Here is a 69,620-nt window from a genome sequence, read left to right as displayed (position 1 = left end):
TGTCCTTTCTAACCCCTACAGCACCCCGTGTGACATACGTGGAAACTGAGGCTCAGGAACGTGGTGCTTAGTTAGGTGAATCCACATCTCATTGACTGCTTTCTTTTTAAAAAAATTATTTTATTTGTTGATTTTTGGCTGTGCTGGGTCTTCGTTGCTGCGTAGCCTCTTCTATATTTGCTGGGAGTAGGGGTTACTCTTTATTGTGATGTTTGGGCTTCTCACTGTGGTGGCTTCTCTTGTTGTAGAACACAGGCTCTAGATGCGAGGGCTCAGTTGTTGCGACGCACGGGCTTAGTTGCCCCACATGTGGGATCTTCCCAGACCAGGGACTGAACCCGTGTCTTCTACATTAGCCAGTGGATTCTTTACCACTGAGCCACCAAGGAAGCCCCTTGACTGCTTTATTATAACGGAGGTTAATGTGTGAAAGTCACTCAGTCATGTCTGACTCTTTGCAACCCCATGGACTGTATACTCCATGGAATTCTCTAGGCCAGCATACTGGAGTGGGTAGCCTTTCCCTTCTCCAGGGGATCTTCCCAACTCAGGGATTGAACCTAGGTCTCCCACATTGCAGGCAGATTCTTTACTAGCTGAGCCACCAGGGAAGGATTATGACCCTATCACTATAATCTGGAAATTCCCAGGACACAGTTGCTGGGTGCCCTTGCATACGCCACTTGGCTCTCTGGACCTCAGTTTAACTCATCGGTATAATGAGGTCCCCAACTCTGACTTGCCTAAGCTAGAGCATCAAGTCATCAAGTAAGGTGCTGGAGGAGAAAAAGTCTTGAGTGATAGCAAGGGAAGAAGGCTTGGTGACAGTGGTCACACCATTATTATCTTACACTACCCTGCTGCCCTTTGCCCCTTGAACATGCACAGAGCCTCTGCTTTGAACTGGGCTCAGATCTGGGCTGAGGGCTGTTAGACAAGAATACCTGGTCTTTGGAGCTGCCTGGATTCGAATCCTGGCTCTGTGATTTACTGGCTGATTCCTTCCCTCTCTGGGCCTCAGTTTCCTCATCTTGCCATTGTTCACTTCTGGAGGTGATGCTTGTGCTTTGAATGATACTCGCCCTCCTTTCCTGGGGGAGGCAGGTGGGAGATGGCCGGACCCTGGCCTTCAGAGCTCGAGGTCCCGGTGCGAGCAGACCGCTGCAGTCACTGTGGAGCTGTCAACCTGTCTGACCGCACCATCAGCACTCCAGCCGTGGGGCAGCTATGGGGAGGATGCTGTGGAAGCCAGTCGGGGCAGAAAAGAGGGGCCTGTCAAGACTTTATCCTGGTGCAACAGGGCTGTGAGACCAAGGCTGCTGGGGAATGTGCTTAAGGGCATGTCTGAACCTCCTCCACCCACGGGTCAGGACGTGGAGCGAGACTTTATCTGTCCAGCAGTGGAGAGCCATGGCTAGTTCTTTTTTTTTTTTTTAATAATTTTATTTATTTATTTTTGGCTGTGCTGGGTCTTCATTGCTTCTCGGGCTTTTCTCTAGTTGTGGGCTTAGAAGTTGTGGCTCCTGGGCTCTAGAGCACAGGCTCAACAGTTGTGGAGCACGGACTTAGTTGCTCTGTGGCATGTGGGATCTTCTCGGGTCAGGGATTGAACCCCCATCTCCTGCATTGGCAGGTGAATTCTCTCCCACTCACTGAACCCCATGGCTAGTTCTTGAGTGGGGGCAGGGGGCCCAGGATGCACCTCTCTGACATGGGGGGAAGCCTGGGAAATGAGGAAGGCTGAGAAAGGCTTCACGTTTACACCTCTCCTGTCCCCCTCCCAGAGCAGGAGAGGGGAGTCTGAGCACCATGGGGACCACCCCTGCGCAGCTGGGTCTGTGGGGCTGGTGGAGAGCTGGGAGGCTTTCCAGGGAGCCCTTGATCCACTGGGAGGCACCCGCCTGGGGCTTGGGAGGCAGCTGGCTGCTTGCAACCCTACAATTAGTAGACAGAGGAGCTGAGTGGTAGTGGGGGAGGCAGGGAGCAGGCTGAGAGCTGCAGCTGGTTCCTGGGCGCTGCCTCTGTCTCCAGCTCAGCACCCATTGCCCCAAAGGGGTGCCCAGGGTGGCTGGTGGGCCCCCAGGCCAACTGGGAGCTAAGGTCTCGGGAGGGGACAGAGAGCATAAGGAAAGCCAGAAAAATAACACCAACAGTGAAGCCATCCTCTGTTGAAAGAATCCAGCTGCTACTGTCTGTCTTTCACAGATAAGGAAACGAAAGCCCAGAGAGGGGCAGGAGCTGGCCAGAAGACACACAGCCAAATGGAAAGCAGCTGGATCCAGAAATCAAGCTTGCATGGAGGGCTGGGATGTGGGAACTCACTCCTGGGCATAAATCTCCAGGCAGGGACCCTTAGGGGCTGCCTGGTAGGGGCAACACGAACTTGATTGGAGAGCAAGGGGAGCACAGACGCCGGGGCCCCCAGCCTCACGCTGCAGGGGTAGGAGTGGCCGGGTGGTGCAGTGTCTGGCCTGTCAGGTTCTGCAGCTTGTCCGGGCACTCCAGGTCTGTGAGAAGAGGCTCTGGCACTGCTGCCCCCGGGTTGCTGCAGCTTTCAGTGACTGGGAGACTTCTAAGCTGACCAGAAAGTCATCTAGGACTGGTCCTGCAAGTATTGCAATGAAGCTGGAGTTGGGGGGGCGCCAGCGGTGGTGGTGGTTCTGGCTTCAACCTTCTACCACCTCATTCATCCAGCCAGCCATCCTTCCTTCTTTCCCTCTTTTAAAGATGTTCACTAGGCCCAGGGCACTGTGCTGACTGCTGGAAGGTTTCTCTGCCCTCCAGGAGCATCTGGTGGGGTGGAAGAAGCAGACAAATACACAGCCCAAATGAACCAAGTAGAGCTTTGAGAGGCTGATGGGACTCTGACGGGGAAGGGGCAAATCTGAATGGCAGGAAGGGGGTTCAACATGGCTTGAGCTGCAGGGTCTGTGGAGTGGGGTGAGGCTGCACAGGGCAGGGGCTGTACCATGTGGGGCCTGGCCTTGGAGGGGTAGGGGAAGGGGGTCATCATGAGTGTGGGCTCTAGCCTCAGACTGCCTGACCTGGAATGCCAGGGTCACCACTAAATAGCTGTGTGGCTTTGGGATAGTTTCTATTTCTTTTTTTTTTCTTTCTAATCTCTAAACATTTTTATTTATTTTTTGGCTGCGCTGCGTCTTCATTGCTGTACGAGATTTTCTCTAGTTGCAGCGAGCGAGGGCTACTTTTCATTGCTGTACAGGCTTCTCATTGCCGTGGCTTCTCTTGTTGCAGAGCACGGGTTCCAGGGCACATAAGCTTTAGTAGTTGCGACATGTGGGTGCAGTAGTTGCAGTTCCTGGGCTCTACAGTGTGGGCTCAATAGTTGTGGCACATGGGTTTAGCTGCTCCGTGGCATGTGGGATCTTCCCAGACCAGGGATCGAACTCGTGCCCCCTGCATTGGCAGGTAGCTGCTTTACCACTGAGCCACTAGGGAAGCCCCCTGGCTTTGGGACAGTTACTTGCTCCCTCTGAGCCCCTGCATCCTTGGTGTAAAGTGAGATGACGCTGGGACGCCCTGCCTCACAGGGTGATGAATCACATGGTGTGGCTCAATACACGTTAACTGTTCTTGGCACTGCTGCCCGTGGTGACAAGGAGCCTGCAGGAGTTCTGAGAGGGAGAGTGACATGTGAACTTGGCCTGGCTGTGCTTCACACTGTCTTCAGTCACCACCCCCACTCGGTCACTCAATTTCCTCACTTGTTCAAAGAAAGACTGGACTAGGCCAGGGGCAGGACACACGCCTGCTTCTGGGGACCAGGCGGTGATAGAGGCGAGGAGGGTGCAGGTGAGGCTGCAGGGAGTGGTGGGGACTGTGGTTCATGGGTGCCTGTGTGCCCCGCCAGGGAGCACCTACCTCTCACCTCCACAGCTGTGGCCATGCAGGAGTGTGAGCCCAGTGTGGTCTGACGTGCTGAGGTCTCAAGAGGGAGAAACCCACATTTTTTATGACCCATTATTAACATCAGCAATGCATTAAATATTGTTTTTCGAGCACGATGTGAGCCAAAGTTGATGCTTCTGTTTGGTAGATGTTGCTGCCACGACCCCCAGGACGCAAGGGCTCTGAGAAGGGAGGCAGCGCGAGTTCCAGGCCCAGAGAACCTTCCAGCCCTGTCTGTGGCTGCGCTTCCCTCCTAAGACTTCTCGGCTCCCTTGTACATGGGAGGTGGGAGGCCAGACCCTCTCCTTTCTGAGGTTCTCAGGAGTGGCCCTGCCTGCAGACAGGGGCTGTAATGGGGCCCCTGCTCCACGCTATCTCTCTGGAGGTGCCAGGGAGTCTGGGGGAGCCTGCCGGGCTGGACGGTCTGCTCTGTGTCTGGGAATGGCAGGTCCGCCTGGGGGCCTGGGGGGCGGCTCTCAGGGCTGGTCTGTGAGCGCCTGGCTCCTGGATCCTGGGGGTCAAAGGGCAGCACTTTCAGCCTTTTCTGGGGCCCACTTCCTGTTTGGGAGAGAAAACAGTAAGACCCCCGGCAGGAAATGTTCCTCTTCCCGCAGAGCCTTTTCTCTTTTCTGCTGGCTCTGGCTTGTGGGGAAAGGCTCATGTGGGGTGGATCCATGCGGGGTTTCTCCCACTCCTCTCTCTCCTTCTTGGAGCCCAGGAGGGGACCTGGGGCATGACAGCAAACTCCACCTTGCCAGCATGGTCAGTTCAGTCTTGGCAACAGGGGACCTATTTATTTCCCCTGCGGGCTCCTGGGCCTGCCTGGCGCCTCCTCTCAGCCCCCAGGGCCTGTGGCAGCCGTGGGTCCTAGCACCATAGCCCCAAGGGTCCCCTAGACTGGGCCACAACAAGAGAGAAGTCCTTAACTTCAGCTGCCTACTCCAAGGCAGGGAGCACCCCCACCTCGATCAACTGAATTTAACTTCTCTTGGGTGCCAGGCCCTTGCTCTGAGCCCAGCCTCTCCATGCTCACCTCTGAATACAGGGAACTCACCGTGGCCCACGGGCTAGGACAGTTCTGAAAGTGCCTGCTCCTGCAGAAAGCAGGCCCTGCATGCTAAGAGTTTATGTCAAACCCTCATCAAGGGCAGGTGACTCAAACGGCACCTCAACTTGCGAAGATTCAACAACATATGCTACCATGCTTTGGATAACCTTTCCTACCAGATTTAATATACACTGGCTGGTTATAGAAGGTTTAGGAATTAATAATCAAAAGATAAACTCTATAATGTCACTACCTAGAGCAGGGCTGAATGGAGAATGATAAAAGGGTTAGAGGTTGTGTTCATACCCAGCTCTGGGTAAACGCCCACCAGTCAGTTGTCTGAATGTCATCCCTTACGGCCGAACCCAGCTGGCAAATCCCTCCTCTCCAAGGGCATACCTTCAAGTATTTCAATTATAATTCACCTTTACTGAGCTCCAGATGAACTCATCTAATCCTCCTGATGACTCTGAGACAGCTGACAGATGGAGAAACTGAGGCTCAAAGAGGGCAAGTAACTTCCCCAAGGTTGCACAGCCAGTAAGGGCCAGAGCAGATATCTGAATTCATCTGGAGTCAGAACTGTAGTCTCCTGCAGATTAAACATGCACCATCCCTTCTTGTTCCCCTCACAGGAGCTGGATTCCAGACCATTCATCAGTTCCACTGTTCATTCATTCATTCTTTCTCACATTCATTCATTTATTAAGTCACTCAAGTGACTTCATATCAATATTCCTGAGCTCAGGTTTGGTGCCAGGGCAGGCTGATCCTGTCTGTCCCCTACACGTGTGCCTGCATCTGCCACACACTCAGGACTCCACCCAAGAACCTGAACTCCATTTATTATAGAAGACTGGGTTATCACATTGTACTATGAACAGCCACAGCCCCTGCCAGACCTCCAAGGTCCAGAGAGGCAGCCTGGGTGGAGGCCTCTAACAGCTCTCCTTTGACACCCCCTCCCCCGGCAAGAAAGTCCTGGGTGGGTGGGGGCACCTGACTGGGCCTTGGAGTGGTCCTGTGTCCATAAAACCAAATAAGTCCAAAGACCCCAGGCATATATACTAATATATATATATGTAAAATATATATATATATATATATAAAACGTAGGCCACCACTTCCCTTCCATGGAGTGTCAGTAAGGTGGGATCACCAACGCCCACTGTGGGAGAAGGAAGTTGTCCGTGGCAGGGACCGGGGTCTGCTCCCAGAGTGAGCACAGACAGCTGCATCAGTTTGAGTGGCGGGTCAGCCTGGGCACCCGGGGCAGGGGGTGCCTGGGCCACGGCCCAGTCCTGCCCAGCCCTGGCAGCTCTAGGCCACCTGGATCTGCAGGTCCTCATCCTCGTCCAGGTCACTGGCTCCGTCCCCCGCCTCCTCGGCGCCGAAGCGAGCGCTGCGGATCTTCCCAAAGAGGGGGGTGTTCTGCTGCTGTCGGCGGAGCCTGTGGGGTGGCAGGTCAGAGAGGAGCATGATCCAGCAGCTAAGCCTCCCCTAGCGCTTCCCACTGCCAGGCACCAGACTGGGCCTTCCACAAACATTACCTCATCTCACTTCATCGTTCCAGAAGCCCCCGAAGTGAGGGAGGTGCTCCTGTCACTCCCATTTTACAGATAGGGAAACTGAGGCACTAAGTCCCACAGCTGGCAAAAAGAAGGGGCTGGGCTCTGAACTGGATGGCTGGCTCTGGAGTGGGCAGGGCGGGGGTGGGGGTAGTGGGGACGGCTTGAAGAGGTGAAAACAGCAGGCTCAAGGTCACACGGCTGGGAGGCTGGGATTCGAATCCAAGACAGGCTCCAAAGACCATAGGAAGAGAGTCCAGGGGTGGGGGTTCTGAGTCCCCTACATCCCTAATGTCAGTGAGAAAGCCCTCCGCCCTAGTTCTTCCCCGCATTAAAATTCCTAAAGCCCAAATTTACGAGGCAGACTTGCCTCTAAGAAGAGCCAGTGGAGGAAATGCCCATCCCCCCCCCCCCCGTGCCCACCCCCAGTGGAGTAGCCGCCTGGCTGCATCTTACTGGAAGGCATGAATTATTAACACGGCAGGGAGGGGCGCGGGCAGGGGCCTCCATTACTGCACGGTGATTTAGTGAGCTGTCCCCGGAACATTAAAGCACAAAAAGTTGGGAAATAAGATGAGGCAGCGGTCCTGGGCAGCCCCGCCCCTCCCCATGGAAGCACTTGAGAGCCTGGGCAGAGCCAGCCTGCCTGCCCATTTTGGGAGTTTATGGCTCCCAAAGAATGCGGCCAAGACTGCGGGAAGGCCCTGAGGCGAGGCGGCCTTGTGAGGGGTGTGTGCTGGAGTAGGGGGGGGAAGACGGGGAGGGGGCGACGAGCCTGACTCGCCCTCATGCCTGGGCCCCTGCATGACACTTGATAGGCAATTTCCCAAGCAGCTGGGGAAACTGAGCCTTGGCTGCCCGGGTCACACAGCTATCAGGTCTGGCTCCACAGTCTGTGCTCTTAGCCACAGACACTCAACACATATTTAACAGTATATGCTCTGTAAATAACGGCTCAGGTGGCAGATGGCCGGGGAGGGGGGCAATCTGACCTGACCACCCGCCAACTGTGTGGCGGTGAAAGGACTTAACCCTCTTGTGCCTTAGTTTCCTCGTTTGCCAGCCCCCTAGCGGGGAAAAAAATTTTCCTTCTTGTCTCTCCTAGGAGCGTGGTTCTTAAAGCACAATGTTGTTCAGTCGCTAAGTCATTTCTGACTCTTTGCCACCCCATGGACTGCAGCACACCAGCCTTCCCTGTCCTTCACTATCTCCCGGAGTTTGCTCAAACTCACGTCCATTGAGTTGGTGATGCTATCCAACTATGGCACAGTATCTGACCCCAATACTAAAGCTCTGCTACTATTTAGCATTCATCATGGGCCAGGTCCTTTTATAAGCACAGATCGGCTCATTTAATTCCCACAATTAAGAAGTAATAAAAACTGTTATCAATCCCATTTTACAGATGAGGAAACTCTGAAAAAAAAAAAAGAGGTTAAGTAAGTGGCCCAAAATGACATAGCTACTTAGTGCAGAGCCAGAGTTCCCACCACCCAGACAGTCTTGGCAGCAGAGCCTGGGCGCTGTCTAGTCCATGAAATAAGAGGATGGAAGTAAGGGCCTGGCCTGGCACAGAAAATCAGTCTCAGGTGGGAGCTTGTGAAATGGGGTGGGGCTTGGACTAGATGTTCTCTGACATATCCCAGCTCTAAGGGGAGTCTGGGGGAGGGAGTCATTCACAGGGTGTTGGGATGGGGCGGGAGGCAGAGCATGCTGGGTGGGCCCCCAGACCTCCTGGTCCTCCCTCACTGAGGCTGATGGGTCCTGTCTGCAGCTGAGGGGTCCGGGGCTGCCATCAGGGCCGGGATCCCACAGACCCCAGCTGGTCCAGAGTCACCCCAGCCTGGGGACCTTGCGGGCTGCTTGTCCTCCTCATCAGACACTGCCCAGATCCACCCGCGCTCCCTGCTGCTCCACGTTGGGCCTGACCTCTTTGGCTGCTCCCTTTATATCCGCTGGCCGCAGGACACAACTCCAAGGCTCCCAGCTGGTCTTACTTCCTGCACTCCCTTCCCTGGTTTCCGAGCCCTGGCCCTTCCTGCTTGGAGGGGACAGGATTCTGGCCCCAGGACGTCCAGATCTCTTCCTTTCCTGTCTTCCCCTCTAGGCCCATTTGGGGCTCCAGCCCTGACCCCTGACCCTGGGCTGGAAGCGCCTCTGCCCTGTTTGCGTGCCCCGGCCGGGAGTCCTCTCCCCTGGGGCGGCACGCTGGGCCCACCTGGACTGCACATGTTCCAGCTGCACTTGCAGGTTCTCGCTCTGTTCCGTCTGCTCGTCCAGTGACCGCTGCAGCTTCCGTGCTTGGTTATGGGCCTCGTCCAACTGTGGGGGTGAATGGGGCCGAGGGCATAGGATTCACCTTGGGTTGGGCCAGCCTGCCCTGCCGTCTGCTGAGGACCAGCCACTCCTGTCGTTCCTCTGTGAGAATGACCCTCCTCCAGAGCAATTCCTGTCTCTCCTTTGAGGCCTAGACGAAGCCCCCGCTCCTCCAGGAGAGCATCCCTTTTTTGCCTCTTCTTGCCTGTTGCCTCTCCCTTCCAAATCTATCCATCCTCCAATGCCCCAAGCTACTGACCCATTCATCAACCCACCTACCCATATATTCCTATGAACTGTCCATTTGACCATTCATCCATGGAAATATCCATCTGCCTATGGAGACACCCACCGACCCACTCACCATCCACTGATCTATTCAGCCACCCATTCATACTACCCTTGTGTCCTTCCACTCTTCCAAACCTATCTTCCCATCTATCCATCCTTCTGCCCTTCTTTCCTTCGGCCCATTCCCTCTTCCACCCACTAACCCAGTCAGTTGTCTGTCCATCTTTCCACTATCCACTCAGTCATCCATCTTTCCATTTATCCACCCATCTATCTACCTACCCATTCATCCATCCATCCAACCACCCATGAGACATCTGTTGTTATGTCTCATCCATCTTTCCTCTCTCCCAACCATCTGTCCATCTATCCCCTCATTCATCTGTTCATCCATCCACGGAGTTATCCTTCTGTCCGTTTAACCAACTCCACATCTATCCACTCATCCATTCATTAATCTACTCCACCACTCATTCACCTTATCTGTCCATTTCTCTTCCCATCTTCCTACCCACACACCACCTGTCACCCACCCATTCTATCCTGAGTGCCTCCGGAGAGTCAGGCTCGTACCAGGTGCCGGGGAACCAGCGTGGAGCGACACAGGAGGGCCCTGCAGCTCCACTCCCACCGACCCCAGCCAAGGTCTGCAGGCTGCACTCTGGGCCCCCGCAGGTGCTCACCTCGTCCTCAGCCTGGGCCAGCTCCTTCTTGAGCTCTTCCACTCTCAGCCGCAGCTTCTTTACCTCGGCCTCGTGCTGCTCCACCCGCCGGTTGGCGTGGGCCAGCTCCGCCACCTTCTCCTGGAACTGCTTCTTCAGTTTGCCGTGCACGTGCTTCAGATCGGCCAGCTCCTGCAGGAGAGCAGAGATGGAGGAGGGCTCATGCCTGGCAGTCCACGGGGTCAGGTGGTTCTGGGGTACCTCTTCCCCAGAACCTCTCTGAAATGCTAGCACTCAACCTGGTTGAAGAGCTGGAGGCTAGAGGTGCCATCTAGTGAGGTAAGAAGGCCTAGGGATGATGGGGGGAGAAGTGGGTGGAATCGCTGGCTCCATTCTGGACACAGAACTCTGGGGTGCCTGCTGGAGATGACCTGAGGTGTGCAGTAGGCTACTTGAGCTGAGTCTCGTTTTCTGGGGAGGGATAAAGTCAGGACTCTTTGATGTATAAATGGCATTAAAGCTCTGGGTCTGGGGATGAGCTCAGCTGAGGAGTGCATTTCGGAAGCAAAGAGATCTGAAGCCAGAGTGGCTGGGAAGAAGATGAGCAGCCAGGAGAGGAGCTGTCCACACCTGAGCTCTGGGAGCTCTCTGAGCCCTCAGTCTTCACATCTGTGAAATGGTCTCTTGAATCCATTCTTTGTTCCATTTCCACCAACCCCAGCCTGGTCCTGGCCTCCATCATCTCCCACTGCCCCCAGGAAATGGCCCAGACTCCCTATCCACTTGCCTTCTCATCCATCTTCCACACAGCAGCCAGTGAGTGCTCAAGAGCCACAACTTGCTCGCACCTACCTCTCACTTTTAAAAGGTGGCTCAGGCCTCCTGCCTCATCTACCACATCCCTCTTGCCCGCTCCCCTCCAGCCACACCGGCCTCCCTTGTTCCTCCAAAGCTCCAGGTCCCTGTCACCATGGGACATTCATTCACATCATTTTCCAAATTCCCTCCTGGAATCAGTCCACTACCAATCAATGTCTGCTCTCCCTGGAGACATGGGCTCAAATGTCACTGCCTCAGGAAAGCCTCCCCAGGACCCAGGCCTCAGCCAGGTCCCCAGGCATCCCTTCTTCCCTCTCTCCCTGCCACAGCCATGGAGCTGTGTGACCAGCGTAAGTGTGTGACGGAGGGAGCAACGTCTATATCCCCCTCAGCCATCAGCTCCACGAGAGGAGGCCACGTCCCTCCTGTCTGTTCACGGCTGCGTCCCCACCACCTAGAACAAGGCCTACACACAGCTGGAGCTCAATAAACATTTGTTGGACCGATAAAAGGGCTGTTGAAAAGGATTAAGTGATGTTGTTGTTGTGTTTAGTTGCTCAGTTGTGTCTGACTCTTTGCGATCCCATGGACTGTACCCTGCCAGGATCCTCTGTCCATGGGATTTCCCAGGCAAGAATACTGGAGTGAGTGCCTTTCCTTTTTCCAGGGGATCTTCCTGACCCAAGGATCGAACCTGCATCTCCTGCTTGGTAGGCGGACTCTTTACCACTACGCCACCAAGTGTTCTCCACAGCATGGGCAAAAAGCACTAGCACAGAGCCTGGCCCACAGTGGTGCCCCACAAACGCAGCTATGACGGTGCTGTCACTGAGCCTGGCCCACAGCGGGTGCCCAGGAGGAGCCGCTGCCAGGCAATCACTTTCTCGGTCTGTAGTTGTTACCTCAAGGGTCTCTCGCCCACTACGGTCTGGAGCTGGGCGCCCAGGAGGTGGTCTGCCCCGGCCCTGGCTGCGGCTCCCTCACTACCCCACCTTGTTCTTCTCGAAGAGCGCAGCTTGGCTGGCCCGCAGGTCACAGTCCAGCGCGCTGGCCGTCTGCCGCCGCCGCCGGGCCAGCGCCTCCTCCAGGTCCCCGACCTGCGCCCGCAGCTTCTTGTTCTCCCGCTCCAGGCCCAGCTTCTCCGTTTCCAGCCGCTCCCGGCGACCCCACTCGGCAGCATTCTCGGCCTGCAGCCGCTCCATCTGCAACAGGGGAGGACAGCGGGAGGGGTTCACAGGGAGGGGGCACAGCACGGCTTGAGCGGGAGGTTCCCCCCTCCCCACCTCCTCTAGCAGCTGTTTTTGGCTCCAGGAAGCAAGTCCAGCTGCAGCAGCTATAATTAACCCGGGCTTATTTCACGGTGTGCAGGGTGTGAGCAAGCTTCTGGTCTCTGAGCGAGAGAGGCGCACCCCCTGCAGGCTGGAGCACCTAGGGCTGTGGCTGGCTCCTGCCCTCCTGTGAGTGAATGACTGATGGAGGCAGGGACCCCGGGGCCCCCCCAGACCCAGGGCCCTGCTGGGGGCCTCACCTCGCCCCTCAGCTCTGCCATCTTCCTGTCCATGCTGGAGCGCGCACCCAGCTCATCCTCCAGGTCTTCGGACATGCGGCCCAGCTCGTCCTGGTGGGCCTCCTTCAGTATGCTGAGCTGCGTGATACAGCACAGGCTGGTTAGGTGAGGACCACCAGCTCCGGGGAGGGGTAGGCGCTGGTGCCAGAGGGCTCAGCAAGGAGCCTCAAGTGGTGCCCAAATGGGCCACGGGGTATCCAGAACAGACCCTGAATCTGACCACATCTGCCTCCTCTGACATCTCTCACCTTCTACCTGATTATCATCTAGCCTCCCAGTGTCCGTTCTTGGGCGCCCTCCTCCTGCCCCCTGACCTTCTCTCGTCAACCCATCTTCTGCAACAGTAGCCCAGGGTGAGCTTTTAAAAAAAGATAAAACTCGGGGAATTCCCTGGTGGTCCAGCGGTCAGGACTCTGAGCTTCCACTGCAGGGGGGCATAGGCTCCATCCCTGGTTGGGGAACTAAGATGCTATAAGCCACTCTGTGAGGCCAGAAAATAAACTAATTAAAAAAAGATACAGCCAATCATATCCTCAACCCCAGGTTCCCTAAGAACCGACCCCTCCCTATGGTCCCACAAAGCCATCTCCCTTCGATTGCATCGCCCACCCCTGTCCCCAGAGCTCTCTGAGCCTCCTCTCTAGTCTTCAAATACACAAGTTCCTGTCCACTGCAGGCTTCACACTTGTGGTTCCCTCTGCTCAGTGCCCTCTTCCCGAGGTATCTTGAAGGGCTGACTTTTCTCATTCTCAGGTCTTGGCCTAAATGCCCTCTCCTCAGGGAGGCCTCTCCTGTCCTCCCTGTCTAGAAGGGGTGCTTCTTCAGCTCCCCACCTCTGCAAGAATGTGAGCCTGGGAGACAGCATGTCTGCCTGCCCGCCTTTGTATCCGTGTATGGCCTGGGCACCCTCAGTGAACACTGGCTGAACACACCCAGGGGATCTGAATGCAGATCTGCCTGTGGGTGTGGGGCTGGTCACATCAGAATTGCCTGGGGTGATTTGAAATAGTACAGAGTCCCTGTTGCAGAGCAGGGAAAATTGTCAGAGGAATGCTCTTTGCAATGGCATGAATGAACCTTAAATACGCAATGTTGATGGGAAAAAAACCCAGATACAAATGAGAATCTTTATAGTTATGTATCTGTAAAACTGTACAGTTGGGGCTCACATTTCTTCAAATGATTACACAATTTGAAAAGATTAAAAAGACAGATTCCTGGACCTAAGCCCCAAAGATGCTGACTCAAGAGAGTGAGGGCAGGGTCTTGGAAGCTTTATTTTAGGAGATAACCTTAAAGAGATTCTACGTAAAGACCAATCTTCCAGGACAGGTTCAGGCTCTGGGGTCTGTGAACCGCCTGCCTTTTGGAAAAGCAGGGTGGCTGCGCCCCCTGGTGGCCATCTATGCACAGGAAGCAGTAAGGGAAGCCCAGCCTGACCCCAGCATGCAGGAGTTCCCAAACTGCAGGGGTGAAATCTCCTCTCTGCCAGCTGGAGCCTCAGTTTCCTCATCTGTAAGATGTGGACACCAAGTGTGTTTCCTTGACTGCTGTGAGGCTCTAGCAAGATCTCATACCCACTATGTGCCCAGTGAACATCCAGACTCCTCCCCTTTGTCTTGGTCTACAATGCCTGTGGGATTTAGCTCCTCTTGGAATCTCATCTCTGACTGACTACCCTCCAGCCACACTGGCCTCTATTTCTTGAACACACTAGGCTTGTCATGGCCTCAGGACCTTTGCATTTGCTGTGCCCTCTGCCGGGAACTCTGCCCCCATCTCTTCTCAACGATGGCTTCTTCTAATCACTTTAGGTCTTGCCTTGAATGTAACCCTCTTAGAGAGACCTTTCTATGACCCACCACCTCATCTCTCTGATTGTGTTTTGAATTTCACAGTTTCTGAATTTATCTACCTGGTTACTGTTGGTCTCCTCCCCACGACCCCTCCTCCACCTCTTGCCCCAGTCCACAGATCACCGCATGGCATAGGGCTGGTGCTTGACAGTGAATGATTTAATTTCCCTCTTTTTCCTATTCCCACTGCTGAAATTCAATGACACAGTACTGCTTCCTCCAGGAAGCCCACCCTGGTCTCCGAGACTCACTTGCTTGAGCATCTCCTGCTTGGTCTTGCTCAGTTCCTCATACTTGATCTTCCACTGGCTGAGCTCTCCCTCCAGCTTCTCGATGTTCCTGCTCAGTGCCATTTTATCCCTGGGGAGGGGAGACGTGGGGGTGAGCCCACTGGGTCCCTCTGCTGAGTCCTCCTGCATAGTCCTGCAGTCCCTTCCAAGTCCAAGATCAAGGTGTTGTGAGAGGTAATCTGTTCTATGCCTCTTCCCTGGCTTCTGGTGGTTTACTATGTACTCTAGGCCTTGGCCCCCCACTCTGTGGCAGGCAGCCTGGTCATGCCGTTCTCCTGGAGCTCCACCCTCCATACAACTGCGGGAGTCCAGCCCCTGCTGTGGGGATTGACTGCTTCTCCAGGGCACCGGGCCCTGGGCTCATCCATCAAATAATACCCCCACTCCCCCCATCTGTTTCATGCTGACTTGGTGTGAACACACAGCTCTGCAGTCGGAAAAGCTGGAAAACACTGTCCAATGACTCTCCAAAGGAGAGTCCCTTCTTGTCACCATCACTGGGTGGGCGTTCCATAAACTGCTCTCATGACCCTCACCCTGCACTCTGCCCTGAATGTGAAGGAGGCACCGTGGGTATGTGGCCCCGGAATGTAGTGTTTCATGACCAACCCCCACACCACGCTGGCCTCCCATTCTGAGAGTTTAGTATTACTTTACATTTCAGTTTGTACAATAGGTTGATTTTTGTTCACAGTGCTTAAACAGAAATGCATTGTCTCAGTTCTGGAGGCTCCAAGTCCAAGACCAAGGTGTTGGGAGGACTGGTTCCACGTGAGGGCTGTGAGAGGGAATCTGTTCTACACCTCTTCCCTGGCTTCTGGTGGTTTTCTGGCAATATCTGGTGCTCCTTGGCTTATAGAAGCATGACCTCTGCTTCTATCTTCACAAGGGCACTCTTGATTTTTTAAAAATTTCTGTGTCTAGTTATCTTATACCATCTTTGTGCTTCATTTCTGGATGGAAAAGGGAGTGTTACTAAATATTGTCCATAATCAGGCAAAAATGACCAATCAAGGTCACTTGTGACCTCCAAGTCCTAAATCCACTGGTCAGTGCTCAGTCCTCTTCCGACTTGACCAGCTGACTGCTCCCTCCTCCGTGAAACAGTTCCTCCTGCTTCCTCTGCCCCCTCACTGGCTCCCTTCTCCTGTATCCTTTGCTGCCTCCCTCTTCCTCTGATTCTATAGCTGGTCAGCTCCAGGGCCCCATCCTTTGACCTCTGCCCTGTCCACTCTCATCCCAGCTCACAGTTTTCAGCATCATCTATTTGCTGATGACTTTTGAATTTTTACCTCCAGCCCAGGCCTGTCTCATGGACTCTATAGACTCATTCATGTCCCCAAATTGCCTGCCTGCTGAATCAAGCTCAACACATCCAAAACCAAACTTCCAGCTTCCACCCCTTAGTCCCCTTATCCCTCCTTCCCTGCTTTGATTTTTGCCCACGGCACTCTCCCTGCACGAAGGCAGGGATTACTCATGGATAGCTGTATCCCCACCGAGCACAGTGGCTGACCCAGATCCCTGACACATATTAATTGAATTAATTTTAAAAAACCCTCACATTGGGTCCTTGGATAGAGCACCACTGTTCTCAGGTCCCAAGTCTCAATGGGACTCAAAGGGGAAGTCCCAATCCCTTTCAGTGAGTCTCACCTTCTGTGACATGGATTTTCCTTCTGTGATTCCGAGGAGGCCCTGGTATGGCCTGGCCCTCCCCCCTAGCCCCTGCCTGCCTCCCAGGACTCACTCTCGTTCCTTGAGCAGCACCTTCTGGGACTCATCCAGCCGTAGCCGCAGGGCGGTCAGCTTGGAGGCATCCTCCTCGACAGCGGCGTCCTCCCAGGGCAGGCGGCTGCGCTCCTGGCGGCCCGAGCTGCCCCGTGGGGCCCCGGCCCCCGCGCTGCGCACCTCCCAGCAGCCCTCAGGCTCCTCTGGTCTGCTCTTCAGCAGGCTCTCCACCAGCTCCAGCTCCTGTGGGGACCCAGGCAGAGGCTGGACTAGTGATCGCTGAGCCCTCACCCTCTTGGCCTTCATCATGGCCTCTCCCATCAGCTTGATGGGTAACCGTGGGCAAGTTACATAGTCCTCTGGACCCGTTTCCTCTTCTGCTGCCTGTCTCTCCACCCCTGAAGAGGGAGGGCCACAATCTCCCCCTTCACTGCTTGGAACTTCACAGAGTCAGCCACTCAGATTCCCTGAATCCTGGAAGATTCCCCAGAAGAGGTGGGAAGCTCTCTGCAGCTGGAAATACGCAAATATTTGGTGGGACACTGATGAATGCAGAAGCAGGGATTCCTATAAGGAATAAGGACTAGATTCCCTCAAAAGGGATTCTTGCTCAAAGATCCCACTTTTCAGTGGGATCACCTGAAGCATGGTAAGTGACATGGTAAGAGGTGCATGGGCTTCCCTGGTGGCTCAGTGGTAAAGAATTTGCCTGCCAGTGCAGGAGACTCAGGTTCAATCCCTAGGTTGGGAAGATTCCCTGGAAAAGGCAATGGCAACCCACTCCAGTATTCTTGCCTAGGAAATCCCATGGACAAGAAGCCTGGCAGGCTACAGTTCACGGGGTCACAAAAGAGTCAGACACCACTGAGCGACTAAACCACAATAATAAAAGATGCACAGGAAGGCGGCCTCTGAGAGCAGAACCAGCTCCCAGACAGAAAGCGGTGAGGGTTGATTAACTCAACCCTGAGCCCTCTTCCTCCCTGCCAGGCTCTCCTTCCCCTCTGCCCTTGTCTGCCCCCTGGCCTGCCTCTGACCACAGACCCAAGATGCCCATGGCCTCTGTCCCAGCCTGGCTCCTCCCACAGTCATTCCAGATGAGTCTGGGCTGGTCCCTTCTTCGACTGACCTTCAGTTTCCCTATCCAGACTAGGACAGTGGGCCTGAGGAGTGAAATTCTACTCCTCTTATATCTCAGACTGTCTAGGTGGGGGCCTCTGAGGCCATTTAGTCCAAAGCTCCAATTCCCAACTGAGGAACCAGAGAGGGAAGAAGGGAATTGCTGGAGGGTCACAGAGCACAGACATGGCTGGGCTGGAGAACAAACTCAGGCTGCATCCTCCGAGTTCCTGCCGCAGTACCTGCCACCTCCTGGGGTGACTCATAACCGAACACGGAGAGGACAGGAACAGTGTCTGAGGCAGGCTGGTGTACAGAGGCTCATCCTCTGCCCCAAAGAAGAGCAAGGAATGTCACCTGCAAGCACCAGGCAGGCCCCCAGGAAGGGGGCTTCAGCCACCAGGAGGCAGAAGTGCCCACTCTAGCCCACAGGCAGGAGAGGGGAGAGGGCAGCCAAGAATCTTAGGAGCTGGCCTGACTGGAGATGGAGCTGGGAGCAACCTGAGTCTGGGCTCTGTCCCTAGACGGCCTTCAGGTGAGTCTTGCTTGTTCAGAGGAGGCTGCCCTCCGCACATAATCATTAATGTTCCAGATAGCCTAATTATTATCCTCATGGGCTCAGAAGTTTACCTGGGGTCAGCTCCCAGCGACTCCAGTCACCAGCTGGGAGCCACTGGGAATTAACCTCTCAGCGCCTCAGTGTTTCCATTTGTATAGCCAGCATTTCCTGGGTTGCCCTGAGAATGAACTAGGTAGTGTGTATGCAGAGTCTAGCATTCTGTAAGGGTGCCCATGGAATGACGGAGGCCTTTCCCAGATTTACCAAGCACTCTCAGCCTCTCGTTATTTGCACAGAATTTCCATCACCTGTAATGCATTCCTGCACTTTTCACCATCAATTTCTCCTACCTCAGCTTAAATGCGGAGAAGGCAATGGCACCCCACTCCAGTACTCTTGCCTGGAAAATCCCATGGATGGAGGAGCCTGGTAGGCTGCAGTCCATGGGGTCGCACAGAGTCGGACACGACTGGGGTGACTTAGTAGCAGTAGCAGCAGCTTAAACGGGACAGCTTCTGTGAAGCTCCCTCCTAAGAGCCTAGCTCAGGGACCTCCTTCGTGCTCCCATTGCCCTGACACCCCCTACCCCTCAGCTTTGGTAAACACCTGTTAAAATGTTTACTCCTTCCTCTAAATTGAATAAATGACTGGATTCAGCTCTGCAACTAATGGATGCCTTTCAGGTAAGTTCTTAAAACCTGCTCCTGCTCAGAAAGGATGATTTGTTGGTTTTGTTGATTACTCAGGTATGTGAGCGGCAGGACCACCAGTATCAGGGACGCTCTGCCCTTGGGGTCTGTGGGAGAAAGGTAACCTGGGGCCCTGCAGGGCAGAGCCTGAATCCCAGAAGGTGTAATACCTACCCAAGTGCCAGGCCCTGACTTCTCTTTCTGAGCCCTACAGCCACCGCTCCTGCCCAGGTAAATCAGCCCTTCCCACTTCCGGACCCCAGCGCAAAGGCCCCGCCCAGAAGCCCCGCCCCTCGCCGCGCACCTGGGTGCCTTGCGGTCTCTCGCATCCGGATCCGACGTCGCGCACCGGCACTGGCTCCTGTTCCCTTTCTGGCTCCGTCTCGGGCCCATCGGGCGTCCTGTCCGCTGCCCCCCGGGCGCCCCGCAGCCGCGCCAGCTCGCGGCCCCGCGCCTCGCACTCGCCTTGCGCTTCTTGGCGCTCGCGCCGAGCGCCCGCCAGCTCCTTGGTGAGAGCGTCGAGGCGCTGGCGCAGCTGGCGCACCTCCTCGCGCGCGCGGTTGCGCTCGGCGCGCACCTTGCTCCACTTCTCGCGCCAGTTGGCGGTGCAGTCCGACCACCAGCGCATGGTCTTCTCCATCTGCGCCGCCCGCGCGCGCGCCTCCTCCAGCTCCCGCAGCCGTAGCTCCTCGCGGCTCTCCCAGTCTCCGTCGGCCAGCAGCGCGGGCGCCGGCGGCAGCGGCAGCGCTGGCGGCGGCCCCGGCGAGGGTGTGCCGCTGGGAGGCGTGGGCGGAAGCGAGTCGGCGGGCCCCATGCGCTCGGGCGACGGGCTGCCCAGGATGGTCAGGAGGCTGCCCTTGGACAGCGGCGGGGACTCGGCCAGCCGGGGGCTCGGCCCGTGGCTCATGGCGTGGCCACGGGGGCGGGCGGGCTCGTGGGTGCTGGTCTGGAAGTCCTGGACTCAGAGGCAGCGCGGGGGACGCGTGGCAGACGCGATACCACTGTGCATGATGGCCACTGCTACTGGCTGCTCTCCGGGCCACGGGGTGGGGGGACGCCCCCTCCGACCTGTGGGAGAACACAACCATTATTTCGAGGTGGCCACCAACCGTCCATATCCTTAAGCTCAGCCAGGGGAAGCGAAGGGAATGGCACTACCGGTAGAGGGAACAGCATGGGCAAAGGTGGAAGGAGTGAAACTGGTCGCTTCCAGGAGCCCCAGTGAGGCTGGAATGGTGAGCCAGGACCTGCAGCCGCTTCCTCACTGGCCTCCAGATAACCCCCTTGGGTCCCTTCACCCTGGAGCAGCCACCGCTGATCTGAAACCTTGATCTGTTGTCCCTGACTTTCAGGTCCCATCTCACACATTGAATGGCTTCTACTGCTCACCACCCGGAATGCTACGTGCTTCCATGCTGGCCCTGCTGCCAGGAGTCCCCTCCCAGCCTCTTCCTGCGCTTGGCTGACTCTTCCCATCCTTAAAACTTACCTGAAGTAGCATCTTCTCCAAGAGGTTTTCCAGGACCCCTTCAGGCCAGGTGGTCGGCCCCTGCCCATGTCTCCACCAGCCAGCCTCACTGTACTATTTTTCCTATGTCCCTGTGATCACCCTATCTTCACCCCAGGCTGTGAGTTTGCTGAGGTCAGGGGCTGGCTGGCTGGCTCTTGGTCTTTGTCCCAGCACATGATGACAATAACAGTGACATTTATGGAGGGCCAACTACAGGCCAGGCACCATGCCTATGTGAGCTCTCCCCTCAATAGACTCGAGGGCACCTATAGACATTTACTGAAGAGGAAACGGAGACTCAGCAACAGTAAGCCCTGGAGTTGATCCAGTTACACCTTCCAGAAGTCCAGACACTGGTGTGGGTTTGGTGAATACATGCACGCACTGGTGGTATGATGGAAGTAACTGGGGTCTAGATGGGGGGGGGGCGTGCAGTGTGGTGAGGTGTCTCCCCATGCCGACCACTGAGCTCTGCTGTTTGTTGGCCACATCTCTTTTAAAATAAGTGAGACACATGCCCCGCTCTGTTCCCAGCCTGCCACACTCTCCCTCAGAGTGCCTTCATGCTGACCGCTGACAGCTCCTTGGGCTATCTCGTACTTCCTTCCCCATTCAGCTGGGCCTGACCCTCAGAGCCTCACTGCAGCCCCTAAGACCTGCCCTGATCGTTATTCCTTCCTTTTCTGGGTGACCCATCAGGACACTGCTGGTGGGACTCGCAGCATTCTGGAAGAGTGTCCCAATACTGCCTGGCTGTGTCCCTTCATCATCCTTTTCCAGCCTCTAAGCCCCCCACTCTTGGCAGCACATCTAATGTCACAGTTTGTGGTGAAAAGAGGAGCTGTCAGGCTGGCACTCCCTCCTTGTCCTGCCCTTAGCCCCACAGCCCCCTCCTCTCTGCCCTGAAGAGGACAGGGGGCTCTTCCTCCTCGGGTCAAAGTCCTCCGCCCCCATTCAGCTTCTCCCACCCCAACCAATGATCCCTCTCCAAGGAGCCTGCTCCCTGCTGAAGTCTCTCCTGGCACCTTCACCTCCCTTCTCTGTCTCCTCCCTTTCCAGGCCCATCCAGAGTGGTCCACGCTTGCTGTCTCCACCCTGTGCACCTCCCTCGCCCTCTCATCAAGCCTTACCAGCCTGGCCTCCAGCCCCCCTGCCCTACCCTCCGGGCATGTCTCAACTCTTGCAGGTATGCCCTCTCTAGCTCTGGGCACCTTCCAGCCCTCCTTTCTTGCACCTCTTCTTCCCAGGATGTTCTCCGGGTTTTCCTCCTATTCTCCAGCGGTCCCCCATTGGCCTCCCTGGTTGGCAACCTGGGCTCATCCCTGCAGTGCTGGAGTCACCCCAGTCCTGGCCGCCTTCTTTCTGGCTGCCCCTGCCTGAGCCATCTCTCCACGTCCTCAGTAACCCCGAGTCTCTCTCCCAGCCTGGGCTGCTCTCCAGAACCACCCACATGTCCCTCAGACAACTCAGACGCAGCTTGGTCGAATGGGACTCCCTGTCTCCATTCCCCCCACAACCGGAGCCTCCTTCTGGATGCCCTCTCTGGGAGAAGGGTGCGTCTTTACTTCTTCACATTGTGGGGAATATCCTGGAATTGGCTTTCTCTCCACCTCCGAGTCCTGTCAGCCTGTCTGCCACACATCACGGGGATCCACCCACCTTCTTCGTCCTCAACCACGAACCTGTCAAGGCCACCACCATCACTTCCCACTGGGGAGACTGCAGCCACCACTCTCCCTGTCCCATCCCCCTGTCCCCTTTTGCCTCCTTCAAATCCATCCTCAAGAGCAGCAGCCAGCGTGAGTTTTTAAAAACACAAACCGGATCATGCCAGTGGCCACCACCTTTGTCATTACCAGTAGCTGTGACCCCTCCCCTCTACAGTCAATTCCAAACTCACTCTCTCAAGGGCTCCAACAGCAAAAACGCATCAATTCCCCCACTTGTTCACTGTCCCCACTGCCCACCCTGTCCCTTCTTTCCTTGCTACAGGCCATGGTCCCAACCTCACCCGCCCAAATGCCCTCAGTGTTCCAGCTACCTCACTTGCTCTTGTCTCTCAGGCAGTGCCGTCTCTGGTTGCTTCCACTGCTCTGCCTGCTCTTGCCTTCACCCGTATAATCAGGCCTCACAGGTTTTACACCACTGTGTGGACCAGTGTTCATTTAAATTCATGACTATTACAGTCACAGTTCCTTAGCACAGCTCTGTGATCCTACTATTGGACTGGCCAAAAAGTTTATTTCAGTTTTTTCCTCTAAGATGTTATGGAAAAACCAGAACGAAACTTTTGGCCATTCCAATATATTTCTCCAGCGCGTTTGCCCTTAGTTTATTGTCTGTCTTCCTTCACCAGGCACCAGCTCTAGTCCCTGCTCTGTCATCAGCCTCACGTAAACACTGCCCCATACTGGGCCCCAGTTTCTCCCCTGGTAGAACTGGAGTGAGGGGTGAGGGAGGCCAGTGCTTCTAGAGCAAGAAGTCCCTCAGATTCACCTGGACATTTGCTTAAAATGTAGTTCCTGGACCTCACTCCTCAGAGAATCATGTTCAGCAGGTGTGGGACTGGGGATTTGCATTTTAACCATCCAAGCGTGGGATATTTTGAGTAACTCGTGATGCCGTGTCACCACCCATAGTTCCATACGTACAAACATGTATATCTCAACCCCAGTAACACCTGCACAGACTAAGTTATGCCCCCAGACACAGCCTTCCGGACTCGGGTTCCAGTTCCTTGTACACCCGACTCCCCAAGGGATCCCTGGAAGGCTGAGTACCCACTGTGATTCTGTCTTTCCACCTGTGCAATGAGGTGACTGGCCTAGATCCCACGTGCACTCACAGACATGTGCACACCCAGACACACAAGCAATCCCATACACATAAATATAGATAAAGACATGGGCAGACACACACATACACGGAGATGGCCCCATAGGCACACACAACAACTATATATATGTTCAGAGAGATGCTTCCTTGTAGATACAGAGTTACAGACACACCTGAAGACATACATATGCCCACACGGATACACACAGAGACACGCAAAGATACATACTCATCCCTGAGACAGGCAAATGCACACACGCGTATATACACACACATGAACACATACACGGACACTCGCAGTCCTCCTCCTCCCAGTTTCCTGGCCCAGCTCCACATGGAGAAGCTCTTGGAAAAGAAAAACAATGTGAGAGCCTGCAGGGGAGGGGAAGGAGGCAGGAAATCTGAGTGCCAGTCCGGTGGCCTTGCCAGAGGCCAGAGCTGTGCTGGGAATGGGGGGTGGTGAGGCGAGGGTTCTTGGGGCCAGGCCCCTGTCTGCTGGGTCCTTCCTGCAGCCCCTAAACCGAGAGGGCGGCAGGGAGGGGGCCACTGCCACATCCTCTCTGCCTCTGGGAGCTGCCAGGCCTGAACGGGACTTGGCGGGGAGGGGTGGCCCGCTCCTTCCAGGAATCCCAAGCCTGTCGTGCAGGGGCAGGGCGGGCGCCACCCAGGGTCCTAATGGCTTCCAGGCACCCACACTCAAGGGAGGGGTGGGAGGGACTGGGGGAGCAGGGGGGTCAGAGGGGCTCTGGACAGGCCTCCTGCCTTTCTATCTGCAGGCCCAGGTCCCCTGAAGGGTGTGTGTGCACACATGTGTAAAGGGATGGGGGTGGGGGGGTTCCAAGGTTGGTTTTCTGGAGAAGCTCACCCCTGGACACACCAGGAACCCTGCCTACACACTCAAGGGCAGCTTGTCTCTGCCTAGCAATGCTTCCCCTCACCCCTACCCCCACCCCACTGACATAACACAGCCTTGGGGGCAGACACACACACACCAAGCCCCAGTAACATACACACTCACCAAGAGAGATGCCACACGGAGGTTCAGCTGGCAGCTGTAGAGACTGGCTCCCGCTGCCTACCCTGCCTGCCCTTCCCCACCAAGCTCCGCGTCTTCCTCCCCTGGGGTGTATGTGTGTGGGTGGCCTCCTGATTCCCACAGGGTGTCACCACTCCCCACGGAGCAGGTGGAGGAGAGACCAGCCTCCACAGGCCCAGAAAGTCCTTCCCACCCACCCTCCCCTCTCCTGTACTCCCCCACCCCCACCCCAGCACCAGCCAGACGGGTCTATTCCTGCTCAAACCCTCAGGATCTCTGCTCAGTCTAATCCCCGACTCGGGATGCCCCCCTCAGACTCCAAAACCCCACCCATCCTTCAGGCTCAGTTCCACCACCTCCCGGAAATGCCTTGGTCTCCCCAGCCCCACTCTGCCAGGGGAGTGTATCCCCGCAACCTTCCAGAGCCAGACCTGGCCAGCTGCCCTCTCTCCCCTTGCATTTCAGGCCTCCCCCAATCCAAGCAGGACACTTGTGCCACCCGGAGCCACTAGCACAGGCCCTGCACACAGGGTGTGCTCAAAGTTGGCTGGTGGGGTGGAGAGCAGAAAGCAGAACCATGGCTTCACATCCCCTTAACTGGGTAGCAGAGCCACCTGGGAGGGCTTCCTATGTGGCACTAGTGGTAAAGAACCCACCTGCCGATGCAGGAGACGTAAAAGATGTGGGTTTTATCTCTGGGTTGGGAAGATCCCCTGGAGGAGGGCGTGACAACCAACTCCAGTATTCGTGCCTGGAGAATCCCATGGACAGAGGAGCGTGGTGGGCTATGTACGGCCCATAGGGTTGCAAAGAGTAGGACACCACTGAAGTGACTTAGCAAGCATGCACAGGTCCACATGGGACTCAAGAACTCCTGAACCCCAGCCCCACAGTCATCTTCACTGCTCCAGGCAGCTGCTGGCCAGGACAGAAGAATGTTTTGATTGGATATTTGCCTCAGGCAAGGCCTTCATCAGCCCTGTCTAGACAAAGTGACCGGTGGCTCCTGCTGCTAGTGGACCTGTTTGAAATGTTCTTTCTCCTTTCTCTAACAGTACCTCCTACACATCCTTTAGGACCTACTTCTGGATAACGATCCCCTGGGTAGCCTTCCCCAACCTCATACACAGAGTATGTTAGTGTTCCCAACTTGCGACCTCCTTGTTCTTCAGCAGTGGCCATGCTGAGAAACCACAAGGGCATCCTGGACTCACTGGCTGTTAGCACAGGGCCCAGCATACAGCAGATGCTGCATTAATGCTTCCCAGGCTGACGGATGGAAGATGGACAGCCAGGGCTTCACCGTAATCAGGGAGGGTTGCACCATCCTAAGGATCAGGAGTCACTTTAGGGTCAGGCTCTGAGACAGGTAGGTGTCAGAGCCTGTGGCTAAGGTCAAAGTCAGAGGTTGTCTCATGGCCAGGTCAAGGATCAGGCCTCTTACCTGAGGGGTCTAACTGACTCACAGGGGGACAAGTTTATTTTGTCCTTACTGTGTTTTGATGGCTCATATCTAGTGAGAAGAGTAAGCAGTGCTGAGGCCTAGATGGGGCCCAGCTTAGGGGGCTGGGGTGGGTGTGGGATGGGATGGGATGCTGGGGTGGGATGGCCCGACTCCTCCCTCCAGCTCAGAAACCCTCTATAACCTCCCAGAACCTTTCAGGTGGGGCTGTGGGGCTGGCCTGTGGCCACAGGCCTGGCTGTGGGCAGGGAGCAGAGCCCAGCAGGAAACCACAGAGGACAGCCTGATTGGATAAGTGCAGGGCCCAAGGCTGGTCAGCCCACAAACTGTGGGCGCTTGTCCCTCTGACCTGTCGCCCATGCTCCCATCACTGGACCTCCAGGAGAGGAGAGGGAGGCAAGCTGAGCCTGCAGGCTGAATCTGAGCCCTGGGGGGTAGGCACCCCTAATCTGTTCCCAGGTACCACGATCTCTGACAGAGAAACCATCTCTGACAGAAGCACTAATCAGAACTCCTTTCTTACAAATGGGCCACCTGAGATCCAGAGGTACAGCTATTGGTCCACATCAAGGACCAGCAGCAAAATTGGGTGTGTGTTGGCGAGGGGGGGAGGGGCCGGAATGCTGGGATTGGATGCCTCCCCTCCTGGGTCCTGATCACCTGAGGGGCAAGGTGCCCCTGGGACCACCTACACTATGGGGTCCTCAGTCATCAGGCCAAGCACAGCTGGGAGAGGATGGGAGCTTTTCACGGGGTGGACCCCAGCCCCGGGCCTCTGAGCAACTCCTTGAACTATTCACTCTAGTACAGCGGACTTCCCAGGAGTCCCATCTCTACCTCTGGGACGCTGTTTGATACTCGCAAGGCCATGCCCTCTCTGATGCTGTTTTCTTACTTGTAAGATGGGGAGAGGCACTAACAAGATACCTAAAAGCTTCGTCTAACCAGTGGGCAGAATCTGTGCCGACACGAAGTAATCCTACCTCCCCAACAGCCCTACATAACCCACTCTTAAGACAGAGAAACTGAAGCCCCGGGTGGGGAAGGAGGCTTGCAGGACATCACCCGTTCTCACAATCGTAATAGTGGGACAACGGAGGCCCACCCCCTTCTCCTGACACTGAGCCGTCGCTCCACCTGTCCCAACTCCTTCCAGAAATTCCCTTTCTGCCCTCCCACGACCACGAGTCGCCTAAATCCTCACTTCCTCTCCCCTTCCCCAGCACAGCGGCGGCGGGATGAGGGAGGAGGGTCTCCCGGCCCAGCGAGACGCGGTCCCGCCCACCCCGCCGCGCGGCCCCCCATTGGCAGCCACCAGGGGCGCCGTGCTCCGATTGGCCCGCACCGCCCGTCCGTCCCGCATTCGCCATGGTGACCACGTTGGGTCCCCCGGGAGAGTTCCAAATTCCGCCCCCGCCCGCCGCCGCCGCCCCCCTCGGGTCTGGCCCCGGCCCGCTGCTTTTCAAGGGCTGCCCTGCCCTCCCCCCTCCCCCAACTCCCGAAGCCCCTTCACTCCTGAGGCTGGGGCTTCGGGAGGTAGGGGAGCCCGTGGAAGGGGCTAGGAAGTTCTGCTCGGAGTTTGGAGGTTGCTGCGGACGCGGGAGCCCCCGCTGCTCCTCTCCCAGCACGCCCCCCAACTTAACCCCTTCCCTCCCGCTGAAGGTTCGCGGCCTGGAGGGAGTTCCCGGGACGCGGTGGCTTTCGGCCCCCTGCACTACCGCCCCCGCTCACCTCGGCTGGCGACCAGCGGGCTCCGGACGTCCGATCCGCCGCGGCTGGGCGGAGCGGGCACGGGGCTTGCTGCGGCCGCCGCCGGGAGGGCCGAGGGAGGGCCGCGGAGTCTCCTCCTCCCTCCCGGGGGGAGGGGAGAGAGAGGAATCGGCGGGGCGGGGGCGGTGGGGCCCGGGCGGGTTGCGGCCCCACTCTGACCCTGGCCCGCAGAGTTGGTTGGGTGGGGGACCCGCGCCTAACTTTGGGGAGAGGAGCGCGGACCGAATTGGCGGGATGGGCACCGAACGGGCCAGACCCCGACTGAGGCCCAGCCCCGGCACCGGGCCTAGAGGAGGGGGAAGGAAGGCCGGGTCTAGGGGCCCCGCGGGGTCGGCTTTCCCGCCTCAAGTTTCCCTGAGCGGCAATGACGTACTAGGCGCCCAGCAGCAGAAGTGGGCACCGTCTGTCCCGGGCTCAGCACGTGCAGCTTGTATACCAAGCTTGTATACTTTTGTTACCTACATTCTTCCCAGTGCTAGCTCTGCCACTGAGTGGACGCGGAGCAGCAAGTCCTTGCACCTCATCTGGCCTCAGTTTCCCCTTTGTACAGCAGGATGGACCACAGTAGCCTCGCGCATGTTGAGAAGCTTGCTGGAGCCGGGCGGAGGTTTTCTCGGATGTGCCAGGGTGCTTCCCGTGCAGAGCCGGCCTCGGCTGGCTGGGAGAGGCGGGGGGCGGTCCGGGGCAGTTACCTTGAGGGGTACTTGCGTGCGCCCCTGCCACTTTGGGGCTTCCTGCCTTGAGAATGAGTGTGTGCGGTTACTTCGAGAGAGGGAAGCGGTTGCCAGACAGCTCTCTTCTTACCACATCCTGTCCCCTGGAAGGCCGATGAGGTGAATCCGTGTTAAAGGAGGACAGGAAGTTCAGAGTGTGGTGGAGGGAACCTTGCTGTATTGAGTCTTTACTTGGAAGAAGGAACTAAAAATAAAGAAGATAAATTAGTTTGAATTGATAATGAACAATAGAGGCATATGTCTTTTTATTGCCCTTCACAAGATGCTGTGTTTCTGTTTTTGTTTTGTACAAATTGAAGGTTTGTACAACTTTTATGTGGAAAGCGAGTCTATTGGCACCAACAGCATTTGCTCACTTTGTGTCTCAGTATCACATTTTGATAACCCTAAAAATATTTCAGACCTTCCACTAGCAAAAAGATTACCAGTTGCTGAAGGTGCAAGTGATAACATTTTTTTAGCAATGTGCATGCATGTTAAGTCACTTGAGTCATGTTCAACTCTTTGGAACCCAATGGACTGTAGCCTGCCAGGCTATTCTGTCCATGGGATTCTCCAGGCAAGGATACTGAAGTGGGTTGCCATGCCCTCTTCCAGGGGATCTTCCACACCCAGGGATCAAACCCTATCTCTTCTGTCCCAACCTGCATCTCTTCTGTCTCCTGCATTGGCAGGCGGGTTCTTTACCTCTAGCACTACCTGGGAAGCCCCTTTTTAGCAATAAAGTTTTTAAATTAAGGTTTGTGTACTTCTTAAAAGACATAATGCTGTTGCACACTTACTATACTAATATAGTGTAAACATAACCTTTACCTGCACTGGGAAACCAAAAAAAATTCGTGTAACTCAATACATTGTGAGCTTTGATTTACTGTGGTGGCTTGGAACTGAACTGAAAATATCTCCAAGGTATGCCTGTATTTGGGGGCTTCCCTGGTGCCTCAGATGGTAAAGATGGTAAAGAACCTGTATTTAGATTATGGTTGCTATCATGCATGCAGTAGCATCAATGAAGAATTGGCTCTTTGCAGCAATAGGATCATTTTTGCAAATGTATTTGAGAGTTTCACACCAGGGTTCACTCTGAATCCTGTGACAGTCCAACAGTTCTCTCTGCAAGTTCTTGTCCTTTTCTTTTACAGAAGCGCTCTTCCTCTGTGGTCAGTGGCTGCTCCTTTTCCACAGCATCACTTACACCAACTTCATGAAATCCCACGCTTTTTTGGAGGATTTGTAGTTTCACTCATAACCATGTGCTTTGTCTTGGCATGGTTGAATGTTGATAGCATCTGACAATCAGCTCGGCACAGATTTTGCTGGCAATATGTGGGGTTTGAGAGGGAACTAACCTTTGATTCGGAGAAGGCAATGGCAACCCACTCCAGTACTCTTGCCTGGAAAATCCCATGGATGGAGGAGCCCGGTAGGCTGCAGTCCACAGGGTCGCTAAGAGTCGGACACGACTGAGCGACTTCACTTTCACTTTTCACTTTCACGCACTGGAGAAGGAAATGGCAACCCACTCCAGTGTTCTTGCCTGGAGAATCCCAGAGACGGTGGAGCCTGGTGGACTGCCATCTATGGGGTCGCATACAGTCGGACAAGACTGAAGCGACTTAGCAGCAACTTTTGCTTAGTGTGTACTTTGGACCTGTGAGATTCAGATATTAAGTACTCAGAAAGCTGGAACACCCCCCATTTTAAACTTGGGGAAATGCTCACTGAGGCTCTTGGCTGAGACTTACCCAGAGTTTCATAATCAGTAAGGACAACTGTGGACCAAGATCCCAGAGTTCTTTCCTAGAGTTTCAGGAGGTGGGGATATGGATTAAGAAGATGGAGGAGGCTGAGATGATGGTGAACCTAAGCTCCAATTGTTATTTTAACAGCTTATTTTATTATTGTTATTATTTTTGGCCACAACATGTGGTATACGGGATCTTAGTACACTGACAAGGGATTGAACCCATGCCCCCTGCATTTGGGAGCCCGGAGTCTTAACCACTGGGCCACCAGAGAAGTCCCTTAAGCTCCAGTTATAAAATCATCATGATAGAGCTATCTGTCTCAAAGAGAAGAACCAAAAATACTGTCCCAGGCGTGTCTGTTGCAGGGGTTGGGGGAGGGAGAGCTACCCACTCATAGAACCAAGCTGTGTGCTGACTATAAGCTTGGGAGTTCACATGAATTAGCTCAGTGTTATAGCCACCCTGGGCTTCCCAGGTGGTGCTAGTGGTAAAGAATCCACCTGCCAATGCAGGAGAGGCAAGAGATGTGGGTTCTATCCCTGGGTCGGGAAGATCGCCTAGAGTAGGAAGTGGCAACCCACTCCAGTATTCTTGCCTGGAAAATTCCATGGACAGAGGAGCCTGATAGGCTACAGTCCACAGGGTTGCAAAGAGTAGGACATGGCTGACTGAGGGAGCACGCACACATAGCCATCCTATGAGCTGGTGTTACCATGATCTCATAGTGAGAAAAGTGGGGATCAGAAGCCAAGTGACAGACTCCAGTCACACGCTGGGAGATCTCAAAGCCCAGATCTGACTTTCAACTTTACCATTTCATTCCTGTTGCTAAAACTGCACCTCCTGGCAGCCTACTGGATGCAGTGCTAATCTGGTGTTAGTTTTCTGGTGCCCCCGCTAGGGGTTTCTTTCCCCAATTTAGCACAGTAGGGTTTTCCACTGAGGCTTGTGTTAGTATTTCCCACACTTCAGCAGTTCTCTGTCCTGTGTCTCTGCCACCACTTTTTGCCATCAACACGTAGCTCTTGTGCTACTATTTACTTGGCATTTTTCTTTAAACCATTTCACTTTTTTTAGGAGAGATGTATATTTTAGGCTAAATAGGAAATGTTATCAGTTGCTGTAAATAGAAGAAATTAATAAAAATAAATGTCGTGTAAATAAGCAACATCCTCAATCAAGCTAGAAACCCTCACTTTGTTAAGAAAGGAATACAACTTGTACACCCACGTTCATAGCAGCATATACACAATACCCAAAAGATAGAAGCAACCTAAGTGTCTGCTGGTGGATGAATGGATAAACAATGTGGTCTATACATTCAAAAGAATATTATTCAGCCTTGAGAGGAGGCTAAAGGAAATTCTGACATATGTTTAACAGCATAGATCGACTATAAAGACATCATGTTAAGTAAACAAGCTACACACAGAAGGAAAAATATTGTATGATTCCACTGATAGGAGGTTCCTAGAGTAGTCAAACAGAGACTGAAAGTAGACTGGTGGTTACTTGGGGCTGTAGGGGGTGGGAAATGGGGAATTAGTGTTTAATGGGTACAAAGTTTCAGTTTCCAGAGACCGAAAAGCTTTGAGGGTGGTGATGGTAACAATATGAATGTACTTAATGCCACTGAACTGTACACTTGAAAATGGCTAATATGGTAAATTTCATATATATTTTTGCCACAATCAAAGAATCACTAAAAATCAGATATCCTGTTTTCTATGTCCAATAAAAGTTTGAAGAATGAAAATCAAAAGGGCAGAAGGCAGTGGTAGAAAGGAGTTAGAGACAATTTAGTTCTAAACAGACATTTCTCCTGGATGTCATTGGGATTGAGCAAGACTGAAAAGTAAATTACTTTTTCCTGGTGTGACTCAGTTTATCTAATGTCCTGTCAGGGGTGCCACTTACTGCCCTCTTGCAGATCACCAGGGGGAGCAGCCCCCATGGGGAGAGACACATCCCTAGGACTGGGGATGGCTCTCTCAGGGTGGGGAGTAGGGGGTGGCTTGCCTTCCTCCCTGCCTGGGAGACTGAACAAGGTCCAGGCATGCCTCCCAAAGTAGAAGCATCTGGAATGTTCCATAGGGGAACTGGAAGCAGGGAAGGCTTCCTAGAGTAGGCAGGACTTGAGATGGGCCCTAATGGATGGAGAGGAGCTGGTGTGCCCAGGTATGTGTGTGTCATAGCAGGATAAGAGCAGGGAGATGGGGATGAATAAGCTGAAGCTCCAATACTTTGGCCACCTGATGCGAAGAGCCAACTCTTTGGAAAAGACTCTGATGCTGGGAAAGATTGAAGGCAGGAGGAGAAGCGGGCAGCAGAGGATGAGGTGGTTGGATACCATCACCGACTCAATGGACACGAGTTCAAGCAAACTCCAGGAGATGGCAAGGACGGGGAAACCTGATGTGCTGCAGTCCATGGGGTTGCAAAGAGTCGGACACGACTGAGCAACTAAACAACAACAACAATGGCAAACACGTCCCAAACTGGGTGGAAGTAGTGACTGGATGGGACTAGATGGGAGCCACTGCCGGCTCCTTGAGCTGGGGGTGTGTCTTGGCAGTGAGTTCCAGAATCTGGAGTGCAGGGCTACGTAACCAGCACCCCCAAAAGGCAGAGTGTAGTGAGGCAAGCCCAAATCCAGGATAAAAAATAGAGGGGTTTTTGGGGTGAACAGGGCTTCCTCCTGGGCCCTGAGAGCAGCTGCTGGTGATGCAACCCTAGAGGTGGCCAGGAGACCTCAGAAAGGAAGAAACAGCCTAGAGGTCAAGGGCTGGGTCATGGCCATAGAAAACCAAAGTGCGGAGGAGGGTGAGAATTTGTCCAAGTCACTCAGCAGGAATGTGGCCAAGGGGTCAAGCATGCAGGTGTCCCTGCAAAGTCTCTGCACTGCAGCTGGGGTGGGAGCCTGCACACGTGGGCCTGCGCCTCCCTGAAGTCTCCCTGTCCTGCAAGGAGCAGCTCCCTTCCTTCTTCCCACCAAGGCCACTTGAACTACCTGTGGGCTGTGCTTGGCAGAGGCCACAGGGGCCCCAGTGTGGGGGCAGAGAGGAGGGAGACCGTGTTGGGACCTGCCTGTTTCTCTCTGTTGCTGCATTGCTATCTCACCCCTGGGGATAGAAAAGCTCATTCCTGAGTCAGAATTTTCCCAGGGAGTCCGGCTGGGCCCCTGGTAAGAGAGAGCACCCTGTCTTCCCTCCGACAGACACCGACACTTCCTTCTGTTGCTCAGGGTTCTGTGGAGGAAGCAGCGGATGTCGGACGGGCTTGTCCAGACCCCTGACTCAGGGAGCAGCTGGCCAGCTTTCCAGCCCCCCAGTCCTGGCCACATCTGAGCTGTACTCCCAGTGAGGCCTTTCTCCAGACGGCTCTGGCCTGGGTAACTCTGGGTCAGGCCTTTGTCCTCCTCCCACACCCCCAGGCCCCAGGCCCCCCTCCTCTGTGAAACCAGAGGGCTTCACGGAACACTTCCGGTGACTCTGCAGCACTACCCTTGATAAGCCCCACATGACCCCATGAAGTGGTACTGTCACTGTCTCCATTGTGCAGATGGGAAACTGAGGCTCAGAGAGGTTCCATCACATGCGCCAAGTTACCCAGCCAGGAAATGGTGGGCCTGGGGTTGAAACCCAGGCAGTGTGACCCTGTGCCTGCCTGAGGTCTCTACCATCATCCGTCTCGTCAATCCTTGGCTCAGGCAGGGATCATTCTCCTTTTCCTACTCCTGGGGAAACTGAGACCCAGAGAGCCCTCATGTCTGGCCCAAGGGTTCAGAGCCAAGTGGGTCTTGAACCCTGACTGGTGCCCCTGACATTGGCCTCCTCCCTTTCTCTCCACTGATGCCTAGCATCTCTGCAAATGTGCAGCTGCCTCCAGGAAGTACTGCAGGTTCTGGGGGGTTTGCCATCAAGGGGTGAGCTGGGCGTGGCTATCAGCTCAGATGAAACAAACGGGCTTCTTCTAGTGAAAGAAGAAGTGGAGGGAGCGTGTGCTGTGGTGTGAACGATCAGAGGCCGCCTGCCCACAGCACAGAGGTTCCCAACTTCCCCTTCTTCCTGCAGAAGGCAGCAGGCCAGCAGCGAGACAGCAGCAGACGCACAGGTCAGCTCCTCTTTCTGTATCTCTCCATGCCCCACTCACCCTAGACCCTGTCCTGACCCTTGGGTCCCCAGCAGGCACTGGCGCACTCCTGCCTGGGTGGTTGCTGGGCTGGTGACATCCTCGGAGCAGCAAGGTGGGGCTCACCTGCCTTCCCTTCACCAGGTCCTGGGCCTCAGATGGCAACTCCTAATCTCAGGACTCTAGTGATCTACATTTTTGGTTTTCTTTTGTTTTCTGGTGGTGGTGGGGACATATATCTTTTTTTTTTTAACTTGAAGTATAGTTGATTTACAATGTTGTGTTAACTTCTGTTGTATAGCAAAGTGATTCCGTTACAGGTATATATGCATTCTTTTTCAAATATTCTTTTCCATTATGGTTTTTAAAAGTTAATTAATTAATTAATTGTTTTTGGCTGCACACGGGCTTTCCCTAGTTGAAGTGAGCAGGGGCTACTACTCTCTAGTTGTGGTACGCGGGTTTCTCATTGCGGTGGCTTCCCTTGTCAGAGAGCACAGACTCTAGGGTGCGTGGGCTTCAGTAGTTGCTGTACGCCAGCTTAGTTGACCCCGAGGCATGCAGGATCTTCCTGGGCCAGGAATCAAACCTGTGTCCCCTGCATTGGCTGGCGGATTCTTAACCAGCAGACCATCAGGGAAGTCCCCAGGATGGTTTATCATAGGATTTTGAATATAGTTCCCTGTGTTATACATGAGTATATTGTTGTTGAGATCTATGTTTTTGAAAAATAGACGTTTCAATTAAGGAGTAGTTAGGCTCTGGGTTCAAACCTTTACTCCCCTTACCTGCTTTGTGGCCTGGGGCAAGTTATTGAACTTTGCTTTTCTCGACCTCAGTTTCCTCATCTGTAAAATGGGACTAGTCCAGTAGCCTGCACCTCAGGTGACAGGGGTGAGGGGCTGGCACAGAGCTGGTGTTGGGCAGATCAGAGCAGACGCAGTTCCTCTGAGTGCCCTGGACTGGAGCCTGGGGACAGTGTGTCCCAGGCAAAGGCTCTAGATCTGATTGGGTCATGGATCCCCCTGTTGGGCCCTCGTGGGACCTCCTTTGGGGAAATAATAGCACCTGTCAGGACTTCCCTGCAGAGATCACAGGTTCACTTTCACCCAGGCCAGGGGGAGGCGGAGGTGGGAATTCCGGTCTGTTGTTGGCAGGAGCAGCTGCTGGGTGGGGCACGTGGGGCCCTACCCAGAAGCACACCGGCTCAGCAGGCTCTGGTGCTGTTGGGCAGAGGGTGGGCTTTGGGGTACACAGCCAGCTCTGGAGAGGGAGGCAGGGGATCTCCTGCTCAGTGTATTCCTGGCTGGGAATCTGGGTCAGAGCCTCAGATTCCCAGGAGTGTGGATCATGGATATGGTTGTTTGAGTCTCTCTTCCTCGGAAATGTGCTTCTCAGGTGGTGCCAGAAGTAAAGAACTCGCCTGCCAATGCAGGAGATGTAAGAGATGTGGGTTCAATCCCTGGGTCGGTAAGATCCCCTGGAGGAGGGCATAGGCAATCCACTCCAATATTCTTGCCTGGAGAATCCCATGGACAGAGGAACCTGGCAGGCTACAATCCACAGGGTCTCAAAGAGTCGGATACGACTGAAGTGACGTAGCACGCACGCATGCCCTAGGAAATAGATGACCTTGGCCTCATTTTACAGTTGAGAAAACGTGCAGCACAGAAAGGTCAAGTTCCTTGCCTAAGTTCACAGCTCAGGCGCTGAATACTGGAACTAGTTATAGAATTTACATCTCCCAAAGGCTCCGTTCTACGCGCCACTTGTCCCCTCATGTTCTGTTGACCTGATTAGGGTTTTGTTCTTCCCTGTAGCAACTCAGCCCCCTGGCCACCTTTTGGAAGCTGCAGCATATCTCGGAGGAGAGCACTTGACTTGGAGTCTGGGTTTGTGTTTCAGCTTGCCCACTTGCCTGCTGAAGAACGCCAGGCAAATTCTTTGTGGTATTCAGTGTCACCACTGTCAACTGGAAACTTCTTGGGAGTCAGGTAAGGGATTCCTGTTTCCTGTGCTGTGTGCTAAGTCGCTTCAGTCATGTTAACTCTGTGTGACCTTATAGACTGTAGCCCAGCAGGCTCCTCTGTCCATGGGATTCTCCAGGCAAGGACACTGGAGTGGGTTGACATGCCTTCCTCTAGGGTATCTTCCCCTCGCAGGGATCGAATCTGAGTCTCCTGCATTGGCAGGTGGGTTCTTTACCACTGGCACCACCTGGGAAGCCCCCTCCTATTTCCTATAAGGCCTCAAATAGTGAATTGCACTATTTGAGATGGTTGAATGAGAATGAGATGGCTGAGGGTGTGAGGTAATGGTGAGTGGTGGTCTCTCTGAAAGGATGGGGAGGGGGATGGTGGAGGTTGCAAGCAGAAGTCAAGATTGTGGTTTGCTCCTGGGAAAGAGGATGGAAACCACAGCTTCTATTTGGGTGCTTGGGGGAGGGATCACTTCTGCTTTGGCCTTAATTTCCCCACCTGGGTGGGGAGATTAAGCTCCTCTTCCCCCTGTGTCTGTCTGGCAGCAGCATGGCCAAGGGCCTGGGGACCCAGTCTTAGGGTCCAGACCCTGGAGGTCAAGTCCACACCACTGGCTGAGTCTCAGTTTCCCCATCTGTACCCCAAGGGAGTCTTTTCTGCATTCTTGGGTTCTCAGTTTTCTCACCAGAAATATACCAGATGACCTTATTCAGTGGTTTCCTTCCCCTGCTAAATCATTTCTTTCAATCTCAGAGGTTCTGAGAGGGTAAAAGCATTGCCCAAATGAAAATTAAAAAATGAAACATTCAAAGTATTAGTATTAGAAGGAACTTAGGAGAATTCCTTTATAATGTTGGAATGGGGAAGGTTTTTCTACCTAAAACTCAAAATCCAGAAGCCCAAAGAGAAAACACTGGTCATTTTTATTGTAGAAAAACTTTATATTAAATAAAGAAAGTTACCTGGCAAAAAAAGACCATATATAATGTCAAAAGGCAAATGACAAATGAGGAAAGATATTTGCAACTCATGTAATAGACAAAGAGCTAATTTTCCTATTATGTAAAGAGTTTCTAGAAGTTGATAAGGAAAAGTCTAACCCAATACAAAAATGGGCAGATAATGAAGTTGCACGTGCAGCAAATAAGGCAGGTGTTGATAACAAACACAGCCACGCTGTTTGCAAGAGCCAAAGACTGGGACCAGCACAAATAGCTATTAACAGGGAGCTCGTGGTCCAGTGGTTAAGAATCCTCCTTCCTATGCAGGAGACATGGGTTCCATCCCCGGTCTGGGAACTAAGATCCCACATGCTGCAGGGCAACAAAGTCCGCCCATCCAGTAGTGAAGACCCAGCACAACCAAAAACAAACAAACAAACAAAACAGAGGGCTGGTTAAATAAATTATGGTTTGTCCCTAACATGAGACTGTGCAGATGTGAAAGAGAAAGTGGAGGCTGTAGGTAGTTAGGGAAAGCTCTCCAAAATAGATTTTCACATGAAAAAAAAAAAAGGGTCAAAACCATACAGAGAGTATGCCACTTTTTTTTTAATGAGGGAACTCATATTTGCTTATATTTGTATGAAGAAACTGGAAAAGACCCAGAAAACACCAATAGCAGTGGTGAACTGAGGCAACTGGGAACTGAATGGTTAGGTGACCCAAGAATCAAGAATTCTTTGCCTTTTACATCATTTTGTATTGATTTATTGTTTATACTTGAAAGATGTAAGTTTCTAAACCATTGAAAGAGTGAATAAAAATTGAGAAATGAAAAGCTAGAATAAATAGGGTCACTTTATGAAACACAGATGAACAAAACAAATAGGCCAGCATCTTACCTCCCAGAAGTGACCTTGATGTGCTTCTTCCAGACTTTGCATATATAAAAAGTATAATTTTTACAAGAATTGGATTACATTGTTTTACAACATGCTTTTGTTTCTCATAAACCATATGTCATTATTATTTTTTTCTATAATGGTAAATAGTCATTTGGAGTATTTAAAAAATCATAAGCATTGAAATATTTGCTTTTCTGTAATACATGTTTGTGGTAGAAAATTCAAATAATACTGAAAACATGAAAAAAGAAAAAAACCCCTCCCAGAACTTTATTAACATTTTGGTGACCATTCTTCTAGATACCCTCGTGGATTTAAACATGCACATAAAGATAATTTTCCATAAATGTGATTATGTTCAGTTCAGGTCAGTTCAGTCGCTTGGTCGTGTCTGACTCTTTGCGACCCCATGGACTGCAGCACACCAAGCCTCCCTATCACCAACTCCAGGAGTTGACTCAGATTCACGTCCATTGAGTTTGTAATGCCATCCAACCATCTCATCCTCTGTCGTCCCTTTCTCCTCCCGCCTTCAATCTTTCCCAGCATCCGGGTCTTTTCAAATGAGTCAGTTCTTCACATCAGGCGGCCAAAGTATTGGAGTTTGAGCGTCAGCATCAGTCCTTCCAATGAATATTCAGGACTGATTTCCTTTAGGATGGACTGGTTGGATCTCCTTGCAGTCCAAGGGACTCTCAAGAGCCTTCTCCAACACCACAGTTCAAACACCACAGTGGAGAAGTTCAAATACCACAGTGATTATGTTGCACGAGTTATTTTTAACCTGCTCTTTCCATTCAGTGGGCTTCCCAGGTGGCACGGTGGTAAAGAATCCGTCTGCAATGCAGGAGACACAGGAGTTGGGAGTTGGATCCTTGGGCTGGGAAGGTCCCCAGGAGAAGGAAATGGCAATCCCCTCCAGTATTCTTGCCTGGGGAGTTCCATGGACAGAGGAGCCTAGTGGGCTACAGTCCATGGGATTGCAAATGAGTTGAATACAACTGAGCATCAGGCATGGCATTCCACTCAATGATATTCTGTGCTCCTCTTCTATGTGGCTGTTTACATCATAATTCTTAGTAATGAAATGGCAATCCATTGTACTATATTTAAATTTTAATTTTGAAAAAGTGATAAATTACCAAGAAGTTGCAAAAAATGTACACAAAAATTTTTGTGTACATTTCACCCAGTCTTATTCAATGGTAACATCTTTCATACCTAAGGTACAACATCAGAGCCAGGAAATTGATTTTGGTACAATTCACAACCTTTATTCAGATGTCATCAGTTTTTACACACTGACGTGGGGGGTGTATGTGTGTGTGTATGTGTTTAATTCTATGCAATTTTATGAAGTGTAGATTCTTGTATAACAACAAAGATACAAAACTTCCCATCACCGCAAGGCTTCTTAGCGCTCCCTCTTTACAGAAACATCACCAGTCCCTAACCACTGGCAACCGACTAATATGTTCTCCATCTCTGTAATTTTTTTATTTCAAGGATGTCAAATAAATCAAATCATAGAATATGCAGCATTTTTAGACAGGCTTTCCGCCCACTTCCCCTCAGCATGATTCCCTAGAGACCCATCCAAGTTGTGTGTCAATATATTTTTCTAATTGCTGAGTTGTGGTTCATGGTACAGATGCACCTGAGTTGTTTAACCATTCACTCATTGAAGGCATGTTGGGATTGCTTCCAGTTTGAGGCTATGGCAAATAAGGCCTCCTCTGCAGGTTTTGGTGCGAACATGAGTTTTGATTTCTCTGGGTTAAATGCCCAAAAGTGCGATTGCTGGGTCATGTGGTACATGTTTAGTTTTATAAGATATGACCAAACTTTTTTCCAGAGTGGCATTGGACTGTAATTTTTGTAACTATTCCTCTGTTGAGGAGTAACATTTACGTAGTTTTTGCTTTTTTATGATTAACAATGGTATTATAAATACTTTTCTATGTATTTTACCTGGCTTGCCCTCTTATTTCCATAGGATAAATTCACAAAAATGAGTTTCCTGGATCCGAGGCTATTCAGAATGAAAAGTATGTGTTGTCAAATGATTCTGTTGAAAAGGCTGAACTCTTGACACTCTCATGGGAAGTGGGGTGTGCTTGTCTCTCACTGGATGATACCGTATTTGCAAATCCAATGGGGGAAAAATTAAAGGTCATGGGGACATCCCTGGCGGTCCAGTGGTTAAGACTGGCAGCAGGGTGCACAGGTTTGATCTCTGGGGAACTAGGATCCCACAGGCCAAGTGGTACGGCCAAAAGATTTTAAAAAAGAAAGAAAAAAAAATTAAAGGTCATGCTCTTAACTACTTCTCTCTGCCGTTACCATCAAACAGGTGTTTTGAGTTCTGTGGTTCTCCCTTCCTGGAACTCTGTGGGGATTTTCTGGTGACTTTCTCCTTCCGTGAAGGAGGAAGGTTAGCTTTCTTATCTTCTCCACGCCTTTCTACTTCCTCTTCCCCATATTCTCGCTATACTTTTGGCTTGTTTATAGACAAAATTTGGTTTATAGACAGATGCTTCACCTACTACAGTTTTCTATGTGTTTAGTTGATTTATTTTATTTATTAAACTCACACTTTTGGAGAGTAGTTTGATGAGTTTTGACAAATACATAAGAGTCCTACATACATGTCTCTCCTAATCCAGATATAGAGTATTTCCATCCCTGCTTTCCAGGTAGCTCAGTGGTAAAGAACCTGCTTGCCAAGGCAGGAGGTGCAGGAGACTCGGGTTCAATCCCTGGGTCGGGAAGATCCTCTGGAGAAGGGAATGGTTGCCCACTCCAGTATTCTTGCCTAGAGAATTCCAGAGACAGAAGAGCCTGGTGGGTTATAGTCCATGGGGTCACAAAGAGTTGGACATGACTGAGCCATTGAGTAGAGCACATCTCCCTGAAAAGTTGTTTTGGCTCCTTTTATAGTCAGTTACCTTTTCCCCATGCCATGGAAACTATGGATGTGTTCTCTAACACCAAGTTTTTACTTTTCTGGAAGATCATATAATTGGAATCATAAGATACATAATCCTTTTTGTCTGGCTTCTTTCACGTATCATAAGGATTTTGAGACTCAGCCATTTGTTGCCTATGTCAGCAGCTCATTCTTTTTTATTGCTGAGTAATAGTCCACAGCATGGATATACCACAGTTTGTTTATCTTTCACCGTTGGATGTAATTTTTTTGGCTGTGCTGTGCAGCTTGTAGGGTCTTAGTTTCCCAACCAGGATTGAACCCATGCTCTTGACAGTGAAAGCACCGAGTCCTAACCACTGAACCACCAGGGAATTCTCTTGATGGAAGTTGGTATTGTTTTCAGATTTTTCAAAGTGCCCGCGTGCATGCTAAGTTGCTTCAGTCATGTCCAACCCTTTGTGACCCCATGGACTGTAGCTGGCCAAGCTCCTCTGTTCATGGAATTTTCTAGCAAGAATACTGGAGTGGGTTGCCATGCCCTCCTCCAGGGGATCTTCCAGGGACAGGATCACCCAGGGACTCATCCCGTGTCTCCTGAGACTCCCGCATTGCAGGCAGATTCTTTACTGCTGAGCCACCAGGGAAGCCCTTTTTCAAAGTAGTTGTCCCATTCTACATTCCTTCCATCAATACATGAGAATTCAGCTGTTGTATATTCTCAGCAACACAAGATATTACCAGTCATTTTGATTTTAGCTACACCAGAAGGTGTGTAGTGACTTCTCTTTGTGGTTTTATTTGCCTTTCCCTAATGACTAGTGATACTGAATATCTTTTCATGTGCTTGTTTGCCATCTATGTATCTTCTCTGGCTGAGTGACTGTAAATCTTTTGCCATTTTTTATTGTCTTCTTGTTGAGTGTTATGAATTCTCAGTATAGTCCAGATGCACATTTTTTTTTCAAATTTGTGTTTTCAAATATTTCCTCTCAGTCTATAATTTGTATTCTCACTCTCTTAGCAATGACCTTCAAAGATTAGAAGTTTAAATTTTTGATGAAATTCAAGCTATCCACTTTTTCCATATATAGGTGAATTTTTGGTGTTGTTTCTGCCCATAGTGCTATTTTTTGTGGTACATTAAAATTTCTGCATGTATTATGAGGCCTCACAATATAGTGTCACCATTTTTACATTAGACAGATGTTAAAATTGAGAAAATTCATTCTGTATTTGACATATTTTTTATCAGTTTCAACACTGTCTATTTCTTTGTGTAGGTCCATGTTTTCATCTGGTATAAATTTTCTTCTGCCAAAAGAATTTCCTTTAATATTTCTTCTAGTGCAGGTCTGCTGGAAATGGGGCTTTTTGGTAGCTCACCTGGTTAAGAATCCGCCTGCAATGCCGGAGACCCTGGTTCGATTCCTGGGTTGGGAAGGTCCCCTGGAGAAGGGAGAGGCTACCAACTCCAGTATTCTTGAGCTTCCCTGTTGGCTCAGATGGTAAAGAATCCACCTGCAATGCAGGAGACCTGAGTTTGATCCCTGGGTTGGGAAGATCCCCTGGAGGAGGGCATGGCATTCCAGTCCAGTACTCTTGCCTGGAGAATCCCCATGGACAGAGGAGGCTGGTGGGCTACAGTCCATGGGGTTGCAAAGAGTCGGACATGACTGAGCGACTAAGCACAGCACAGCTGCTGGAAATGAATTTTTTAAGCCATTGCTCATCTGAAATAGTCCTTATTTGGTTTTCATTTTTGAAAGATATTTCCACTGGGCATCAAATTCTAGGTTGACACGTTTTTCTTGAAATATGTAGTTGTATTATCTCTGGTTTGTATAGTTTCTTGAGAAGTCTCTTGTAGTTCTTATTTATTATCTCCTGTATCTATTGTTTCTTTTTCTCTCTGCCTTCAAGATTTTTTTAATCTTTGGTTTTGCATCAGTTTGACTATGATGTGTCTAGGTGCAGTTTCTTTATATTTATTCTGCTGAGTTTTGTAGAGCTTCTTTAATCTGTAGTATGTTGTCTTTCACTAATTTTGGAAAAAATTTCAGCCATTATCTCTTCAAATGTTTCTTCTATGTTCTTTTTCTTCCTTTTGGGACTCAAATTACATGTTTATTGGACCATCTGCTCTTGTCCTACCATTTTGAGTTTTATTTTGACTCTTCTTACTCTTCGTGTTTCAATTCAGATTATATTGTTCTGTCTTCAAATTTACTGATTACTTTACTGTGTCTGGTTTGCTGATTAATAGGCCTTCAGTGGCTCAGATGGCAAAGAATCTTCCTGCAATGCAGGAGACCTGGGTTCCATCCCTGGGTTGGGAAGATCCCCAGCAAAAGGGGATGGCAGTCCACTCCAGAATTCTTGCCTGGAGAATTCCATGGACAGAGGAGCCTGGCAGGCTACAGTCCATGAGGTCACAAAGAGTTGAACACAGCTGAGCAACTAACACTTTCACTTTTTTTCACTTCACAATTAAAGAAATTCTTTATCAATGATATTGAGTATTTCATTTCTACCTGACTCTCCTTAATAGTTTCTATTGCTCTCCTGAAATTTCCCATCTGTCCTTAGGAGCATACCTTTCCACCACCTGCTTTCCCAAACTCATGTATCTTTAAGTCCCTATCTGATAGTTTTAACATTTTGGTCATCTCTGGCTCTGCTTCTCTTGTCTCTTTTATCTTTTAACAAAGAGTATTTTCTTTTTTCTTGATTTTATGTGTGTGTGTTATAAGCTTTGACTGAATACCAAGGCATTGCGTGAAAGCACAGTAGTGAGGTAAATGATAATTATGCCTAGAAGTGGGCATATTTCTTATGTCATGGCTTAAGTAGAGGGCATTATTGAGTCAGTCTAGTCTGTGGTCGATTTGGGTTACAGTTTTGTTGTTGCAGGTACCTTCTCTGCAGCATAAGCATCACATTTCTCCAGTGATGGATGAACATTACTCTGTGCTTAGTGTGAACCCTTGAGTCCCACATGGATTTTCTCAGTAATCCTACTCCACTTTCATCCTTGCATGCATGCAACACAGAGGGAATCTTTCTTTGTGTTCTAGCCCCTTTGCCAGTAGTAGACAGCTGTTGCTTATTACTTGGTGCAAAATTTTTGATGGAAGCAGTGGATTTCTGGTTCTCTTGCTCTAAGTTTCAGTCTTAGGTAGCCTTGTGCCTGAGCCCCACTTAGGGGCTTTCTTAGCTTTCCTGTTTCTCATTCAGTGACTGGCAACTTCTGCCTCTTATTCAGTGCTGGCTGACTTCCTATCCTTCACCCTCACGGATCCCAAACCCTGCCATGTATTGGTGGAGGGGTCTCAGGTGTGAATGAAGTTCCTGCCTTTCTCATAGCAGCAGCAGCAGCAGCAACCCCTTGTCTTATAACAGTGCAAAATCCTGGGCACTAGTGGGTTTGGCCACTCCATGCCAGTGGCAGGTAGCTTTTGCCTAGTGTCAGTGCAGGGTCTGGGGTAGGTGGTTTTTATTTGGCTGCACTGGGCTGCATGTGGAATTTTAGTTTCCTGACCAGGGATCCAACTTGTGCCCCTGCATTGAAAGTGTGGAGTCTTAACCAATGGACCACCAGAGAAGTCTCTTTTTGGGTTTTTTTCACTTCTCCATTAGAGGCAGCACACCTTTTCCTTATAACAAGTCAGGGACCTATGGATGAAGGTCTCATCATGGCAAGGTCAGGGTGCAGATGTCTGTCTCTCACAGCAGCCAGTCACCATCCTGTACTCACACATGGCCTGGAGCTCATCTAGGCTTCACCCTCAAACCTCAGCATGCGCATGTCACCCAGGGGCTCTCTCAGATCCCTGTCCCACCCCCAGTCATTCATGAGCACCAGCAGAGGACTGTGGGAAGAAATGGTCAAGTGAATACAGACTCCCCTTGTGTCTGGGGCTCTCGGTGGTTTTAAACTGTCATTCTCACTCATACTCAGCCTTTAAGGATCCGCTAAGATCATATGCTGTCCCTTATATTCAGAATCTAAAAAGAAATTATACAAATAAACTTACTTACAAACCAGAAACAGACTCACAGGTTAGGGAATGAACTTGTGGTTACCAGCAGGGAAAGAAGGGGAGAAGGGCTAGTTAGGGAGTTTGAGATGGACGTGTACACACTGCTATATTTGAAATGGATAAAGTGTGTTAACTGCTCAGTTGTGTCCAACTCTTTGCGACCCCATGGACTGTAGCCCACCAGACTCCTCTGTTTATGGAATTCTCTAGGCAAGAATACTGGAATGGGTTGCCATTCCCTTTTCCAGGGGATCTTCCTGACCCAAAGATCAAGCCTAGGTTTCCTGCATTGCAGGCAGATTCTTTACTGCCTGAGCCACCAGGAAACCCAAGTGATAATTCACCAAGATGCATGATTTGTGAACTTTTCTGTAAGTTTTATTTTGATAAGAATATTATTGAACAATGTTTCTGAGTGATTAAAAAAATAAAATGGATAACCAATAAGGACCTACTGTATAGCACAGGGAACTCTGGTCAGTGTTATGTGGCAGCCTGGATGGGAGGGAAATTTAGGGGAGAATGGATACAGGTATATGTATAGCTGAGTCCCTTTGCTGTCCACCTGAATCTATCACAACACTGTTAATTGGTGATACTCCAATATAAAATAAAAAGTTAAAAAAAGAATCCATTAAGATATCAGGTGTTCTCCTCTGCTTTTTTGGCAACCACTGAGGTGAAACACTTCAGCCTTGAAGAGTTTATCAACCACTGGAAACCAGTTATATTATTATTTTGTGACTTCAGTTCTTTAACAGGCTCAAAAAACCAGTTTTGTACATCATTTGGCTTTTTCCATTGTCAAGATGGGAGTGATGTTCTCTTGTGGCTCTCTACATCATAAATGGAAGTCAAAATCATTTTTATATGGTTTTTATACAATAGGGAATTCCCTGGCAGTACAGTGGTTAAGACTCGGCAATTTCCCTGCTAGGGCCTGGGGTTCAATCCCTGGTCAGGGAACTAAGATCTGGCATGCAGAGTGACACGGCCAAAAAAAAAAAAATCTCCCATGCAATATTTTTATAATGCTATAAACATCTTATACTTTATGTCAATTTTGTGTAGCAAGATTACGTTTTCTTTCCTGTACAACTTGGTTTTCCTGAAGTTAATTGCTTCTTTTTTTATTTTTCATCTGCAAGCTTTCTGTAAGACATCTTTCAAAATAATTTTTCTATGTATTCAGACCTGTCAGACAGTCTGTACATTTGCTTCTTTCTTTTACACATTGAGACCTCCCTCCTGGAAACTTACTGTCTCCTGCTTCCTTCTGGACAGGATGTGCCCTAGGCCTGCTGTCCAGCCATCAGCCTGGGCCTTCTCTTCATGCATTTTCTGGGGAGTAGCTTCATGTCTCTTTTAGTGGGGTTTCCTGTACCCTATGTGTTCTTTCATGATTTACTCTCTCATTTTGTGGAACACATCCTCCAGCAGCTTCCTGAGAAAGGTGTATATTTAAAAATACCTAGGGATCCTTGCGACTTCACTTTCACTTTTCCCTTTCATGCACTGGAGAAAGAAATGGCAACCCACTCCAGTATTCTTGCCTGGAGAATCCTAGGGACGGCGGAGCCTGGTGAGCTGCCGTCTATGGGGTCGCACAGAGTCAGACACGACTGAAGCGACTTAGCATAGCATAGCATAGGGATCCTTGGTTGAGCACTAAAATCTTAATTGCCTGGTAGGGCTTGGTGACTGGCGAAGCTTCACCTTAAGTTTGGTCTTGGCCATTTTATTAAGGAGTACCAAAATGTCAGTAACTAGAGGATAATTTTCTTGGCATGACTGGTTCTTCAGAGAAAAATTTTCTCCTGCCTTGGAGCATCATTACCTGGCTACCGCAGTCTTCTGGAAGCTGATTGGAGGAGGAGGTGGAAAGGGGTTATGGCTTCATTTTCCTGTACCAGAATGACACCCCACAGAATGGGACCCTTCCAATTCTCTCTGGTGCACTGTCTCCAGGGAATGTACTTTCAGTTGGGATAGGGTTGGGGAGGGGAGGGTGGTGAGGAAGGCTCCTGGATGTTCCAGGTGACAGAGGAGATATGGAGACCCAGCTGGTCATTTTAAAGATTCACAACCAACAAACCCACCTCCCCACCCCCCATTTTTAGCCTCACCCTCCAACCCACCTTCAGAGATTCCAAAGTCTCTAGTTCCCAAGTGCCCCTGTGGTTGTGGGGCTTGACCTCGCTGCCTTCTCCCTGTCCCTCACTGATCCCACACCCCCTATACTCACTTCTCCCTGATGCAAGCACTTGGGTTCAACATTTCACGGTCTGCTTTTACTTCTTTAAAACCAGGTGGCCACCTGCTTTGAAACTGCGCAAGTTTTACTGATATCTCTCATCAGTTGTTGTCTTCTTTCCCATTGTTCTGTCTTTCGTGGCTTTGTGTCTGTTTTATTCATTCACTCTCATTTTGTTTTTTAAGTTTTTAGGAATTTGTTTTCTTTTTTTTTCTTAATTAAAAATAATGTCTGGCCTCACTGTATAACATGTGGGATCTTAGTTCCCAACCAGGGATTGAACTCATGTCTCCTGCATTGGAAGCACAGAGTCTCAACCACTGGACCGACCACCAGGGATGTCCCATTCAGCCTCATTTTAGTGGAGTTTCAGGGGCAGACATAAATTTGCTATGTTTAAGCAGAAATTGGTCCATTCATTTTAAAACTGAGGGAAATTAGGGCAGAAAGGGACAGGATCCTTTTTAAAAAAAAAAAAAAAAAATCATTGGATTTATTTTCACAAATTTGAGCCTGACATCTTAATTCATAACTAGCAGCTGCTGTGGTTTCTGGCAGTCACAAAAATAGGTGAAAAGGAAGACGAGGTTTCAAAGCAAATGTTGAGTACAGTACTTAACAATATGTTCGAATCACGTTCTACTTTAAAATGGGCATTGGGGGAATTCTTTGCAGACAAAGGCAGTGGTTTTCCTGTTGTCCTCCAGCTGTCGTGGTTCTTGGTGGCCTCTGACCACCCATGATTATCATCAAAACTATCCTTCTCCCAAAACTCTTCGTTCTTGTTTTTTTCCTTCTAACTTTCCAATTCCCTGCAGCAGCTGCTGCTGGCAGTTTCATCAGAGAGGGACAGATTCTTGCCCAAAGTCACATGGTGGGTGAATGACGGGGCTGGACAGGGTTAATAACAAGCAACTCCCAACTTTCCCAGGTCAGAGTCCTGGGGAGGCCCCCAGAGAAACCATTTTTTGGGAAGAGGGAGTGACTCAGGCAGAGCTGCAAATGGCAGGGTTTGGTAAAAGTGGTCCAGGATTCGGGTTTCAGGGAGATCTGGCTTCAGGCAGCCTCACTCGAAGCAAGCCCCTTGCTCTGTGAGCCGCGGTTTCGCAACTGTGGAATGCAGGAGTGTGAGGATCAGGTAAGATGCTGCCCTACTAATCTAGGGACAGGCCAGATGCCTAGGGTGAGAGGAGGCTCATTTACTGTGGTCACAGAGACATGCACTTTTTCCAGGGTGGGAGCCAGTTCCTGGAGGAGATTTGATACATGACATGGATTGCTGCTGGGTGCCTTTCCTCTGCCTGTGCCTCTTGGCGTCTCAGAGCAGGACGGCAGGTAAGAGGGCTTCCCTGAGCTGCAAGAGCCATCCTAGCCCAGACCCCTGACTTTGATGTGAAGCGGGGGTGGCCTCAGACCAAGGGAGATTGAAAAAAGGGCACTTCCCCCTGAAGCAGAAGAGCCAGAGGCCATGGGATGGCCAGGGTATGGGGGAGGTCAGGCAGACAGCTGTGGACAGAGGCTGAGGCGGTTGTTGGACTCTCTCCTCGCAGAGGCGTCCCAGGAGACCCTGCACTGGATGGAGAGAATGGAGAAGGCAGCCAGGAGCAGGAGCAGCACGTCTTTTGCTGAGTGAGTCGAGCATCCCTCCTCGCCTGCCCAGAGTCCACTGTGCCTCCACCCCCAGCCTGTATTTTGACTCGGTGGCCCAGGGTCACTCCAGTGTAGACTGCTCATTCACTTATTCAACACTCATTTACTGAGTACCTACCATGTGCCTGGCACCAAGCTCTGGAGATGTGGGGTGTTCTCATTGAGTTTACTGTCTGGTTGGGGGCCCTTAGCTGTGGGTGCCATGAAACCAGTGGGTCTTTGTGCATTTTTCTGGGAAGCGGCTCCAAGAATGGGCTGGGCTCTCCAAGGCCTTTGACTCAAAACCCTAGGTGCTCAGGGTGACAGACCAATGCTGATGACTTAACAGGGAAGTGTAGGGACTGTGGGGCACTTCAGCCAGTGGGGAGCAGCCAGGGAAGGCTTCCTGGAGGAGGCACCAATAAACTTGGACCCAAACAAGTGTTAATGGGAGAAGGAGATGGGTGGGGTGGGGAAGTAAGGGTGGGGTGGAGAGGTAAGGGTGTGCCAGGAACATTGTGTGTGCAGATGTTTGGAGGTGGGAGTGACAGGGGTGTGGGATGGGGGAGGCTGTGGAGGGTCCCTCTTGCCTCCATCCTCACCCTGGGGCTCTGGCTGTCTCTCTCACCTTCAGGCTCATTCATGGCCTAGAGTCGAGGCTGCTCAATGCCAGCTTCGGGGGCCACAACCTCACCTTGCAGACGCGCATCATCCAGGCACTGGCCTTCAAGCTGAACTGCAACTTCGCTGGCCTCTCTCTGAGCAGTGCCGCTCTGGAGAAGGTCCCCCAGGTCAGAGATGCCCAGGGACTGAGGGTACCCAGAGCCTCTACCCCAGAAATGCTCCAGGGTTTGAAGGTCTGGACTTTCCCCAGGGTCCATCACCCACCTTCCCACCAGTCTGGGCTCTGGACGCTGCCTTAATAGCTGTGAGTTGTTGTTCAGTCGTCCAGTCGTGTCCAACTCTTTGTGACCCCATGGACTGCAGCACACCAGGCTTCCCTGTCCTTCACTGTCTCCTGGAGTTTGGTCAAACTCATGTCCCTTGAGTCAGTGATGCCATCCAACCATGTCGTCTCCTCTTCTTGCCTTCAATCTTTCCCAGCATCAGGATCTTTTCCAATGAATCAGTTCTTCACATCAGGTGGCCAAAGTACTGGAGCTTCAGCTTCAGCATCAGTCCTTCCAATGAATATTCAGGGTTGTTTCCTGCTTTTGCAGGTTCCTGGGGGGGAGGTAGCCCTGGGAAAGGCCAGGGGCACTGGACCCCTTTGAGGGCCTTGGTGTGATTCCTGCTGAATGCCTGGGTGTTGGGTGCTGATGTTCCATCCTCAGGGCCCCATTTGAGTGGGATAAAAGACCCCAGGTCAAGACCAAAACAGCCTGAAGGGAAGGCCTAGGATCTAGGGAAGTTTGGGTGGAGGCGCAGCCTAGCAGGAGAGGGTTCTGTGGGTGGAGGCTCCAAGACAGGAAGTGCTTGGGGGCAAGGCCAGGAGGGCTCCCCAGGGAGTGGGGAACAGTGAAGGTGTTGTGGTGGGTCTGGAGGCTGTGGACACGGGCCCAGCCTGTCTCTGGCCCTCTGCAGGCCCGGCCCCAACACGCCATGCAGTTCCCGGCCGAGCTGACCCGGAATGCCTGCAGGACCCGCTCTCGGGAGCTTCGTCTCATTTGCATCTACTTCTCCAGCACTGGCTTCTTCCAGGTCAGCCCCTGCTGGTGGGCCACTGGCAGGGTGGGCGCTGGCCCCTTCCAAGGGTCACTGAAAGCATCCTTGTCTCCTCCTGGTCTTCTGTGCAACCTCAGCCAGTCAGCACCCCTCTCTGGGCCTCCGTTTGAGCAGAATAGTAGGCAGGTACCATTATAATGTGCAAATGAGACTAAAGAAATCTGCTGTGTGTGTGCCTATCCCTAAACGGGAGGCAGACAAGTAGGTCACAAGATCTTTGTCCTCAGAGAACTATGTATCTCAACAATTAGACCAGGACCTTAGAGACTTAATTTTAGCTCAAGGTTAAGTATAATCATAGAGATTCAAAGGGATAAGTGAGTCAGGGTGGGGTCAGGATGGTTCCCAATGAGCAATCCAGGAGGGCTTCTGGAGGAGGTACCTTTTAAGCATGGCTTTGAAAATGAGTTGGGGTAGGGTGAGGTAGAGGGTACAAGGCTGGAATCCATTTAACAAATGGGAGGTGAGGGTGGAGGTGATGAGGAGACAGGGCTCCAGGTGAAAGGGGCAGCATATGCAAAGCCTGGGAGGTTGGCACAGCTGTGCACATGAAAGCTATGCTGGTTGTTCTTATCCAGGGAGGAGGGGCTGGAGAAGGGGGCTCTTGGACCTCATCCAGGGTCTCCTTTTGTTCCCTTCAGTCAGCCCTTCTTCTCTTGCTCTTCCAGAAAGACATCAACTCATCTCTGCTCAATAACTATGTTCTGGGGGCCCAGCTGAGCCATGGACATGTGAGCAACCTCAGTGAACCAGTGAACATCAGCTTCTGGCACAACCAAAGCCTGGTATTGTTAGGAGGCACCCCCATTTCCACCCCATCCCTACCCTCTTGTAGCTATCCTGTTGAATATTGGTTTGAGCAAACCCAGCCCTGTGGAACTATCTTAGAAACAAACTGCTTTATATTTTGAAGTGTTTTGGAAAATTGCCTGCCAAAGACATGAGAAAGAAGCTTTTAGTCACTGCATTGGTCAGGATTCTTTGAATCACAAATGATAGAAAACCAGCTCAAGCCAGCTTGAACATGAAAGGGAATTTATTGCCTCCTGTACATGAAATGTCCATGACTGCTTCAGGTGCAGCTGGATCCAGGGGCTGATACGATGCCATAATGGCTCAGTCTCCATTTCTCAGCAGTGGTTTCCTGCCTTGGCTTTCCATTCTGTGGCAAGACGGCAACTGAAGTGCTAGACCTCCTTTCCCTCTTCTCAGTGGGCTCTTTCTTGCCAGTGCAAACCAGGATCCCATAACAGATCCTAAAGGTCCAGTTGGGTCATGTGTCCATCCCTGAACCATCACTGTTACCAGGGGGATGGAACATGTGGACTGGCCAGGCTGGGGTCACATGGCCCAGGGACTGGGCTGGATTTATATGACCTGTCATTGGGAGAGGGGTGGGTCCTCAAGGAAAGTACAGATGTTGATGCCAAAAGAAGAAAGAAGGGCTTCTGGGTGGGCACAAGCCCTGATGGCATTCCTGAAAAGCCCAGAGCTTCTACACTCTGGCCCTATCTTCACTCAGTCTCATCAGGCCTGCTCTGCACTCCCAATTTCTCCATCATCATTTCATTTCATTCTTCTGAGCTTTTGCCCCTGCAGTTCCCTCCACCTGGTATGTGCTTGCTCCACTTAGAGGAAATCTGATGTGTCCTTTAAGGCCTCAGTCCCCCAGTTGTCCTTTCCCTTCTCAGGACTCCTCCACCCCTCCCTCTGCAGTTTTCCATGGCATGCCTGTTTCATTTTCCTCACCTCTCCAACCACACAGCTTGGCATCAGGGTTGTCTGTAGATGACTCTCTTTCTCCCTCACTGGGACAGATCTGGACCATCATTGTTCTCCATGGGGAAGAGGGGAAATGGGAGAGTTGATCATAGAGCACTTGCTGTATTGGCCAGAGCTGGGTACCCAAGATTCCTCATTGTCTTTGATGACTCCACCATCCGTGTAACTTGAGTATGCATGTTGAGTTGCTTCAGTCATGTCTGATTCTTTGCGACTCTATGGACTGTAGCCTGCCAGGTTCCTCTGTCCATGGGATTTTCCAGGCAAGAATACTGGAGTGGGTTGCCATGCCCACCTCTAGGGGATCTTCCCAACCCAGGGATCGAACCTGCATCTTTTATGTCTCCTTCATTAGCCACTAACACCACCTGGGAAGCCTGTGTCTTGAGTATAAATGATCCCATTTTGCAGATGAATAAACTGAGGCTCAGAGAACCTCTGTGACTTTCCCAGGTCTCTCTCAGAGTCCATGGTGGAGGTGGGGCTGGAATCTGGGTCTATCTGATGCCAAAGCACAGCTGGTGCCTGGTAAAATGTTGGCAAGGGTGCAGCTGAGTTACGTTTGGCTCCCACAAATTTCCAGACCCTGATCCATGGCCTTCCCCTCCACCCCTTGGATGCACCCAACTCCAGCATTTCCCCTTAGGAAGGCTATACAGTGACCTGTGTCTTCTGGAAGGAGAGAGCCAGCAAGCGCCACTGGGGGGCCTGGAGCCCTGAGGGCTGTCGCACAGAGCGGCCCTCACCTTCCCAGGTGCTCTGCCGCTGCAACCACCTCACCTACTTTGCTGTTCTTATGGTATGTGTGCATCCATTCTGGATGAGGATGGTCAGAGCTGCAGAGGGCCCCATATCTAGGACAGAGCAGAAAGGTAAAAGTTGGTGCAAGGGACAGAAATCTGACTCGAAGGGACTTGGGCGGGGGTAAGAAAAAAGAAACTTATGAGTTCATGTTCCCTAAAAGGTTAGGTTAGGCTTCAGGCATGGCTTGATCCAGGGACTCAGTGTTACCAAGACAGGACTCTATCTCAGTCTCTTGAATGTGCTTGCTTTGTGCTAGCTTAGTTCTCAGATAGGCTCTCCCTATGGAATGATAATATGGCTGCTAGTGTTTCCTGTTGTAGGTCCCACTAGGGTTCAGGTTTCTTACCAATTCTGCCAGCCACAATCTTGGGACTGAGTCCCATAGGCCTAGAGTGTGTCACATGTCCATCCCTTAACCAATCACTGTGGGCAGAAGGAGGGAGGGCTCTGATAGGCCAGACCTGGTGCACCTGACTGCACATGGCAGGAGCAGGGGAGGGTCCACCCGACTGCCTAAGAGAGTGAAGGTGGGGAGGAAGGAGAGATGGGAGTTGAGAGACAGAAAAGCCTCTCTGTCTGCCATGCCTGTTTTCAAGTCAGGATCGCGGGTGGGATTGTAGGGGAGGGGGGCTTGGAGCTGAGATCTTGGCAGGTCTTTGATTCAGGCAGGGGAGGGCGTTTCCATGCTTCTGCCCCCGCCTTTTCCCCCACAGCAACTCTCCCAGGCCCCGGTCCCTGCAGAGTTGCTGGCGCCTCTCGCCTACATCTCCCTGGTGGGTTGCAGCATCTCCATCGTGGCCTCGCTGCTCACTGTCTTGCTACACCTCCAGGCCAGGTATTCACCTGCCCTCATGGCAGGCCTGCCCACCCACTGTTGCCCAGAATGCCTCCTTATTTTCTACTTGGCCCCGCGAGAGTCAGGTGGGCTTTCCCGGAAGGCAGAAGGCGCGGGGGTGGGGGTGGGGGCGGGAGGCAGGAGACCAACCTCATTGTGTCCCGGCTGCTGTTGGGTCCCTGCCCCTCTTGACCTGTGTCCCGGTCACTGTGTGTCTATGAGCCCAGGGGGCGGCGCTGCCTGGTGACATCCAGGTCGCGGAAGGCCATGCTCCCACCCTCAGGAAGCAGAGTGACTCCGTAACGCGCATCCACATGAACCTGCACGCCTCGGTGCTGCTCCTCAACATCGCCTTCCTGCTGAGCCCCGTGCTGGCCACGCCCCCAGTGCCCGAGGCAGCATGCGTGGTGCTGGCCGCCACCCTGCACTACGCGCTGCTCAGCTGCCTCACCTGGATGGCCATTGAAGGCTTCAACCTCTACCTCCTACTCGGGCGCGTCTACAACATCTACATCCGCCGATACGTGCTCAAGCTCTGTGCGGTGGGCTGGGGTAAGCCCGGTCTCCCTGCCCTCTTGCTTCCTGAAGCTTCCCGCAGGTCTTGGGTGTCTGTCCCCTCTGTCCTTTTCTTTCTCCTCCATTGCCATGACCATGGTCACCATCCCTGCCAACACCCACCACCACTTCCTACATGACTATTCTTATCACCACTTCCACCTCCAATACGACTCTCATCACCATCTCCGGTACCACCATCACCTCCATCCTCCACCTCCATCGCCACCACCATCCTCATCCTTGTGTTCACCACCATCTCTGGTACAACCGTCATCAGCATCCCTAGCCTCTCTATTATGTTTCCTCACCAGTTCCCAAATCCTCTCTCTGATTACCTCCCCGCCACACCCTCCCAGCAGGACCACTACTGCTACAGCTATAATCCCACCCTAGAGCCCTCACTCATATCAGCCTTCTCTAAGCGTGTGTGCGAGCATGGGCGCTCAGTTGCGTCCGATTCTTTTGCGACTCCATGTACTATAGCCCACCAGGTTCCTCTGTCCATGGGATTTCCCAGGCAAGGATACCAGAGTGGGTTGCCATTTCCCCAGGGGATCTTCCCGACCCAGGGATCGAACCCACGTCACCTGCACTGGCAGACAGATTCTTTACCACTGCACTACCTGGGAAGACCGCCTTCTCTAAGACCACTAGGCGGGCTAATTCCTCTGAGTCTGGACCCCGCTGACAGCGGTTGGGGGCTCAGAGCAGTCTCTTTCCTTCCCCACTATTTGCCCAGTAGAACTGTTATAGCATCGCATCTCTGGGATCCCCTGACAAGACACTGAGCCTCTGTCCCACTCCTCAGGGGTCCCGGCCTTCCTAGTGCTGCTCCTTCTTGCCGTCAAGAGCTCAGTTTACGGACCCTGCAGGATCCAATTCTCCGACAGCCAGGGAAACAGCACGGGCTTCAAGACCACGTCCATGTGAGTGCGCTCAAGGCTGCGGCAGGCTCCCCAGCTCTGGCAGCAGGGTCCCTAGGTCCTGGCGCTCTAGTTGGGGCGTCTTGTGGGCGGGGCGCTGGCTGCCGGGCCGGGTGGGGGCTGCGGCTTCCAGAGGGCGTGGTTTCCAGGGGGCTTTGCCACGCCCCTTCCGCTGGATAGCCAAGCTCTCCCGCTGGGTGAGTTATGTCGCCGCCGGCTAACTTTAGGAAGCACCTGCCTCCTGGCAGCTGTAGGCCAGACCCCCTCCGGCTCTCAGGCTCTGCGGTGGAGCTCAGCTTGTGCCCGACTCTCCTTTCTCCTCATCACCTTGCTTCGCTCACTCTCTTGGCTCCCCCCCACCCCCGACCTGTGCGTAGGATGGCACCGCCAGCCCTCAAACCCTCTTGGTCCGAGAAGAAAGTGTTGTAGGGGCTGGAACACCCCAGGGACCGGGCACAGCGTGGGGGGGGGGGCTCTGAGGGGCTCTGAGGGACAGACTGCCCCTCCTTCCTGTGCCCTAGGACATTAATCTTTTCCTTGTGATGAAATGTTTCTAATTGGCGACATAGAAGGAACGGCTTGATAACCCCCTGTAGACCCATCACCAGCAGATGGCCACGTGGCCTTTCCCCCTCCCCTGACTGAGATCAGCTCAGGCCTGCTGAGGGCTGACTGAATCCTCACAGCGGGAGCAGGTCCTATTGTCAGCCCTTGTTTACTGTTAGGGAAACCCAGGCAGAGGCAGCTGAGGAGCCCTGCCCAGGGAGACCCAGTGTGGGCAGGCAGAGTTGGGACTCGGTCACAGGCAGGCTGACTCCCTGGTCCCCAACCTCTGTCCACTCCAGCTTCCAGGAAGTGAGGGTTCTGGGCACAGTGTGAGGACGTTCAGTTCAGTTCAGTCGTTGACTCAAACTCATGCCCAGCATGTCGGTGATGCCATCCAACTATCTCATCCTCTGTTGTCCCTTCTCCTCCTGCCTTCATTTTTTCCTGGCATCGGGTCTTCTCCAATGAGTCAGTTCTTCGCATCAGGTGGCCAAAGTATTGGAGCTTCAGCATCAGTCTTTCCAATGAATATTCAGGATTGATTTCCTTTAGGATGGACTGGTTGGATCTCCTTGCAGTCCAAGGGACTCTCAAGAGTCTTCTCCAACACCGCAGTTCAAACAAAAGAAAGCTGAGTGCCGAAAAATTGATGCTTTTGAACTGTGGTGTTGGAGAAGACTTTTGAGAGTGGGGCTGAGGTGAGGTTAATTCCTCTCACCGTAAGGGTCGGGTGGTTTCTCTGAGGAAGTGTGACTTAGGACTCTTTGAACGTGTGTTTTATTATATAATTTGCTGACATGGACAAAATAACTGAAGTGACGCTTCCATAGGACAGGCAGTGGGTCAATGCAGAGCTGTTAGTGAGCCCCTCCACCCACTAAGAACTTGCTTCTCCTGAGTCTTCCTCACCTCTCCCCCTCTCCTCTCACCCTGGATTTTGTGACTTTCATTCACTTGCATTTAAAAACCCCTTACTACGTATGTATGTATTCTTTACAAATTTTTTTACATGTTTTATTTTTTAAGTTGAAGTATGATTGGCATATAGTGAAAGTGAAAGTCGCTCAGTCGTGTCTGACTCTACTACAACCATGGACTGTAAAGTCCATGGAATTCTCTAGGCCAGAATACTGGAGTGGGTAGTCTTTCCCTTCTCCAGGGGATCTTCCCAACCCAGGGATCGAACCCAGGTCTCCCGCATTGCAGGCAGATTCTTTACCAGCTGAGCCACAAGGGAAGCCCAAGAATACTGGAGTGGGTAGCCTATCCCTTCTCCAGTGGATCTTCCTGATCCAGGAATTGAACCAGGGTCTCCTGCATTGCAGGCAGATTCTTTACCAACTGAGCTATCAGGAAGCCCATATAACACTTGACATATAACACTATATTAATTACAGGTACACAGCATAATGATTTGATATTTTTATATATATATATTGCAAAATGACCATTGCAATATGTGCAGTTAACATCCATCACCATCCGTAGTATTAGAATTTATTTTTCTTACAGTGAGAACTCTACTCTCTTAGCAACTTTCAAATATGCAATGCAGTATTATTATTTATTTTTATTTTATTTTGTTTTTAACTTTTTGGCCACACTTCACAGCATGTGGGATCTTAGTTCACAGACCAGGGATTGAACCTGTGCCCTCTGCAGTGGAAGCATAGAGTCTTAACCGCTGGTGGTTGTTGTTCAGTTGCCCAGTCATGTCCAACTCTTTGTGACCCCATGGACTGTGGCACGCCAGGCTTCCCTGTCCTTCACTATCTCTGGAAGTTTGCTCAGACTCATGTCCATTGAGTCAATGATGCCATCCAACCATCTCATCCTCTGTCACCCCCTTCTTCTTCTGCCCTCAATCTTTCCCAGCATCAGGGTCTTTTCCAAGAAAGACCCTTAATGTCTGGACCACCAGGGAATTCCCCCGCAATGCTGTATTATTAACGGTAGCCATCGTACTGTACATTAGATCCCCAAGACTTACTTATTTTATAACTGGAAGTTTGTACCTTTGACCCACTTCACCCATTTTTTACCCACCTCCCCACCCCCACCCCATGGCCTGGCTGGAAAGCCAGGTTCAGGATTTTGCCATGTGTGCGGTCAGGCAAGAAATGATGGGGACAGGATTCAGGAGACAGTCCAGAGGCCTAGGAGACCGTTGGCTTCCCCACCTCGGGCCTTGGGAGCCATACCCACCCCGGCACTTACCCCTCCCCTGCAGATGCTGGGTGAAGAACTCCTGGGTGCATGGTGTCCTGGTCATGGGCTATGGTGGCCTCACGTCCCTTTTCAACCTGGTGGTGCTGGCCTGGGCGCTGAGGGTCCTCAACAGACTCCGGGCACAGGAGAAGGCACCGGGCGCCCGGGCCTGCCGGGACACCGTCACCGTGCTGGGCCTCACCGTGCTGCTGGGCACCACCTGGGCCTTGGCCTTCTTCTCCTTCAGTGTCTTCCTGCTGCCTCAGCTCTTCCTCTTCACCATCTTCAACTCGTTCTACGGTAGGGCCTGTGGACGGCGTGGAGGAAACCCTGGGGGGTGGGTCGTGGACAGCAGGTACTTGTCTACTGCTGAAGGGCTCCAGGTCGAGGGGGCAAGTCAGGGGCTGAAATTTGGCCCCTGACAGGCTGGTGTGGTGCTACACCAGCCCACAGGAAGGGGCACCACCTTGTTATTTGCACAAAAGCAACTTATGGGCTTGCAGAGGCTGGTCCTCCAGCTCCTACGCTCCATCCCTTTTGACTTCCTACAGTGAGGGCTTCTGAGAATTACTCCTGGGCCTCAGGGAGGCCCAGCGCACCCTGACCAAGAAGGTGCCTGGGTTTGGGGGGAGGCCCCATGCTGCTCCGCGATGCTCCCACTGACCAGTCTTTTGCTTGCAGGCTTCTTCCTCTTCTTGTGGTTCTGCTCTCAGAGGTGCCGCTCAGAGGCAGAGGCCGAGGCAGAGATGGAGGTGTTCACCTCCTCCCAGATGGTGCAGTAGTCTGGACTACCTGGACTTTCTGGCCCGGAGCCCCCAGCTTCTCTGGCTGCCTGCAGAAGAGAAGATGGCAGGCCAGCTGCTGGAGGCCAGAGGCCCCTGTCACCTCCTGGGGGCCTTTTCCACCTCCATGGCTTCCCCAGGCCCAGAGGGCAGGATGTTGCCCTACCTTCTCTGGCATTCTGCTCCAAGGCAGGTCAACCCCACCTGGGGGCAGCCAACTCGCCCCTGGTGCCTGGGCCCAGCTGGCCAGGCCTGTGCCCAGAGCACTGGTCGCGGAGTCAAGAGGTCATGTTTCAGCGCCTGGCTCTGAGTCTCACTGTCTGACCTTGGACCTGTCATTTCTCACTGACCCTCAGTTTCCACATCTGTGACATGGGGACAGATGGCTCTGGTCTTGCCCTGTCCCAGAGTTCTACGCAGATTGAATGAGACCAGGGAGGAAGAGGTCCTAGTGGGATGGGGCAGCCGGCCTGGGGCAGCTGGGGGCAGGGTCTTGACCAGCCTGTCCTGGAAAGGCCTGCTGGGCCCTGCTTCCTTCCTTGGGGAGAGGGTCATCCCACGCCGGGGGTCCCCAGCCCAGTGCTTAGAGACCCATCTAATGTCTGAGACCTCATCAGCCTGTGTCCAAAGTTTCTTTTCCTTTTGCTCCCAGATTATGAGGACTAACTCCAAGCCCACCTTTCCTGAAGATCAGAAAATCCTGTCCTTCCCAGAGGCTCCTCCTCCAGTGCTCCCCAGACCCCTATAGGCCATTTAGACTAGTGACTGGGGCCATAGGACTTCCTGGAGGCGGGAGGGGAATGCCTCGTTCCCATCCATCTGAGCACCAGTGGCCAGGCATTTTGATGACTGGACAGGTTTGAATTTCTCCTGGTAGGTGTGAGGATGTGAAATCTAAATCTCAGATTTGTTGGTCTGTTCTCTTGGAGCTGGGAGGCGCCTACAGTATTTATAAATTGGTATAAATTATGCAAGTCTTTTGTCATGCTGCACATTCTGGTTTTCTTCCTATTTGCTACGTTAGCTGTCGCTGTTGTAGAGAAATCACCATTGCCCTTGACCTGTCCTGACAGACCCCGTAGGAGACCACTCATGAAGCCAGCACATTTCCCAGGCTTCCCACCAGGGGGCGATGTTGGCCCACATCAGAAGCCTTTGGGTCCAAAACCACGTCGGAGATGCTGCGGTCGCCTGTCTGTGGACATGACACACCAAATGGAGAGGCCCTGCCTCCAGGACTGTGCGTGCTGAGTGACCAGCGGGAGGAATGCCAGCCCTGCGTACATAGCCATTTCTCTTTCCCAACACAGCCGCCCGCTCTGGCTCCTGGTGTCTTGTGCTCTCGGCAATTCTGGCACTAGAGCAGATATGCACTAGGGCACTTTGTCCCTGGGATTGGTTCTCAGGGACTGGCTCCAGGCCATCAGACAGATTTTGGTGACTTTGAACATCACAGGGCGGGAAATGGAGCCAGATCCCTTTTCTCCCAGGAGGACCTTCTGCCCTCTGTTCATTTCTTACACTAATAGCCTTTCATTAAGTGGTGAATGGTTCAATTCCGGAGCTAGACGGCCTGGACTCAAATGCCAGCCCTGTCACTTGTTGGCTGTGTGACTGTGGAAAAACCATTCCATCTGTCTGTGCCTGAGTTTTCCCATCTGTAAGATGGGGTAATAGTAGTACCTGTTTCAGTTCAGTTCAGTTTAGTCGCTCAGTCGTGTCCGACTCTGCAACCCCATGAACCACAGCACGCCAGGCCTCCCTGTCCATCACCAGCTCCTGGAGTCCACCCAAACCCATGTCCATTGAGTCGGTGATACCATCCAACCATCTCATCCTCTGTTGTCCCCTACTCCTCCTGCCCTAAATCTTTCCCAGCATCAGAGTCTTTTCAAATGAGTTAGCTCTTCACATCAGGTGGCCAAAGTATTGGAGTTTCAGCTTCAACATCAGTCCTTCCAATGAACACCTAGGACTGATCTCCTTTAGGATGGACTGGTTGGATCTCCTTACAATCCAAGGGACTCTGTTTAGAAGGTTAAATAAAATAACGCAAATAAAGAGGCTTAGCAGAGGGTAAGTAAGTGCTCAGTAAATGGTTACTGCTATCATTTGTATTTTGTTATTATTGTTAGCAGTGCCACCTGAGTTTCAGAGGCTGATCCATCTAAGGTCCAGGTCTGCTCATCCTCACAAGTCCAGCTCCTCTCTGGGCACATCCTGTGTCCCTTGGCTTTGCCATTTTCCCCAGAGCTGCCTCTGCCCCAGCCTTGCTGGCCTTTGGTCATTTTAGGAACATTCTCCATGTGGTACAGCCTCCAGACCATTGCAACCAATCACCCTACCCCTCCATTCCCAAATTCTCCAGAAATTCTCAGTGGCTCAGTTATCGTGTCTCCCATGAAATCTCTCCAATTTTCCCACAGAGAAGGTCTCTTTCCCACTCTGACTCCAAGCAGAGTGTCCCCCTACCTCTATCAGGGTGATGTGAGCCCCCATCCGAGCTCCCCTGGTTTGGCCAGCTCTGGCTTGTACTAGGCTCCCCAGGCCTTTGGGATGGGCCCCCATTCCATTGAGGGTGCTGAGGATCATAGGAACCTCCAGCCCCTCTCTTGGGCAGCTCCAGGGAGTGGTGTCCCAGGCTGACTCTCCAGCCCAGTAAAGCAGGGACTTGCTGGGTGCTCCCTCCCTGGACTTAGCCTGTTAAATCCTACCAAGCCTGGGCTGCCCAACAGAGGATGTGGCCACAGTGACACGGAATGGGGCTAGTAATTCTAGGAAACAGCCCCAGGCATGTGGCCCTGAGCCCAATTGGGGTTCAGGCTCTGGGCAGGGACCACTTCCTGGAAATGCCCCAGCTGGGTGTCGGGGCAGGGGTGAGGGCACCCTTGCTGGGACTCTGTGCCCTCCTCTCACTCCCAGCAGGGTCCTGGCCTTGCCCGGACTCCACACTGGGCCCAGCTCTAAGGGGCTTCCAGACTTTGCAGGAAGATGGAGCCGGTGGTGTCTGGGCAGGGCCGCTGCTCAGGGCCAGAGACTCCGAGGAGGCACCTGGTGAGGGATGACAAGTAGATGCCAGAAAGGCCACATACTAGCAGTTTCTGTGTTTCTCTGCTGCTGTTTTTTCAGAAAGGCATAGTGTGTATAAGGGGGGAGGAGTGTTGAATGAGGGTTGCCCAATAAAACACAAGATGCTCGATTTGGGGGACGGATCCAAAAAAAGTTCACTGTTTATCTGAAATTCAAATTTCATCCTATAGATCTCCACTTATTTATTTTTTCTTTAGGTCTTTTGCTAAGCCTGGCAACACGCTGTTGTTGTTTTTTTTAATATAATTTTTGGCTGCTCTGGGTCTTCGTTACTGTGCATACTAGTTGCGGTGCACGGGCTTCTCACTGTGGTGACTTTTGCTGCGGAGCACGGGCTCTAGAGCTCTTGGGCTTCAGTAGTTGTAGCACTGGGGCTCCGCAGTGGTGGTGCGCTAGTTTACGTTGCTAGTTTAGTTTATGTTGCTTAGGAAGGAGCATTGGCTTGGGGGTCTGGGGCGTGCAGTCTTTACCCTTCACATCTATCCACCGTGTGCCAACTGGGTAACCCTCTGCCCCCTGGGTGAGTCCTGAACTCCACTCAAGGTTTCTCTTCCCGAGCTCCCCTTGTCAGTCAAGGTGGCCACCAGGATGCTCGAGGGCTCTGCCTTCTGGTGCCCCTCCCATCAACTGTGGTCCAGACTCAGCCTCCATCTTCCTCTTCACAGCCCTCCCTGGCTTCCTACTCCCAGTCTGAGCTTTACTCAGAAGCCAGAGGGAATTTTTTCATCTTGTAGGCTGACCATGTTTTTCTCTGCTGACGCCCTTCCATACACTCCGCCTCCTCATAGTCAAACTTCCCATTGGAGCTCAAAAGGCCCTGGGGGTCCTACCTGTGCTCACGTCTCCCACCACTCCTTCCTTGTCCTCCTTGTTCCTGCCATACTCAACTACTTCACATTCTCTTAACAGGTAGGTCCTTTCTTACCTCCAGGCCTTACACAAGCTTCCCGGAACACTGTCCCTCAGGTCTTTCATTTGCAGAAAGATGACTACACACCCTAATCTCAGTCTGGCAGCCTCTCCTGATTTCTGTCTGGACCAGGAAGCTGCCCTTGACCAGTAAAGCTGATTTTGGAGAGATAGCAGTGAGTGGTCCTGAAGAGAGATCTTAGTTCCCTGCCCAGGAATCGAACCTGGGTAACCTGGATGAAAATCAGGAATCCAAGTCACCAGGGGTGGAGGTGAGAAGCAAAGTGACCCTGGCTCTTTCTGCCCATTTGAAAGCAAGAATGTTTCAAGGAGACAAAAACTGTAAAAACAGGTACAAAGTTTATTTTAGAGACACAGCATAAGGTGTGGGAGTGCACACAGAAGCAGTTTGTTTATTTAAGACAGAAGCAAGGCAGAGATACCCACTTGGAGGGGAGTGCTGGCGACCTGAGTGAGGGGCGTGGTAAAGAGGTGATTCAGATCACTTATATCGGACAGTCCTTCCGGGTCTTTGTTTACATTTGGCCAATTATCTCACTTTTTTCTTTCTACCTGACTTGTCCTGGCACTCTCCCCAAGATTCATGTGCAACTATTTGCTAAGACGGATCCTACAGCAGAGGCCTGTGGGTGCATTCCATGCTTATTGTGGAGGGTGCCCCCTCCCTTTTTGACCCCCAAGGAGCCTTCCTGCTCCTTTCTGCTCCCCAATGTCCTTCCTGGACATTACGCACATGCACATGTGCAGACAGGAAAGTTTTCCTGACCTCAGGAGCAGGCACCTTATCTCTTTACTTTAGCAGAGCTCAGCTTTTGCAACTAGCTTTGTCCTTGGAGTGTCTGGATGAGAACAAAGCTTCAGTTTTACCTCACTTGACAAATACCAGCTGTCCAGCCCAGGGGCCCCATATATCACCTACCTCAAAAGCTAGGATGGGGCCTTCTCTTGGCTCCACAGCCTTTGCCCTTCCCTCATGACAGTAGTTGTGGATATCCATACCATTTAAAAAGTGAATTTTATCATCTGCAAGTTTACTTCAACCAATCTGATTTTTAAAAATTCATAGACTAAGGAGAAGCTGACAAATCCTCCAGCAACATGAGATGTTTCAAATGCTTCTCTCTCTGTTTTATTAAAAATATACATATATTATTTTATTTGGCTTTGCTGGGTCTTAGTTGGAGCATGTGGGATCTAATTCCCCAACCAGGGATCGAACTGGGATCCCTGGCATTGGGAGCACGGAGTCTTAGCCACTGGACCATCAGGAAAGTCCCTCAGATGCTTCTCTTAATTACAGATGGCAAAGCTGAACAAACTAGCCAAGATACAGAAGATGTGAATGACATAAGCAACAGATTTGATGTAATGGACATTAACTGAATTTTAATTCTCCCGTAACCAGATTCTCCTTAAGCACTTAAGGGCTATTTTCAAAAATTGACAGTAGACTAGATTAGAAAGCAAGCTTCAAAAAAAATTGCAGAGAATTGCTATTAGACCACATTCTTTGACCTTGATGAAATGGAGCTAGTAATAACAAAAATATAATTTAAAAATCCCCACGTGTTTGGAAATTTGCCACTGGGATAAACCAATTGACCTAAGGAATGGAAAAGAGAGCCTGGAAAACAGGAGAAAGCATATGTGGGACTCTGGTATATGACAGTGGAAGCTTGCAGACCAGGGAAGGGGAGGGACCATGTGGAGCAGGTGACCCGTGTGGGAAAGAAGTCCACTTGAATCTCTGCCTTACAGTGGCCTCAGGAATCAGCTCTAGGGGCTTCCCTGGTGGTCCAGTGGTTAAAACTTGGGGTTCCACTGCAGGGGGTGCAGGTTCAGTTTCTGGTTGGAGAACTAAGATCCCACATGCCTTGCGGAGTGGCCAAAAATCTAAAAAAAAACAACTAGAAACACCCAAAAAACATGAGTCAGCTCTAGATGAATTAAGGGTTTACATATCAAAAGCACAGCTTTAACACTGTTTGAAGAAAATATACATTGATGTCTTTCTGACTTCAAGGTGGGGAAAGAACCCTTAAAGAAAACATCAAAAAAGTGTTAACCATGATGAAAAGATGGATACAATTGACCACACGTTAATTTTTGTTTGAGACAGAGTCACAGATGTAGAAAACAAACATGGTTACCAGGGGGAAAGGCAGGGGAGGGATAAATTGGGAGATTGGATTGACATACACACACTACTATATAGATTAAACATAACTAATAAGGACCTACTGTAAAGCACAGGGAACTCTTCTCAATATTCTGTAATGACCTATATGGGGAAAGAATCTGACAAAAGAGTGGATATATGTATATGTGGGCTTCCCAGATAGTGCTAGTGGTAAAGAATCCACCTGCCAATGCAGGAGACACAAGAAACTTGGGTTTGATCCCTGGGTCGGGAAGATCCCCTGGAGGAGGGCATGCATTCTTGCCTGGAGAATCCCTATGGACAGAGGAGCCTGATGGGCTACAGTCCATGGGGTCTCAAAGAGTCTGGCACGACTGAAGTGACTGAGCACGCACATGTATGTATATGTACAACTGATCACTTTGCTGTACAGCAGAAATTAGCACAACATTTTAAATCAACTATACTCCAATAAAAAAGAAATTCTTTTTCCCAAAATACAACTTAAAGGGAGTGAAAAGACAAGCCATATTTGGGAAAAGATGTAAGCACAGAGTTGGTATCAAGATCCCCTATGGATCAGTAAGAAAAGATAAACAACTTAGGAGAAAAATGAGCAAAAACCATGAACTGGCATTTCCAAAAAATTGAAAGAGCTCTGGCCAGATAACATGCCATGGCTTCAGCTCAAAACCCCTGAAATACATAGGCAGCGGCCACTTACTTTGAAAGGAAAGTCAGGCCGAAGTCCGGTCATTAAAGTAATGGTAGCCTAGGGTCACTTAATGCATTTTCTCTAATAAACTTTGAGATCTTCATTTACTCACTTCTTTATACCTTAGAAACTCTTTGCTATGTTCCCACAAGTCTTGGGTCTCTTCCTTAGTCATATGTTTGTCCAGGTTACATACATTAGGCTTCTGGGAATATAACTTAAGCAGGGGTCTCCAACCTCTGGGATCTAACATCTGATGATCTCGGGGCAGGGGAGCTGCTGATGTAATAATAATTGAAATAATGTGCACAATAAATGTAGTGTACCCTGGTGGCTCAGTGGTAAAGAATCCACCCGCAATGCGGGAGACCTGGGTTCGATCCCTGGGTTGGGATGATCCCCTGGAGAAGGGAATACTACAGTATTCTGGCCTGGAGAAGACCTTGGACAGAGGAGCCTGGTGGGCTATAGCCCATGGGGTCGCAAAGAGTTGGACACGACTGAGTAACTAACACTTTCACTTTTTCACCACTTGAATCATCTCCAAACCATACCTCCCCACCCCGGTCTGTGAAAAATCTGTCCTCCATGAAACCAGTCCCTGGTGCCAAATAGGTTGGGAACCACTGACTTAAGGCAGTGCTTCGTGCAATGCCACTGGTAACCTGGGAAGAAGGGCTGTGGGATAAAAAGAGATCCAAGCGAGCCTTGCAGTCCATAGGCTCGCCACTTGCTGACCGGCTGAAATCTTGTTCCGAATGCACTGTGGTCACTGACTGGGGACACATTTAGCTGAGATTTGACCACCTTGTGGGCACCAGGCACTGTGCCGTGGGTGTGAGCTGGAGGGAAGTCGATGTCTCCTCCCAGGTCTGCGGTCCCCGGGGCGGCTCTGCAGGTAGGAGCAGAAAAGCTTCTGGAAGACGTGCTCTGCAGTCACCATCTTCCCCATTTTGCTGCCCAGCCTAGTCTCCATCTTATTTCTGAAAAAAAATGCAAGTAAGTGTGGCATTGCTACACCTGTGAGTTTTCAGGCTTTTCTTCCTCTGAGTCCCATTCTCTCGCTCATAATGGTGAGAGGGAACCCTTACTATGTACCTGATACTTCCTGCATATATTAGCTCACTTAATTTTCACAGCAACCCTGTGACATAAGTTTGATTATTATCAGACTCATTCCACCCATGAGGAAACTGAAGCACAGAAAGGTTAAGTGACTTGCCCAAGGTCGCACAGCAACTCAGTGCCAGAGGTAAGATTCAAATCAGCCTGATTCCTTATCAGAACCGTGAAGGGGTGGGAGCAAGCCCACCAGACGGTGAGTTCCATGGAGCCAGGGGCTGTGTGTATTTGTGCTGTGGACCCACCGGGGATGCTCAGAAAGTCAGCCACAATCGTCCTCCCAGCAGGATCTGTCAGGGAGGCAGGGAGCTAGCCTAGGAGGGAATCTGAGACAGTCTGGCTCTGCAACTCACTCACCATAGACCTTGGCAACCCTCTCGAGGCCCTTCTGAGACTTAGTTTTCTTACCTGTAAAATGGGGGCCATCCAGTTGCTATTTCCAAGGCTGCTCTGAGGGGTCAGGGAGAGATAAGTGTGACTTGGTCAGGAGTAGGCCCTTCAGAGTGTGAGTGAACACCTGGTCTGCTGCCTCACACACCATTGGTGCCGTGAGCTGTCCGAGGACATTTAGATGGGAACCTCAGCCTATGGGTCAGAAGCTCAGCGCCTGGAATTAGGGTGAAGGTAGGCTCCTTAGCTGGCCAGGATGGCCAGAGCTGCCAAGCCAGGCCCTGGGGCGGTCATTCCTATTGTGACCACCAGGGGTCGCGGTTGACCACTCCTGCCTTTCTCCCTGATCCCAGAGCCCAGAGGCAGCCTGCAGGGGGCCTGGGGGATCCCGACATTCCTGCCAACTGCAAGGTGGGAACATTTCCAGCAAGAGTGCATCTGAGGCCCTGGCTTTCCCACCTCTGTTAAAGAAGAAAACTGGTAGATTTTCCCATCCTTCTGTGGGAATGTCTGCTGTTCTTTTATCCACCCATCTGTCTCTGTTCATTCACTCATCTGTCCATCCATTCATCCTTCTGTCTGTCCATCTGTTCATTGTTCCTTTATTTTCCATTTCATTTGTTCATGAATACACTTTTTTGTCCTTTTATCCAGCCATCCACCTGACCATCCATCCATTCATCCTTCCATCCACCCAATACCCAACCTCTGTCTATCTGCTCTCTATCTATCCCACATGCACAGAGACGATGCTGAGGCAGGCTTGCTCAGCCTAGGGTTCCCCATAAAAGGAGGAGGCCTAGATGCTGCTCCCACCACCCCTCTCCCCCAAGCTTACCATCTGGTGGGACCAGGGATATACCAGACGATGATAACATAACATGATATGTGTGGACAAAATTGAAGTAGCAACAATGTCACATTTCATTATTAATTTTTATACCACATTAGACTCCAAGGTTTTCCCACCTTCTGCATGGGGATTGACATTGGTGGAGAAGGCCTATGAATTAAACAAAAACGAGAAGCTTATGTTGCTCCTGGAAGGAAAATGGGGAAAGGGCTTCTGGTTCAACTTCAGCCTCATAGTCACTACCTTGATGTCCTTCTATTGGAGCCCATGGGGTCTCTTAGTCAGCTGGCTCCCTGCTCCTCCCCAGGGTTTGCTGGGATGCTTTGATGAGAAATTACCTGTCGAAAGACATCCCAGACCTTCCTCTCCAGCAATGGGAGCCTCTCATCTCGGGCGGGTCCTGGCTTTGCTCTATCACCCCAGGAACCCAGGCTGCAGGAGCACAAACCAACCCAAAACCTGGAGCCTGTGGGCTTGGCTGCTTCCTTCGGTGGGGTGTTAGGGGAGGCGGAGGAGTTTAACCCAGGGTGGCTGGAAGGTTTCTTTTTTTCATGATTTATTTTTATTTCTGGTTGCCCTGGGTCTTTGTTGCTGCGTGTGGGCTTTCTCTAATTGCAGTGAGCGGAGGTGTTGCAGAGCACGGGCTCTAGGCACGTGGGCTTCAGTAGTTGTGGCCCATGGGCTTAGTTGCTCTGTGGCGTGTGGAGTCTTCCCAGACCAGAAAACGAACCTGCGTCCCCTACATTGGCAGGTGAATTCTTAACCACTGGACCACCAGAGAAGTCCAACAGGAAGGTTTCTTGTGAGAGAGGGCTTCTAGCTGAATAGAGGGGAGAGGGGAGGGGAGGTTTCGGGGTAAAAGGAAGAGAGAGTGTGGGGGGGGAAGATAGGAGAGGCAAGAGAGAAATTAAAAGGATAAGAAGGGGCCCCATCATGGAGCTTGGGCAGTAGGGAGGCATTGAAGCTCTTTGAACAGGTGAGTTCCCCATCTGAGTGGTGTTTCCAAAGGGTCACTAGCAGTGGGCGGAGACAGGTTGCAAGGACATCCAGGGAGACATAGTCTTCTCTGGTTGTCCTTGAGTGGACCTGAAATACATCCAGAGTTGTGCTGACAGCAGGAATGGAGGGAGGGGCGAGGCTCAGTGGGGCGTCGGGAGGGGGAACCCATAGGATGGGAAGCTTGACTGCCCGCCAGGTGGGCGGGAGTCATCAAGTCTGATATTTGGGTCCTGAATGCTGGGGTGGCCTGGCTGTAACTGCGGTGGGGAACTCACAAAGGGAAAACAGGTGGTGTGTGCGCATCAGTTTTGCTGATGTAATCCTTTACGGCTAACATTAATAAATTGTAAACTATAGAGAGTTCACAGGATATACACACAATTTAGCCAAAATTATAGAGCAAATTGCCATGTAACTCCCCCCCTCCGCCCCCCGAAACCTCCATCCTCCTTTCTCCACCCCACACCTTCCCCCACGGGGCAGGAAAACATCCTGATGGCTAGAGGCATCACTTCCTTACTTGTACTGACAGTTTTACCACCTGTATCTGCATCTCTGAACAACATCGTTTTGGTTTTTCTTACTTTGGAAGTTTATATAAACAAAATCCACGTTTCTTCAACTTACCATTAAATTTGTGGGATTCATCTGTGTTGTTGTATGTAAATATGTTTTATTCAAGTTCATTGCTGTATGCTATTCCAGCACCAGACCACACTACAGCTCTGAACCCTTTCTCCTGTGGATGGATGTTTGGGATGTTTGCAGGTTGAGGTATTGTAAGCGATGAGAGTTCTTGTATGTATGTACATAGAAGTGCGTATTTATGTTTGTGTTGCTCCAAGCTGTGTATCTAGGAGTGGAATTTCTGGGCTGCAGGTCATATGC

The 69,620-nt window shown here is 51.6% G+C and overlaps 2 protein-coding genes and 1 pseudogene across 7 annotated transcripts; 1 reads left to right on the top strand and 2 right to left on the bottom strand.

Moving 5' to 3' along the window:
- Positions 1-6,192: 6,192 nt before the first annotated feature.
- Positions 6,193-27,044, bottom strand: CCDC102A (coiled-coil domain containing 102A). Its single transcript, XM_081512442.1, has 9 exons — positions 26,999-27,044; positions 18,729-19,492; positions 16,077-16,300; positions 14,288-14,396; positions 12,142-12,258; positions 11,606-11,815; positions 9,816-9,986; positions 8,744-8,847; positions 6,193-6,407 (listed from the first exon to the last, which is right to left on the bottom strand). Exons 2-9 carry the CDS (start codon positions 19,329-19,331, stop codon positions 6,278-6,280), a joined length of 1,668 nt encoding a protein of 555 aa, XP_081368568.1. The 5' UTR covers positions 19,332-19,492; positions 26,999-27,044; the 3' UTR covers positions 6,193-6,277.
- A 6,452-nt stretch (positions 27,045-33,496) lies between these two features.
- ADGRG5 (adhesion G protein-coupled receptor G5) lies at positions 33,497-61,842 on the top strand. 6 transcript variants are annotated; one of them, XM_081512444.1, is made up of 13 exons: positions 33,497-33,632; positions 35,556-35,644; positions 47,935-48,036; positions 48,252-48,330; positions 48,965-49,121; positions 49,915-50,031; positions 50,724-50,840; positions 52,484-52,636; positions 53,355-53,476; positions 53,760-54,028; positions 54,843-54,960; positions 57,734-58,011; positions 58,393-61,842. In XM_081512444.1, the coding sequence occupies exons 3-13, from the start codon at positions 47,973-47,975 to the stop codon at positions 58,491-58,493; spliced, it is 1,575 nt and encodes a 524-aa protein (XP_081368570.1). In that variant the 5' UTR covers positions 33,497-33,632; positions 35,556-35,644; positions 47,935-47,972; the 3' UTR covers positions 58,494-61,842. The 6 variants fall into 6 exon arrangements, with proteins under 6 accessions (XP_081368570.1, XP_081368569.1, XP_081368571.1 ...); XM_081512443.1 differs by having other exon boundaries at positions 35,471-35,644; XM_081512445.1 differs by lacking the exon at positions 35,556-35,644.
- A 3,548-nt stretch (positions 61,843-65,390) lies between these two features.
- On the bottom strand, positions 65,391-66,320 carry LOC145513734 (nucleic acid dioxygenase ALKBH1 pseudogene; annotated as a pseudogene).
- Between the last annotated feature and the right edge of the window lie 3,300 nt (positions 66,321-69,620).

This window comes from Giraffa tippelskirchi, chromosome 7, assembly GCF_054371585.1.
Source record: "Giraffa tippelskirchi isolate mGirTip1 chromosome 7, T2T-mGirTip1v1.2.pri, whole genome shotgun sequence".
In the NCBI taxonomy this organism is placed as follows: Eukaryota; Metazoa; Chordata; class Mammalia; order Artiodactyla; family Giraffidae; genus Giraffa; species Giraffa tippelskirchi.
Note: the sequence above shows the minus strand (reverse complement) of the source record. Positions and strands in the feature narration are given on the sequence as shown.

Bases quoted from the DNA above. Each gene is read 5' to 3' on its own strand.
- CCDC102A (XM_081512442.1), bottom strand. From the start codon at position 19,331: ATGAGCCACGGGCCGAGCCCCCGGCTGGCCGAGTCCCCGCCGCTGTCC. The intron at 16,301-18,728 runs GTGCGCGGCGAG...GGGTCCCCACAG, and splicing joins AGAGACCGCAAGGCACCCAG to GAGCTGGAGCTGGTGGAGAG. The intron at 6,408-8,743 runs GTGGGCCCAGCG...GCCACCCCACAG, and splicing joins CTGGAACATGTGCAGTCCAG to GCTCCGCCGACAGCAGCAGA.
- ADGRG5 (XM_081512445.1), top strand. From the start codon at position 47,973: ATGGATTGCTGCTGGGTGCCTTTCCTCTGCCTGTGCCTCTTGGCGTCT. The intron at 48,037-48,251 runs GTAAGAGGGCTT...CTCTCCTCGCAG, and splicing joins GTCTCAGAGCAGGACGGCAG to AGGCGTCCCAGGAGACCCTG. The intron at 54,961-57,733 runs GTGAGTGCGCTC...CCTCCCCTGCAG, and splicing joins GGCTTCAAGACCACGTCCAT to ATGCTGGGTGAAGAACTCCT.